Here is a 60948-nt window from a genome sequence, read left to right on the forward strand (position 1 = left end):
GATCGTTTGTTTCATCAGATTTTGACTTTAAAACACTGATAACAGTTTTTCAGTTTTTCTATGTTAAAAAAATGAAATAAACTGAGAAAATGCTCCTTTTTAGAGGTTCAAATCTTCAAATTCAACAGTTTAAATTAGTTTAAAAATTAGTGTCAGTTTTTAGAATCTACACGTTGGATTTTTAAACCAAGAAAGTGTTAAAAAATCCCAACGAAACCGCGACGAGACAAACCATTGTCCGTATTTTCCTAAATATTTTCCGAGGTTTTCAAAAAGCACGTCCTCTCGGTCAAAAACGCAGGAAAAGGGCGCGTTCTGGTTTGTACATTTCACAATAAAAGCTCGTCCGTGGGTTTGTGGTCAGGGAGCTCCGCCCGTTTGACCAGCGTCTGTTTGACTTTCACTGGATCCAAAACAAACACAAAGCTAACCCTACACGGAGGAGACACTGGGTTTTATTTGTTTTATTAGGTTTTTAGTGTGTGAAAATCTCCCTCACAAACTGTAACTACACTTTCAATAATAACTTTATGAAAACATCACCTAAAAACATCTCGTGACTTTATCTCTGGACAAGATGTAGAAAAACTGGCACGAGCTTTTGTTTTTCACCTCAAAACTGGACAAAAATGACCAGTTCAAAGTCTCACAACCAAAAAAGTCACAAAAGCAAATAAACTGCACATTTAGCCCAGTTCTGCCCACGTCACACCCGACGCTACACCCGACGCTACACCCGGCGATATACACCCGGCGATATACACCCGGCGATATACACCCGGCGATATACACCCGACGCTACACCCGACGCTACACCCGGCGATACACCCGGCGATACACCCGGCGATACACCCGGCGATACACCCGACGATACACCCGACGCTACACCCGACGCTACACCCGACGATACTCCCGACGATACACCCGACGATACACCCGACGATACACCCGACGATACACCCGGCGATACACCCGACGCTACACCCGACGATACGTCACGTTACACTCACATTACACCCGCGTTACACCCGGCGATACACCCGCGTTACACCCGGCAAAATTACACCCGACAAAGCGCTGACTCGTTTTGGGCCCGTCGTGTTAATTAAAGGTCTTTTTAACATGGCTTGTGACTTTGACCTTTGTAACTGTATTTTATTGTTTTTTACCGTATTTTCTGGACTATAAGTCGCACTTTTTTCATAGTTTTGGTCGGAGTGCGACTTATACTTATATTTATACTTACATACTTACACTTATACTCCGGAACGACTTGTGTTTTTTTCTTCTCTATAATGCATTTTTTGGCTGGTGCGACTTTAATTAAATGTTTAAACGTCTAAAATGTTTTTGTTGCTTCCGTGTAAAACACTTTGAGTGAAAAGTGACGTAAACTAATCTATAAAAACACATACAATGAATATGAACTATTGGCCTTCTTTCCATGGATTATTTAGTTTTCAAATGAAACACAAAACAGCATCAGAAGGAAATAAACTCTTGACACATGATTTTTTTTCCCGCTCTTTGTGAAAAACGTGAGATAAAAACACGACAAACTAAACTACAAACACGTGCAGTATCTTGAAGTGTCACGTTTTCCAGCTCTTTCTGAAGTAAAACTACGACACGACTTAAAACGCAGAGAAATGTGATGAATCTGAGCTGTTTTTGGTCCGATTCTGCAGCTCGAGAGTAAAAACGCCCAACGTCAAACTCAACGAGAAAGAGACACGAGAGCACACAGGAAACACAGGCAGGGAACTTCAAAATAAGATACAGTCACGTACTAATACTAATAACTCTAACAGATGGAACACTTATAAACTGCAGTGAATGAAAAAAAGATGCAATATTCAATTGTTTTCTATTGCAATAACTATATTTCTATTTTTCAAATTGAATTATTATTGTGGAAGTTGTTTGTTTTACGCTGTAATTGTTCAATAACTGCGAGATTATGATAAAACGATTACGGTGGCCCAGAGAGTACAAACTATTAAACTAATTCAGCAGAAGTCTGTAGCACGTCTGTAGCACGTCTGTAGCACGACTGTAGCACGTCTGTAGCACGTCTGTAGCACGTCTGTAGCAAGACAGTAGCACGTCTGTAGCACGACAGTAGCACGACTGTAGCACGAATGTAGTACGTCTGTAGCACGTCTGTAGCACGTCTGTAGCACGACAGTAGCACGACTGTAGCACGACTGTAGCACGTCTGTAGCACGACTGTAGCACGACTGTAGCACGTCTGTAGCACGACAGTAGCACGACTGTAGCACGTCTGTAGCACGTCTGTAGCACGACAGTAGCAGGACAGTAGCACGTCTGTAGCACGTCTGTAGCACGAATGTAGCACGAATGTAGCACGTCTGTAGCACGACTGTAGCACGTCTGTAGCACGTCTGTAGCACGACTGTAGCACGACTGTAGCACGTCTGTAGCACGACTGTAGCACGTCTGTAGCACGTCTGTAGCACGACAGTAGCACGTCTGTAGCACGTCTGTAGCACGTCTGTAGAACGACTGTAGCACGTCTGTAGCACGTCTGTAGCACGACAGTAGCACGTCTGTAGCACGTCTGTAGCACGTCTGTAGCACGACTGTAGCACGTCTGTAGCACGTCTGTAGCACGACAGTAGCACGACTGTAGCACGTCTGTAGCACGTCTGTAGCACGACTGTAGCACGTCTGTAGCACGTCTGTAGCACGTGTCTGTAGCACGACAGTAGCACGTCTGTCGCACATGTCTGTCGCACGACTGTAGCACGACTGTAGCACGTCTGTAGCATGACAGTAGCACGTCTGTCGCACGTGTCTGTAGCACGACTGTAGCACGACTGTAGCACGTCTGTAGCACGACAGTAGCACGTCTGTAGCACGACTGTAGCACGACTGTAGCACGTCTGTAGCACGTCTGTAGCACGTCTGTGGCACGATTGTAGCACGTCTTTAGCACGTCTATAGCACGTCTGTAGCACGAATGTAGCACGTCTGTAGCACGTCTGTAGCACATCTGTAGCACGACAATAGCACGTCTGTCGCACGTGTCTGTAGCACGACTGTAGCACGTCTGTTGCACGTCTGTCGCACGTGTCTGTAGCACGACTGTAGTACGTCTGTCGCACGACTGTAGCACGTCTGTCGCACGTGTCTGTAGCACGACTGTAGCACGTCTGTCGCACGACTGTAGCACGTCTGTCGCACGACAGTAGCACGTCTATAGCACGACTGTAGCACGACTGTAGCACGTCTGTCGCACGTGTCTGTAGCACGACTGTAGCACGTCTGTCGCACGACTGTAGCACGTCTGTCGCACGACAGTAGCACGTCTATAGCACGACTGTAGCACGTCTGTAGCACGACTGTAGCACGACTGTAGCACGTCTGTCGCACGACTGTAGCACGTCTGTAGCACGACTGTAGCACGTCTGTCGCACGACTGTAGCACGTCTGTAGCACGACTGTAGCACGTCTGTAGCACGACTGTATAATAATGTATTAGTTAAATATAACACAAATAATTGCCAAAATAATTAAATATTCATTAAATATACGAATAATTGTAACTAATCAAAAGGAACTTTATTCTGAAAGCGGAAATGTGTGGTCTCACGCGCTCCGCCGCTTGACTGCACACGGCTCTCATCATGGCCTCTGTCACACACTCAGACCTGAACCCGCTTCCACCCGCTTCCACCCGCTTCCACCCGCGCCGCGGCCGCACCTCTTTGTCCAGGACCCAGCACGGCTCTTCCAGGCTGAACGGGCTGTGGAAGGCGCCGTGCTCCGGGACCATGCGCAGGCCGCTCGGGCTCCGGACCAGCTTCTTCCCGTCCGGGACCGACGACGACGAGGACATGTCTGCGGGAGCTGCGGCGGCCGCGAAGCTCCGACAAGCTAATGTGGCTAATGCTAACGGCTAGGCCCGGCCCCCGGAGCGGTGACGGGCGGCGGCGTGAGCCAATCGGAAGCGCGGGGGGAGGCGGGCCGGGCCAATGAAGGGCTCCGCGGGGCGGAGTCACGTGCGGCGGAGTGGAATGTTTTGGTTTGTTTTTTTACAGAAGCCCCGCCCCCAGAAAGACACGCCAACTGTCAGAGCTCACGCACATGCCACGCCCCTGTCACGCACATGCCACGCCCCTGTCACGCACATGCCACGCACATTAACACAGTTTTAACTTTGTTTTAACTTACAGTGGCAATGATTAATGGACCAATCGTGACAATTATTCGTGAAAGTACTGCAGTTCATTACACGAGTAAAAGTACTGCAGTTCATCACACGAGTCAAAGTACTGCAGTTCATCACACGAGTCAAAGTACTGCAGTTCATCACACGAGTCAAAGTACTGCAGTTCATTACACGAGTAAAAGTACTGCAGTTCATCACACGAGTCAAAGTACTGCAGTTCATCACACGAGTCAAAGTACTGCAGTTCATCACACGAGTCAAAGTACTGCAGTTCATCACACGAGTCAAAGTACTGCAGTTCATCACACGAGTCAAAGTACTGCAGTTCATCACACGAGTCAAAGTACTGCAGGTCATCACACGAGTAAAAGTACTGCAGTTCATTACACGAGTCAAAGTACTGCAGTTCATCACACGAGTCAAAGTACTGCAGTTCATCACACGAGTCAAAGTACTGCAGTTCATCACACGAGTCAAAGTACTGCAGTTCATCACACGAGTCAAAGTACTGCAGTTCATCACACGAGTCAAAGTACTGCAGTTCATCACACGAGTCAAAGTACTGCAGTTCATTACACGAGTAAAAGTACTGCAGTTCATCACACGAGTCAAAGTACTGCAGTTCATCACACGAGTCAAAGTACTGCAGTTCATCACACGAGTCAAAGTACTGCAGTTCATCACACGAGTCAAAGTACTGCAGTTCATCACACGAGTCAAAGTACTGCAGTTCATCACACGAGTCAAAGTACTGCAGGTCATCACACGAGTCAAAGTACTGCAGTTCATTACACGAGTCAAAGTACTGCAGTTCATCACACGAGTCAAAGTACTGCAGTTCATTACACGAGTAAAAGTACTGCAGTTCATCACACGAGTCAAAGTACTGCAGTTCATCACACGAGTCAAAGTACTGCAGTTCATCACACGAGTCAAAGTACTGCAGTTCATCACACGAGTCAAAGTACTGCAGTTCATCACACGAGTCAAAGTACTGCAGGTCATCACACGAGTAAAAGTACTGCAGTTCATTACACGAGTCAAAGTACTGCAGTTCATCACACGAGTCAAAGTACTGCAGTTCATCACACGAGTCAAAGTACTGCAGTTCATCACACGAGTCAAAGTACTGCAGTTCATCACACGAGTCAAAGTACTGCAGTTCATCACACGAGTCAAAGTACTGCAGTTCATCACACGAGTCAAAGTACTGCAGTTCATCACACGAGTCAAAGTACTGCAGGTCATCACACGAGTAAAAGTACTGCAGTTCATTACACGAGTCAAAGTACTGCAGTTCATTACACGAGTCAAAGTACTGCAGTTCATCACACGAGTCAAAGTACTGCAGTTCATCACACGAGTCAAAGTACTGCAGTTCATCACACGAGTCAAAGTACTGCAGTTCATCACACGAGTCAAAGTACTGCAGTTCATCACACGAGTCAAAGTACTGCAGTTCATCACACGAGTCAAAGTACTGCAGTTCATCACACGAGTCAAAGTACTGCAGTTCATCACACGAGTCAAAGTACTGCAGTTCATCACACGAGTCAAAGTACTGCAGTTCATCACACGAGTCAAAGTACTGCAGTTCATTACACGAATAAAAGTACTGCAGTTCATCACACGAGTCAAAGTACTGCAGTTCATTACACGAGTCAAAGTACTGCAGTTCATCACACGAGTCAAAGTACTGCAGTTCATCACACGAGTCAAAGTACTGCAGTTCATTACACGAGTCAAAGTACTGCAGTTCATCACACGAGTCAAAGTACTGCAGTTCATCACACGAGTAAAAGTACTGCAGTTCATCACACGAGTCAAAGTACTGCAGTTCATCACACGAGTCAAAGTACTGCAGTTCATCACACGAGTAAAAGTACTGCAGTTCATCACACGAGTCAAAGTACTGCAGTTCATCACACGAGTCAAAGTACTGCAGTTCATTACACGAATAAAAGTACTGCAGTTCATCACACGAGTCAAAGTACTGCAGTTCATCACACGAGTCAAAGTACTGCAGTTCATTACACAAATAAAAGTACTGCAGTTCATCACACGAGTCAAAGTACTGCAGTTCATCACACGAGTCAAAGTACTGCAGTTCATCACACGAGTCAAAGTACTGCAGTTCATCACACGAGTCAAAGTACTGCAGTTCATCACACGAGTCAAAGTACTGCAGTTCATTACACGAATAAAAGTACTGCAGTTCATCACACGAGTCAAAGTACTGCAGTTCATCACACGAGTCAAAGTACTGCAGTTCATCACACGAGTCAAAGTACTGCAGTTCATCACACGAGTCAAAGTACTGCAGTTCATCACACGAGTCAAAGTACTGCAGGTCATCACACGAGTAAAAGTACTGCAGTTCATTACACGAGTCAAAGTACTGCAGTTCATTACACGAGTCAAAGTACTGCAGTTCATCACACGAGTCAAAGTACTGCAGTTCATCACACGAGTCAAAGTACTGCAGTTCATCACACGAGTCAAAGTACTGCAGTTCATCACACGAGTCAAAGTACTGCAGTTCATCACACGAGTCAAAGTACTGCAGTTCATCACACGAGTCAAAGTACTGCAGTTCATCACACGAGTCAAAGTACTGCAGTTCATCACACGAGTCAAAGTACTGCAGTTCATCACACGAGTCAAAGTACTGCAGTTCATCACACGAGTCAAAGTACTGCAGTTCATTACACGAATAAAAGTACTGCAGTTCATCACACGAGTCAAAGTACTGCAGTTCATTACACGAGTCAAAGTACTGCAGTTCATCACACGAGTCAAAGTACTGCAGTTCATCACACGAGTCAAAGTACTGCAGTTCATTACACGAGTCAAAGTACTGCAGTTCATCACACGAGTCAAAGTACTGCAGTTCATCACACGAGTAAAAGTACTGCAGTTCATCACACGAGTCAAAGTACTGCAGTTCATCACACGAGTCAAAGTACTGCAGTTCATCACACGAGTAAAAGTACTGCAGTTCATCACACGAGTCAAAGTACTGCAGTTCATCACACGAGTCAAAGTACTGCAGTTCATTACACGAATAAAAGTACTGCAGTTCATCACACGAGTCAAAGTACTGCAGTTCATCACACGAGTCAAAGTACTGCAGTTCATTACACAAATAAAAGTACTGCAGTTCATCACACGAGTCAAAGTACTGCAGTTCATCACACGAGTCAAAGTACTGCAGTTCATCACACGAGTCAAAGTACTGCAGTTCATCACACGAGTCAAAGTACTGCAGTTCATCACACGAGTCAAAGTACTGCAGTTCATTACACGAATAAAAGTACTGCAGTTCATCACACGAGTCAAAGTACTGCAGTTCATTACACGAGTCAAAGTACTGCAGTTCATCACACGAGTCAAAGTACTGCAGTTCATCACACGAGTCAAAGTACTGCAGTTCATTACACGAGTCAAAGTACTGCAGTTCATCACACGAGTAAAAGTACTGCAGTTCATCACACGAGTCAAAGTACTGCAGTTCATTACACGAGTAAAAGTACTGCAGTTCATCACACGAGTAAAAGTACTGCAGTTCATTACACGAGTAAAAGTACTGCAGTTCATCACACGAGTCAAAGTACTGCAGTTCATCACACGAGTCAAAGTACTGCAGTTCATTACACGAATAAAAGTACTGCAGTTCATCACACGAGTCAAAGTACTGCAGTTCATCACACGAGTCAAAGTACTGCAGTTCATTACACGAATAAAAGTACTGCAGTTCATCACACGAGTCAAAGTACTGCAGTTCATCACACGAGTCAAAGTACTGCAGTTCATTACACGAATAAAAGTACTGCAGTTCATCACACGAGTCAAAGTACTGCAGTTCATTACACGAATAAAAGTACTGCAGTTCATTACACGAATAAAAGTACTGCAGTTCATCACACGAGTCAAAGTACTGCAGTTCATTACACGAGTCAAAGTACTGCAGTTCATCACACGAGTCAAAGTACTGCAGTTCATTACACGAAAAAAAGTACTGCAGTTCATCACACGAGTCAAAGTACTGCAGTTCATCACACGAGTCAAAGTACTGCAGTTCATCACACGAGTCAAAGTACTGCAGTTCATCACACGAGTCAAAGTACTGCAGTTCATCACACGAGTCAAAGTACTGCAGGTCATCACACGAGTAAAAGTACTGCAGTTCATTACACGAGTCAAAGTACTGCAGTTCATTACACGAGTCAAAGTACTGCAGTTCATCACACGAGTCAAAGTACTGCAGTTCATCACACGAGTCAAAGTACTGCAGTTCATCACACGAGTCAAAGTACTGCAGTTCATCACACGAGTCAAAGTACTGCAGTTCATCACACGAGTCAAAGTACTGCAGTTCATCACACGAGTCAAAGTACTGCAGTTCATCACACGAGTCAAAGTACTGCAGTTCATCACACGAGTCAAAGTACTGCAGTTCATCACACGAGTCAAAGTACTGCAGTTCATTACACGAATAAAAGTACTGCAGTTCATCACACGAGTCAAAGTACTGCAGTTCATTACACGAGTCAAAGTACTGCAGTTCATCACACGAGTCAAAGTACTGCAGTTCATCACACGAGTCAAAGTACTGCAGTTCATTACACGAGTCAAAGTACTGCAGTTCATCACACGAGTCAAAGTACTGCAGTTCATCACACGAGTAAAAGTACTGCAGTTCATCACACGAGTCAAAGTACTGCAGTTCATCACACGAGTCAAAGTACTGCAGTTCATCACACGAGTAAAAGTACTGCAGTTCATCACACGAGTCAAAGTACTGCAGTTCATCACACGAGTCAAAGTACTGCAGTTCATTACACGAATAAAAGTACTGCAGTTCATCACACGAGTCAAAGTACTGCAGTTCATCACACGAGTCAAAGTACTGCAGTTCATTACACAAATAAAAGTACTGCAGTTCATCACACGAGTCAAAGTACTGCAGTTCATCACACGAGTCAAAGTACTGCAGTTCATCACACGAGTCAAAGTACTGCAGTTCATCACACGAGTCAAAGTACTGCAGTTCATCACACGAGTCAAAGTACTGCAGTTCATTACACGAATAAAAGTACTGCAGTTCATCACACGAGTCAAAGTACTGCAGTTCATTACACGAGTCAAAGTACTGCAGTTCATCACACGAGTCAAAGTACTGCAGTTCATCACACGAGTCAAAGTACTGCAGTTCATTACACGAGTCAAAGTACTGCAGTTCATCACACGAGTAAAAGTACTGCAGTTCATCACACGAGTCAAAGTACTGCAGTTCATTACACGAGTAAAAGTACTGCAGTTCATCACACGAGTAAAAGTACTGCAGTTCATTACACGAGTAAAAGTACTGCAGTTCATCACACGAGTCAAAGTACTGCAGTTCATCACACGAGTCAAAGTACTGCAGTTCATTACACGAATAAAAGTACTGCAGTTCATCACACGAGTCAAAGTACTGCAGTTCATCACACGAGTCAAAGTACTGCAGTTCATTACACGAATAAAAGTACTGCAGTTCATCACACGAGTCAAAGTACTGCAGTTCATCACACGAGTCAAAGTACTGCAGTTCATTACACGAATAAAAGTACTGCAGTTCATCACACGAGTCAAAGTACTGCAGTTCATTACACGAATAAAAGTACTGCAGTTCATTACACGAATAAAAGTACTGCAGTTCATCACACGAATAAAAGTACTGCAGTTCATCACACGAGTCAAAGTACTGCAGTTCATTACACGAGTCAAAGTACTGCAGTTCATCACACGAGTCAAAGTACTGCAGTTCATTACACGAATAAAAGTACTGCAGTTCATCACACGAGTCAAAGTACTGCAGTTCATCACACGAGTCAAAGTACTGCAGTTCATTACACGAATAAAAGTACTGCAGTTCATCACACGAGTCAAAGTACTGCAGTTCATCACACGAGTCAAAGTACTGCAGTTCATTACACGAGTCAAAGTACTGCAGTTCATCACACGAGTCAAAGTACTGCAGTTCATCACACGAGTCAAAGTACTGCAGTTCATTACACGAATAAAAGTACTGCAGTTCATCACACGAGTCAAAGTACTGCAGTTCATTACACGAGTCAAAGTACTGCAGTTCATCACACGAGTCAAAGTACTGCAGTTCATTACACGAATAAAAGTACTGCAGTTCATCACACGAGTCAAAGTACTGCAGTTCATCACACGAGTCAAAGTACTGCAGTTCATCACACGAGTCAAAGTACTGCAGTTCATTACACGAATAAAAGTACTGCAGTTCATCACACGAGTCAAAGTACTGCAGTTCATTACACGAGTCAAAGTACTGCAGTTCATCACACGAGTCAAAGTACTGCAGTTCATCACACGAGTCAAAGTACTGCAGTTCATCACACAAGTCAAAGTACTGCAGTTCATCACACGAGTCAAAGTACTGCAGTTCATTACACGAATAAAAGTACTGCAGTTCATCACACGAGTCAAAGTACTGCAGTTCATTACACGAGTCAAAGTACTGCAGTTCATAACACGAGTCAAAGTACTGCAGTTCATCACACGAGTCAAAGTACTGCAGTTCATCACACGAGTCAAAGTACTGCAGTTCATTACACGAGTAAAAGTACTGCAGTTCATCACACGAGTAAAAGTACTGCAGTTCATCACACGAGTCAAAGTACTGCAGTTCATTACACGAGTAAAAGTACTGCAGTTCATTACACGAGTCAAAGTACTGCAGTTCATCACACGAGTCAAAGTACTGCAGTTCATCACACGAGTAAAAGTACTGCAGTTCATTACACGAGTCAAAGTACTGCAGTTCATCACACGAGTAAAAGTACTGCAGTTCATCACACGAGTCAAAGTACTGCAGTTCATTACACGAGTCAAAGTACTGCAGTTCATCACACGAGTAAAAGTACTGCAGTTCATCACACGAGTCAAAGTACTGCAGTTCATCACACGAGTCAAAGTACTGCAGTTCATTACACAAATAAAAGTACTGCAGTTCATCACACGAGTCAAAGTACTGCAGTTCATCACACGAGTCAATGTACTGCAGTTCATTACACGAATAAAAGTACTGCAGTTCATCACACGAGTCAAAGTACTGCAGTTCATCACACGAGTCAAAGTACTGCAGTTCATCACACGAGTCAAAGTACTGCAGTTCATTACACGAGTCAAAGTACTGCAGTTCATCACACGAGTAAAAGTACTGCAGTTCATTACACGAGTAAAAGTACTGCAGTTCATCACACGAGTCAAAGTACTGCAGTTCATTACACGAGTCAAAGTACTGCAGTTCATTACACGAGTCAAAGTACTGCAGTTCATTACACGGGTCAAAGTACTGCAGTTCATTACACGAGTCAAAGTACTGCAGTTCATTATACGGGTCAAAGTACTGCAGTTCATTACACGGGTCAAAGTACTGCAGTTCATTACACAAATAAAAGTACTGCAGTTCATTACACGAGTCAAAGTACTGCAGTTCATTACACGGGTCAAAGTACTGCAGTTCATTACACGAGTCAAAGTACTGCAGTTCATCACACGAGTCAAAGTACTGCAGTTCATCACACGAGTCAAAGTACTGCAGTTCATTACACGAGTCAAAGTACTGCAGTTCATTACACGAGTAAAAGTACTGCAGTTCATTACACAAGTAAAAGTACTGCAGTTCATCACACGAGTCAAAGTACTGCAGTTCATTACACGAGTAAAAGTACTGCAGTTCATTACACGAGTCAAAGTACTGCAGTTCATCACACGAGTCAAAGTACTGCAGTTCATCACACGAGTCAAAGTACTGCAGTTCATTACCATTACACGAGTCAAAGTACTGCAGTTCATTACACGAGTCAAAGTACTGCAGTTCATCACACGAATAAAAGTACTGCAGTTCATCACACGAGTCAAAGTACTGCAGTTCATCACACGAGTCAAAGTACTGCAGTTCATCACACGAGTCAAAGTACTGCAGTTCATCACACGAGTCAAAGTACTGCAGTTCATCACACGAGTCAAAGTACTGCAGTTCATTACACGAGTCAAAGTACTGCAGTTCATTACACGAGTAAAAGTACTGCAGTTCATCACACGAGTCAAAGTACTGCAGTTCATTACACGAGTCAAAGTACTGCAGTTCATCAAACGAGTCAAAGTACTGCAGTTCATTACACGAATAAAAGTACTGCAGTTCATCACACGAGTCAAAGTACTGCAGTTCATCACACGAGTCAAAGTACTGCAGTTCATTACACGAATAAAAGTACTGCAGTTCATCACACGAGTCAAAGTACTGCAGTTCATCACACAAGTCAAAGTACTGCAGTTCATCACACGAGTCAAAGTACTGCAGTTCATTACACGAATAAAAGTACTGCAGTTCATCACACGAGTCAAAGTACTGCAGTTCATTACACGAATAAAAGTACTGCAGTTCATTACACGAATAAAAGTACTGCAGTTCATCACACGAGTCAAAGTACTGCAGTTCATTACACGAGTCAAAGTACTGCAGTTCATCACACGAGTCAAAGTACTGCAGTTCATTACACGAATAAAAGTACTGCAGTTCATCACACGAGTCAATGTACTGCAGTTCTTTACACGAATAAAAGTACTGCAGTTCATCACACGAGTCAAAGTACTGCAGTTCATCACACGAGTCAAAGTACTGCAGTTCATCACACGAGTCAAAGTACTGCAGTTCATCACACGAGTCAAAGTACTGCAGTTCATTACACGAGTCAAAGTACTGCAGTTCATCACACGAGTAAAAGTACTGCAGTTCATTACACGAGTAAAAGTACTGCAGTTCATCACACGAGTCAAAGTACTGCAGTTCATTACACGAGTCAAAGTACTGCAGTTCATTACACGAGTCAAAGTACTGCAGTTCATTACACGGGTCAAAGTACTGCAGTTCATTACACGAGTCAAAGTACTGCAGTTCATCACACGAGTCAAAGTACTGCAGTTCATCACACGAGTCAAAGTACTGCAGTTCATCACACGAGTCAAAGTACTGCAGTTCATTACACAAATAAAAGTACTGCAGTTCATCACACGAGTCAAAGTACTGCAGTTCATCACACGAGTCAATGTACTGCAGTTCATTACACGAATAAAAGTACTGCAGTTCATCACACGAATAAAAGTACTGCAGTTCATCACACGAGTCAAATTACTGCAGTTCATTACACGAGTCAAAGTACTGCAGTTCATCACACGAGTCAAAGTACTGCAGTTCATTACACGAATAAAAGTACTGCAGTTCATCACACGAGTCAAAGTACTGCAGTTCATCACACGAGTCAAAGTACTGCAGTTCATTACACGAATAAAAGTACTGCAGTTCATCACACGAGTCAAAGTAATGCAGTTCATCACACGAGTCAAAGTACTGCAGTTCATCACACGAGTCAAAGTACTGCAGTTCATTACACGAGTCAAAGTACTGCAGTTCATCACACGAGTAAAAGTACTGCAGTTCATCACACGAGTCAAAGTACTGCAGTTCATCACACGAGTCAAAGTACTGCAGTTCATTACACGAATAAAAGTACTGCAGTTCATCACACGAGTCAACGTACTGCAGTTCATCACACGAGTCAAAGTACTGCAGTTCATTACACGAATAAAAGTACTGCAGTTCATCACACGAGTCAAAGTACTGCAGTTCATCACACGAGTCAAAGTACTGCAGTTCATCACACGAGTCAAAGTACTGCAATTCATTACACGAATAAAAGTACTGCAGTTCATCACACGAGTCAAAGTACTGCAGTTCATTACACGAGTCAAAGTACTGCAGTTCATCACACGAGTCAAAGTACTGCAGTTCATCACACGAGTCAAAGTACTGCAGTTCATCACACAAGTCAAAGTACTGCAGTTCATCACACGAGTCAAAGTACTGCAGTTCATTACATGAATAAAAGTACTGCAGTTCATCACACGAGTCAAAGTACTGCAGTTCATTACACGAGTCAAAGTACTGCAGTTCATCACACGAGTCAAAGTACTGCAGTTCATCACACGAGTCAAAGTACTGCAGTTCATCACACGAGTCAAAGTACTGCAGTTCATTACACGAGTAAAAGTACTGCAGTTCATCACACGAGTAAAAGTACTGCAGTTAATCACACGAGTCAAAGTACTGCAGTTCATTACACGAGTAAAAGTACTGCAGTTCATTACACGAGTCAAAGTACTGCAGTTCATCACACGAGTCAAAGTACTGCAGTTCATCACACGAGTAAAAGTACTGCAGTTCATCACACGAGTCAAAGTACTGCAGTTCATCACACGAGTAAAAGTACTGCAGTTCATCACACGAGTCAAAGTACTGCAGTTCATTACACGAGTCAAAGTACTGCAGTTCATCACACGAGTAAAAGTACTGCAGTTCATCACACGAGTCAAAGTACTGCAGTTCATCACACGAGTCAAAGTACTGCAGTTCATTACACAAATAAAAGTACTGCAGTTCATCACACGAGTCAAAGTACTGCAGTTCATCACACGAGTCAATGTACTGCAGTTCATTACACGAATAAAAGTACTGCAGTTCATCACACGAGTCAAAGTACTGCAGTTCATCACACGAGTCAAAGTACTGCAGTTCATCACACGAGTCAAAGTACTGCAGTTCATCACACGAGTCAAAGTACTGCAGTTCATTACACGAGTCAAAGTACTGCAGTTCATCACACGAGTAAAAGTACTGCAGTTCATTACACGAGTAAAAGTACTGCAGTTCATCACACGAGTCAAATTACTGCAGTTCATTACACGAGTCAAAGTACTGCAGTTCATTACACGAGTCAAAGTACTGCAGTTCATTACACGGGTCAAAGTACTGCAGTTCATTACACGAGTCAAAGTACTGCAGTTCATTACACGGGTCAAAGTACTGCAGTTCATTACACGGGTCAAAGTACTGCAGTTCATTACACAAATAAAAGTACTGCAGTTCATTACACGAGTCAAAGTACTGCAGTTCATTACACGGGTCAAAGTACTGCAGTTCATTACACGAGTCAAAGTACTGCAGTTCATCACACGAGTCAAAGTACTGCAGTTCATCACACGAGTCAAAGTACTGCAGTTCATTACACGAGTCAAAGTACTGCAGTTCATTACACGAGTAAAAGTACTGCAGTTCATCACACAAGTCAAAGTACTGCAGTTCATTACACAAGTAAAAGTACTGCAGTTCATCACACGAGTCAAAGTACTGCAGTTCATTACACGAGTAAAAGTACTGCAGTTCATTACACGAGTCAAAGTACTGCAGTTCATCACACGAGTCAAAGTACTGCAGTTCATCACACGAGTCAAAGTACTGCAGTTCATTACACGAGTCAAAGTACTGCAGTTCATTACACGAGTCAAAGTACTGCAGTTCATCACACGAATAAAAGTACTGCAGTTCATCACACAAGTCAAAGTACTGCAGTTCATCACACGAGTCAAAGTACTGCAGTTCATCACACGAGTCAAAGTACTGCAGTTCATCACACGAGTCAAAGTACTGCAGTTCATCACACGAGTCAAAGTACTGCAGTTCATTACACGAGTCAAAGTACTGCAGTTCATTACACGAGTAAAAGTACTGCAGTTCATCACACGAGTCAAAGTACTGCAGTTCATCACACGAGTCAAAGTACTGCAGTTCATTACACGAATAAAAGTACTGCAGTTCATCACACGAGTCAAAGTACTGCAGTTCATCACACGAGTCAAAGTACTGCAGTTCATTACACGAATAAAAGTACTGCAGTTCATCACACGAGTCAAAGTACTGCAGTTCATTACACGAATAAAAGTACTGCAGTTCATTACACGAATAAAAGTACTGCAGTTCATCACACGAGTCAAAGTACTGCAGTTCATTACACGAGTCAAAGTACTGCAGTTCATCACACAAGTCAAAGTACTGCAGTTCATTACACGAATAAAAGTACTGCAGTTCATCACACGAGTCAAAGTACTGCAGTTCATCACACGAGTCAAAGTACTGCAGTTCATCACACGAGTCAAAGTACTGCAGTTCATTACACGAGTCAAAGTACTGCAGTTCATCACACGAGTAAAAGTACTGCAGTTCATTACACGAGTAAAAGTACTGCAGTTCATCACACGAGTCAAAGTACTGCAGTTCATTACACGAGTCAAAGTACTGCAGTTCATTACACGAGTCAAAGTACTGCAGTTCATTACACGGGTCAAAGTACTGCAGTTCATTACACGAGTCAAAGTACTGCAGTTCATCACACGAGTCAAAGTACTGCAGTTCATCACACGAGTCAAAGTACTGCAGTTCATCACACGAGTCAAAGTACTGCAGTTCATTACACGAATAAAAGTACTGCAGTTCATAACACGAGTCAATGTACTGCAGTTCATTACACGAATAAAAGTACTGCAGTTCATCACACGAGTCAAAGTACTGCAGTTCATCACACGAGTCAAAGTACTGCAGTTCATCACACGAGTCAAAGTACTGCAGTTCATCACACGAGTCAAAGTACTGCAGTTCATCACACGAGTCAAAGTACTGCAGTTCATCACACGAGTCAAAGTACTGCAGTTCATCACACGAGTCAAAGTACTGCAGTTCATCACACGAGTCAAAGTACTGCAGTTCATTACACGAGTCAAAGTACTGCAGTTCATTACACGAGTAAAAGTACTGCAGTTCATCACACGAGTCAAAGTACTGCAGTTCATTACACGAGTCAAAGTACTGCAGTTCATCAAACGAGTCAAAGTACTGCAGTTCATTACACGAATAAAAGTACTGCAGTTCATCACACGAGTCAAAGTACTGCAGTTCATCACACGAGTCAAAGTACTGCAGTTCATTACACGAATAAAAGTACTGCAGTTCATCACACGAGTCAAAGTACTGCAGTTCATCACACAAGTCAAAGTACTGCAGTTCATCACACGAGTCAAAGTACTGCAGTTCATTACACGAATAAAAGTACTGCAGTTCATCACACGAGTCAAAGTACTGCAGTTCATTACACGAATAAAAGTACTGCAGTTCATTACACGAATAAAAGTACTGCAGTTCATCACACGAGTCAAAGTACTGCAGTTCATTACACGAGTCAAAGTACTGCAGTTCATCACACGAGTCAAAGTACTGCAGTTCATTACACGAATAAAAGTACTGCAGTTCATCACACGAGTCAATGTACTGCAGTTCTTTACACGAATAAAAGTACTGCAGTTCATCACACGAGTCAAAGTACTGCAGTTCATCACACGAGTCAAAGTACTGCAGTTCATCACACGAGTCAAAGTACTGCAGTTCATCACACGAGTCAAAGTACTGCAGTTCATTACACGAGTCAAAGTACTGCAGTTCATCACACGAGTAAAAGTACTGCAGTTCATTACACGAGTAAAAGTACTGCAGTTCATCACACGAGTCAAAGTACTGCAGTTCATTACACGAGTCAAAGTACTGCAGTTCATTACACGAGTCAAAGTACTGCAGTTCATTACACGGGTCAAAGTACTGCAGTTCATTACACGAGTCAAAGTACTGCAGTTCATCACACGAGTCAAAGTACTGCAGTTCATCACACGAGTCAAAGTACTGCAGTTCATCACACGAGTCAAAGTACTGCAGTTCATTACACAAATAAAAGTACTGCAGTTCATCACACGAGTCAAAGTACTGCAGTTCATCACACGAGTCAATGTACTGCAGTTCATTACACGAATAAAAGTACTGCAGTTCATCACACGAATAAAAGTACTGCAGTTCATCACACGAGTCAAATTACTGCAGTTCATTACACGAGTCAAAGTACTGCAGTTCATCACACGAGTCAAAGTACTGCAGTTCATTACACGAATAAAAGTACTGCAGTTCATCACACGAGTCAAAGTACTGCAGTTCATCACACGAGTCAAAGTACTGCAGTTCATTACACGAATAAAAGTACTGCAGTTCATCACACGAGTCAAAGTAATGCAGTTCATCACACGAGTCAAAGTACTGCAGTTCATCACACGAGTCAAAGTACTGCAGTTCATTACACGAGTCAAAGTACTGCAGTTCATCACACGAGTAAAAGTACTGCAGTTCATCACACGAGTCAAAGTACTGCAGTTCATCACACGAGTCAAAGTACTGCAGTTCATTACACGAATAAAAGTACTGCAGTTCATCACACGAGTCAACGTACTGCAGTTCATCACACGAGTCAAAGTACTGCAGTTCATTACACGAATAAAAGTACTGCAGTTCATCACACGAGTCAAAGTACTGCAGTTCATCACACGAGTCAAAGTACTGCAGTTCATCACACGAGTCAAAGTACTGCAATTCATTACACGAATAAAAGTACTGCAGTTCATCACACGAGTCAAAGTACTGCAGTTCATTACACGAGTCAAAGTACTGCAGTTCATCACACGAGTCAAAGTACTGCAGTTCATCACACGAGTCAAAGTACTGCAGTTCATCACACAAGTCAAAGTACTGCAGTTCATCACACGAGTCAAAGTACTGCAGTTCATTACACGAATAAAAGTACTGCAGTTCATCACACGAGTCAAAGTACTGCAGTTCATTACACGAGTCAAAGTACTGCAGTTCATCACACGAGTCAAAGTACTGCAGTTCATCACACGAGTCAAAGTACTGCAGTTCATCACACGAGTCAAAGTACTGCAGTTCATTACACGAGTAAAAGTACTGCAGTTCATCACACGAGTAAAAGTACTGCAGTTAATCACACGAGTCAAAGTACTGCAGTTCATTACACGAGTAAAAGTACTGCAGTTCATTACACGAGTCAAAGTACTGCAGTTCATCACACGAGTCAAAGTACTGCAGTTCATCACACGAGTAAAAGTACTGCAGTTCATCACACGAGTCAAAGTACTGCAGTTCATCACACGAGTAAAAGTACTGCAGTTCATCACACGAGTCAAAGTACTGCAGTTCATTACACGAGTCAAAGTACTGCAGTTCATCACACGAGTAAAAGTACTGCAGTTCATCACACGAGTCAAAGTACTGCAGTTCATCACACGAGTCAAAGTACTGCAGTTCATTACACAAATAAAAGTACTGCAGTTCATCACACGAGTCAAAGTACTGCAGTTCATCACACGAGTCAATGTACTGCAGTTCATTACACGAATAAAAGTACTGCAGTTCATCACACGAGTCAAAGTACTGCAGTTCATCACACGAGTCAAAGTACTGCAGTTCATCACACGAGTCAAAGTACTGCAGTTCATCACACGAGTCAAAGTACTGCAGTTCATTACACGAGTCAAAGTACTGCAGTTCATCACACGAGTAAAAGTACTGCAGTTCATTACACGAGTAAAAGTACTGCAGTTCATCACACGAGTCAAATTACTGCAGTTCATTACACGAGTCAAAGTACTGCAGTTCATTACACGAGTCAAAGTACTGCAGTTCATTACACGGGTCAAAGTACTGCAGTTCATTACACGAGTCAAAGTACTGCAGTTCATTACACGGGTCAAAGTACTGCAGTTCATTACACGGGTCAAAGTACTGCAGTTCATTACACAAATAAAAGTACTGCAGTTCATTACACGAGTCAAAGTACTGCAGTTCATTACACGGGTCAAAGTACTGCAGTTCATTACACGAGTCAAAGTACTGCAGTTCATCACACGAGTCAAAGTACTGCAGTTCATCACACGAGTCAAAGTACTGCAGTTCATTACACGAGTCAAAGTACTGCAGTTCATTACACGAGTAAAAGTACTGCAGTTCATCACACAAGTCAAAGTACTGCAGTTCATTACACAAGTAAAAGTACTGCAGTTCATCACACGAGTCAAAGTACTGCAGTTCATTACACGAGTAAAAGTACTGCAGTTCATTACACGAGTCAAAGTACTGCAGTTCATCACACGAGTCAAAGTACTGCAGTTCATCACACGAGTCAAAGTACTGCAGTTCATTACACGAGTCAAAGTACTGCAGTTCATTACACGAGTCAAAGTACTGCAGTTCATCACACGAATAAAAGTACTGCAGTTCATCACACAAGTCAAAGTACTGCAGTTCATCACACGAGTCAAAGTACTGCAGTTCATCACACGAGTCAAAGTACTGCAGTTCATCACACGAGTCAAAGTACTGCAGTTCATCACACGAGTCAAAGTACTGCAGTTCATTACACGAGTCAAAGTACTGCAGTTCATTACACGAGTAAAAGTACTGCAGTTCATCACACGAGTCAAAGTACTGCAGTTCATCACACGAGTCAAAGTACTGCAGTTCATTACACGAATAAAAGTACTGCAGTTCATCACACGAGTCAAAGTACTGCAGTTCATCACACGAGTCAAAGTACTGCAGTTCATTACACGAATAAAAGTACTGCAGTTCATCACACGAGTCAAAGTACTGCAGTTCATTACACGAATAAAAGTACTGCAGTTCATTACACGAATAAAAGTACTGCAGTTCATCACACGAGTCAAAGTACTGCAGTTCATTACACGAGTCAAAGTACTGCAGTTCATCACACAAGTCAAAGTACTGCAGTTCATTACACGAATAAAAGTACTGCAGTTCATCACACGAGTCAAAGTACTGCAGTTCATCACACGAGTCAAAGTACTGCAGTTCATCACACGAGTCAAAGTACTGCAGTTCATTACACGAGTCAAAGTACTGCAGTTCATCACACGAGTAAAAGTACTGCAGTTCATTACACGAGTAAAAGTACTGCAGTTCATCACACGAGTCAAAGTACTGCAGTTCATTACACGAGTCAAAGTACTGCAGTTCATTACACGAGTCAAAGTACTGCAGTTCATTACACGGGTCAAAGTACTGCAGTTCATTACACGAGTCAAAGTACTGCAGTTCATCACACGAGTCAAAGTACTGCAGTTCATCACACGAGTCAAAGTACTGCAGTTCATCACACGAGTCAAAGTACTGCAGTTCATTACACGAATAAAAGTACTGCAGTTCATAACACGAGTCAATGTACTGCAGTTCATTACACGAATAAAAGTACTGCAGTTCATCACACGAGTCAAAGTACTGCAGTTCATCACACGAGTCAAAGTACTGCAGTTCATCACACGAGTCAAAGTACTGCAGTTCATCACACGAGTCAAAGTACTGCAGTTCATTACACGAGTCAAAGTACTGCAGTTCATCACACGAGTAAAAGTACTGCAGTTCATTACACGAGTAAAAGTACTGCAGTTCATCACACGAGTCAAAGTACTGCAGTTCATTACACGAGTCAAAGTACTGCAGTTCATTACACGGGTCAAAGTACTGCAGTTCATTACACGAGTCAAAGTACTGCAGTTCATTACACGGGTCAAAGTACTGCAGTTCATTACACGGGTCAAAGTACTGCAGTTCATTACACAAATAAAAGTACTGCAGTTCATTACACGAGTCAAAGTACTGCAGTTCATTACACGGGTCAAAGTACTGCAGTTCATTACACGAGTCAAAGTACTGCAGTTCATCACACGAGTCAAAGTACTGCAGTTCATCACACGAGTCAAAGTACTGCAGTTCATTACACGAGTCAAAGTACTGCAGTTCATTACACGAGTAAAAGTACTGCAGTTCATCACACGAGTCAAAGTACTGCAGTTCATTACACAAGTAAAAGTACTGCAGTTCATCACACGAGTCAAAGTACTGCAGTTCATTACACGAGTAAAAGTACTGCAGTTCATTACACGAGTCAAAGTACTGCAGTTCATCACACGAGTCAAAGTACTGCAGTTCATCACACGAGTCAAAGTACTGCAGTTCATTACACGAGTCAAAGTACTGCAGTTCATTACACGAGTCAAAGTACTGCAGTTCATCACACGAATAAAAGTACTGCAGTTCATCACACGAGTCAAAGTACTGCAGTTCATCACACAAGTCAAAGTACTGCAGTTCATCACACGAGTCAAAGTACTGCAGTTCATCACACGAGTCAAAGTACTGCAGTTCATCACACGAGTCAAAGTACTGCAGTTCATTACACGAGTCAAAGTACTGCAGTTCATTACACGAGTAAAAGTACTGCAGTTCATCACACGAGTCAAAGTACTGCAGTTCATTACACGAGTCAAAGTACTGCAGTTCATCACACGAGTCAAAGTACTGCAGTTCATTACACGAATAAAAGTACTGCAGTTCATCACACGAGTCAAAGTACTGCAGTTCATCACACGAGTCAAAGTACTGCAGTTCATTACACGAATAAAAGTACTGCAGTTCATCACACGAGTCAAAGTACTGCAGTTCATCACACGAGTCAAAGTACTGCAGTTCATCACACGAGTCAAAGTACTGCAGTTCATTACACGAATAAAAGTACTGCAGTTCATCACACGAGTCAAAGTACTGCAGTTCATTACACGAATAAAAGTACTGCAGTTCATTACACGAATAAAAGTACTGCAGTTCATCACACGAGTCAAAGTACTGCAGTTCATTACACGAGTCAAAGTACTGCAGTTCATCACACGAGTCAAAGTACTGCAGTTCATTACACGAATAAAAGTACTGCAGTTCATCACACGAGTCAAAGTACTGCAGTTCATCACACGAGTCAAAGTACTGCAGTTCATTACACGAATAAAAGTACTGCAGTTCATCACACGAGTCAAAGTACTGCAGTTCATCACACGAGTCAAAGTACTGCAGTTCATCACACGAGTCAAAGTACTGCAGTTCATTACACGAGTCAAAGTACTGCAGTTCATCACACGAGTAAAAGTACTGCAGTTCATCACACGAGTCAAAGTACTGCAGTTCATCACACGAGTCAAAGTACTGCAGTTCATTACACAAATAAAAGTACTGCAGTTCATCACACGAGTCAAAGTACTGCAGTTCATCACACGAGTCAAAGTACTGCAGTTCATTACACGAATGTACTGCAGTTCATCACACGAGTCAAAGTACTGCAGTTCATCACACGAGTCAAAGTACTGCAGTTCATCACACGAGTCAAAGTACTGCAGTTCATTACACGAATAAAAGTACTGCAGTTCATCACACGAGTCAAAGTACTGCAGTTCATTACACGAGTCAAAGTACTGCAGTTCATCACACGAGTCAAAGTACTGCAGTTCATCACACGGGTCAAAGTACTGCAGTTCATCACACAAGTCAAAGTACTGCAGTTCATCACACGAGTCAAAGTACTGCAGTTCATTACACGAATAAAAGTACTGCAGTTCATCACACGAGTCAAAGTACTGCAGTTCATTACACGAGTCAAAGTACTGCAGTTCATCACACGAGTCAAAGTACTGCAGTTCATCACACGAGTCAAAGTACTGCAGTTCATCACACGAGTCAAAGTACTGCAGTTCATCACACGAGTCAAAGTACTGCAGTTCATTACACGAGTCAAAGTACTGCAGTTCATCACACGAGTAAAAGTACTGCAGTTCATTACACGAGTAAAAGTACTGCAGTTCATCACACGAGTCAAAGTACTGCAGTTCATTACACGAGTCAAAGTACTGCAGTTCATTACACGAGTCAAAGTACTGCAGTTCATTACACGGGTCAAAGTACTGCAGTTCATTACACGAGTCAAAGTACTGCAGTTCATTACACGGGTCAAAGTACTGCAGTTCATTACACGGGTCAAAGTACTGCAGTTCATTACACAAATAAAAGTACTGCAGTTCATTACACGAGTCAAAGTACTGCAGTTCATTACACGGGTCAAAGTACTGCAGTTCATTACACGAGTCAAAGTACTGCAGTTCATCACACGAGTCAAAGTACTGCAGTTCATCACACGAGTCAAAGTACTGCAGTTCATTACACGAGTCAAAGTACTGCAGTTCATTACACGAGTAAAAGTACTGCAGTTCATCACACGAGTCAAAGTACTGCAGTTCATCACACGAGTCAAAGTACTGCAGGTCATCACACGAGTAAAAGTACTGCAGTTCATTACACGAGTCAAAGTACTGCAGTTCATCACACGAGTCAAAGTACTGCAGTTCATTACACGAGTCAAAGTACTGCAGTTCATTACACGAGTAAAAGTACTGCAGTTCATCACACGAGTCAAAGTACTGCAGTTCATTACACAAGTAAAAGTACTGCAGTTCATTACACGAGTCAAAGTACTGCAGTTCATCACACGAGTCAAAGTACTGCAGTTCATCACACGAGTCAAAGTACTGCAGTTCATTACACGAGTCAAAGTACTGCAGTTCATTACACGAGTCAAAGTACTGCAGTTCATCACACGAATAAAAGTACTGCAGTTCATCACACGAGTCAAAGTACTGCAGTTCATCACACGAGTCAAAGTACTGCAGTTCATCACACGAGTCAAAGTACTGCAGTTCATCACACGAGTCAAAGTACTGCAGTTCATCACACGAGTCAAAGTACTGCAGTTCATTACACGAGTAAAAGTACTGCAGTTCATTACACGAGTAAAAGTACTGCAGTTCATCACACGAGTCAAAGTACTGCAGTTCATCACACGAGTAAAAGTACTGCAGTTCATCACACGAGTCAAAGTACTGCAGTTCATTACACGAGTCAAAGTACTGCAGTTCATCACACGAGTCAAAGTACTGCAGTTCATTACACGAGTCAAAGTACTGCAGTTCATTACACGAGTCAAAGTACTGCAGTTCATCACACGAGTCAAAGTACTGCAGTTCATCACACGAGTCAAAGTACTGCAGTTCATCACACGAGTCAAAGTACTGCAGTTCATCACACGAGTCAAAGTACTGCAGTTCATCACACGAGTCAAAGTACTGCAGTTCATCACACGAGTCAAAGTACTGCAGTTCATCACACGAGTCAAAGTACTGCAGTTCATCACACGAGTCAAAGTACTGCAGTTCATTACACGGGTCAAAGTACTGCAGTTCATCACACGAGTCAAAGTACTGCAGTTCATCACACGGGTCAAAGTACTGCAGTTCATTACACGAGTCAAAGTACTGCAGTTCATTACACGAGTCAAAGTACTGCAGTTCATTACACGAGTCAAAGTACTGCAGTTCATTACAAGAGTCAAAGTACTGCAGTTCATTACACGAGTCAAAGTACTGCAGTTCATTACACGAGTCAAAGTACTGCAGTTCATTACACGAGTAAAAGTACTGCAGTTCATTACACGAGTCAAAGTACTGCAGTTCATTACACGAGTCAAAGTACTGCTGTTCATCACACGAGTCAAAGTACTGCAGTTCATTACACGAGTAAAAGTACTGCAGTTCATTACACGAGTCAAAGTACTGCAGTTCATTACACGAGTCAAAGTACTGATATTACACCAAGACAAATAAAAGTAGCTCCGTCAAATGAAGTCACTTTGATGGTGTAGAACCTGCGGTGAATGTTTATCACAGTTTAACTTCTCTCCAGGAAGTGGAGCTGAATCCCTCTGTGATGTCATCAGTGTGATGTCATCAGTGTGCAACGTGATATTGGTGTTTAAAGTCCATATGTTTGTATAATTCTGACTCAGTTTGGTGGTGTAGAACCTGTGATAAATGTTTATCATAGTTTTATGTCTGTGAAGTCCCAGTTTGTGAAGACATTTTGAAAATCTGAGTTTAAAATGACAGGAAGTGGAGATGAATCCCTCTGTGATGTCATCAGTGTGCGACACAGAGACAGTTTAAACCATGGTTGGACTAAATAAAGGTGTTTTATGGTCTTATTGTGTGTCAGATCAGAACTGTTGTGTTGTTTATGTGGAATGTGGCTCTTGTTTACAGTCTGGTTGCTATGGTAACAGCTGTGGAACCACCTCTGACCTCTGCCCGTGCCATATCTGTGCTCACGTCCAACCAGGAAGTACAACTATACATTTTACACTCAAACGCACTGAACACATTTATATTCCACATTTGACTCAACATTTTGCTCGTTTGTGTGAAGTGTGTTTAAAGTGTCACATGGACTTTAAAGTAGAAAAACAGGCTAATTATATTTGGTTGTTAAAGTGTAAACACAGGACTGTCGCTTTAGGCTGATTCTGTTTACTTTTCACTCGCCTCGTCCTGAAGAAAGAGACTTTTTGGACTGTTTTAACCCACGTAACGCGCTAAAAAGAGAATAAAAAATATCCTTCATTAATTAACTGTATTTGTTTTTATTCAGATTTGAAAATGTTCATAAAAACTCACCACTTTTATAGATATTTTGTTCCATGTCGCATGTGAAACCACATTGAAAAACAGGAAATAAAGTGGATTTGATTGATAAAAAAAATGTCGCTTTTTTGCTTCTTTTAAACTGACTCAGCAGTTTCTGAATTTCCTGTTTGTGAATTTAACAGTTAAAGAGAAAAAACGATAAAACAAACAAAACAAAAACGTCCTGAGGCGTTTTATTTCCCCTCAAATATTTATTTAACAGTTTGTAACAGAAAAGCAGGAGCGAGAGAAGGCATTTTCTTCTTCTTCTTCTCACGACTCGACACGTTTACGAAAAACAAGAGAATCTCAAACTTTTCAAACGATATTTACATTCGACTTCACAAACTCTTCTTTCTGGAGAGAAACCGACAGCGTTTTGAGCGACAAAGACAGTTTTTCTGTCATAAATGTTTGTTCTGATCCTCAAATGAAATCCACAAATATTAAACCAGATTAAAGCTGAAATATTGAGTTTGATGTGAACTGTTGTTTTTCGATGTCAGTTTCTCTCCGATCGTTTGTTCAAATATAATGAATATATAATATGTGCCTCTTCACTCTTCAACACGTAATAACCACATCGTAGATTTATTTGAAGGCATTGATCACTTCAGGAAACGACCGATCAACAGTCGACATAAAACCTCTAACGCAATATTCATCTGTCAACAACAGCAACAACAACAACAATTACATTAAACTCATGGGATTTTCAGTTTGATCCAGTGCAAAAGCCAAAACTTCACCTACGCAGCCTGAAACTTCACCTACGCAGCCTGAAACTTCACCTACGCAGCGTGAAACTTCACCTACGCAGCCTGAAACTTCACCTACGCAGCGTGAAACTTCACCTACGCAGCCTGAAACTTCACCTACGCAGCCTGAAACTTCACCTACGCAGCCTGAAACTTCACCTACGCAGCCTGAAACTTCACCTACGCAGCCTGAAACTTCACCTACGCAGCGTGAAACTTCACCTACGCAGCCTGAAACTTCACCTACGCAGCGTGAAACTTCACCTGCGCAGCGTAAACTTCCATCTGCGCAGCGTAAACTTCACCTACGCAGCGTGAATTTCATCTGCAGCGTGAAACTTCACCTGCGCAGCGTAAACTTCCATCTGCGCAACGTAAACTTCACCTGCGCAGCCTGAAATTTCATCTGCGCAGCGTAAACGTGACCTGCGCAGCGTAAACGTGACCTGCGCAGCCTGAAACTTCATCTGCGCAGCGTAAACGTGACCTGCGCAGCCTGAAACTTCATCTGCGCAGCTTGAAACTTCACCTCAAAACGACGGGCCTCGTTCAGCGAAACGATCTTAACCTCATTTTGTATCATCATCGTGTCGTAAGAAGATTTCATGAAACAAATGAACGCTAAAACTGCACGTGTTTGTGACATGAAACACATTGTAAAATAATCCAAATAGATCAAATGAAATCCACAAATATTGTTTGAAAACATATTACACTATTTTTATTTGTACATTTTAAATAGAAATATTGATCTAAAAAGAGACAAATCTACTGAAAAATGTGCAAAAAAAATCCTCTTATTTCAATACTTTTTTTTCCCATTTTATTATTTAATCATTATTTTACTGCAAATGCTATAATCAATATTCAAATTTAGCTTAATTTCAATCAACATTCGCTAAATTTCAAAATATTTTGCCCAATTTTCATCCCTCTGAACGCGACTTCGAGAGGTCAAAAATGAGAAGATGATTTAACACAATATGTCTCCTTTAAAATAGAAATATGTCTCCTTTAAAGTAGAAATATGTCTCCTTTAAAATAGAAATATGTCTCCTTTAAAGTAGAAATATGTCTCCTTTAAAGTAGAAATATGTCTCCTTTAAAATAGAAATATGTCTCCTTTAAAGTAGAAATATGTCTCCTTTAAAGTAGAAATATGTCTCCTTTAAAGTAGAAATATGTCTCCTTTAAAGTAGAAATATGTCTCCTTTAAAGTAGAAATATGTCTCCTTTAAAATAGAAATATGTCTCCTTTAAAGTAGAATAAGTCTCCTTTAAAGTAGAAATATGTCTCCTTTAAAATAGAAATATGTCTCCTTTAAAGTAGAATAAGTCTCCTTTAAAGTAGAATAAGTCTCCTTTAAAGTAGAAATATGTCTCCTTTAAAATAGAAATATGTCTCCTTTAAAGTAGAATAAGTCTCCTTTAAAGTAGAAATATGTCTCCTTTAAAATAGAAATATGTCTCCTTTAAAGTAGAATAAGTCTCCTTTAAAGTAGAATATGTCTCCTTTAAAGTAGAAATACGTCTCCTTTAAAGTAGAAATACGTCTCCTTTAAAGTAGAATATGTCTCCTTTAAAGTAGAATATGTCTCCTTTAAAATAGAAATATGTCTCCTTTAAAGTAGAATATGTCTCCTTTAAAGTAGAATATGTCTCCTTTAAAGTAGAATATGTCTCCTTTAAAATAGAAATATGTCTCCTTTAAAGTAGAATATGTCTCCTTTAAAGTAGAAATATGTCTCCTTTAAAGTAGAATATGTCTCCTTTAAAGTAGAAATATGTCTCCTTTAAAATAGAATATGTCTCCTTTAAAGTAGAAATATGTCTCCTTTAAAATAGAATATGTCTCCTTTAAAGTAGAATATGTCTCCTTTAAAATAGAATATGTCTCCTTTAAAGTAGAATATGTCTCCTTTAAAGTAGAATATGTCTCCTTTAAAGTAGAAATATGTCTCCTTTAAAATAGAATATGTCTCCTTTAAAGTAGAATATGTCTCCTTTAAAGTAGAATATGTCTCCTTTAAAGTAGAATATGTCTCCTTTAAAGTAGAAATATGTCTCCTTTAAAATAGAAATATGTCTCCTTTAAAGTAGAATATGTCTCCTTTAAAGTAGAAATATGTCTCCTTTAAAGTAGAAATATGTCTCCTTTAAAGTAGAATATGTCTCCTTTAAAGTAGAATATGTCTCCTTTAAAGTAGAAATATGTCTCCTTTAAAGTAGGATAAGTCTCCTTTAAAGTAGAATAAGTCTCCTTTAAAGTAGAATAAGTCTCCTTTAAAGTAGAATATGTCTCCTTTAAAGTAGAAATATGTCTCCTTTAAAGTAGAATAAGTCTCCTTTAAAGTCAGTTTTTGAGCGTTTTACTGAGCGAGGCGGTGGAAACACGATCTGCAGCGACAGAACTTCTGTCGAACCGTTTGTAGTTTTGGTCGACAAATTGCATAAAATATCATCTGCATAAAAGTATCTAAAAAGGGTCAAAATAAATAGTTTCCAGTTGAAAACACGAGCAACATTAGCTTCATCCTCACACTTAAACCACTGCAATATGGTTTTGAATTTCTTTTCAAAATAAAATCTAAAAATGTCCCAAATAATAAATACGTCGACTTTAAACAGTTGCTATTATTTTTCACCCAATTTCAAGCTTTTCCCAGATAAACGAGACTAAAACTTTATTAAAATGACTTAAAATATAGAGTTCAGTTTTATAAATGACTTTATTTTGATCTAGTTGTTGGGCCTGGGTCATTTTGACTGTTTCATGGTATTTTACAAGTTTGAGCAAAGTAATATTTGTATTTTATTAAGAGCAAAACAGACGCTGAGTTTAATGACCCAAGCAAAAGAAACGTAAATGATCTGGATTATTTGTCTGAATTCAAGTCTTAAAGTTAATATATATACGTTTATTATATATATATATTTCATTGCAGTGAGTTGACCAAAATCCATCGTCTTAAGCGCAAAACAAACCCAGCTTCACCCGTTTAGTGAACGTAAACTCAGTTATAGTTTTTTGGACGTATTTCAGTTTTTTGACCTAAACCAGGCAGTAAAAAGCAGCGTTAAACTCACAAACAAACATGTTTACAGTGATAAAAGTCCTTCTTCTCCACATGTTCAGGTCCAAAGTGCAGTAAAAACCCTATTTGTCGTTTTATTTACAGCGAGAAACCGTCAAAGTGCCAGGTTTGTGGAGCTGGCGCTCAGGTCGCTTCTCCTCAGACGATGATTTCGCTGCTGACAGACAAAAGGACAATATTAGGTTTAAAACACATAATTAAGCTTCTTTTTAAAGTCAATATATAGTTATAGTACTTAAATACATAAGAACAAAAAGTCAACATCCATTCATCAGACGTTAAAAGTAACAAATGTGGAATGAAAATGAGGATTCTGACAAAGAAAATGCAGTTTTCTACTTTAAAAATGATAAAACTTTCATCCACAACACAGAGCGATTACTGAACAAGTTAATGTGTTAAAGTTGTGATGTTAGGGTGGACAGGAAGTCTAAAAGTGTCTGCAACAATTCTAATCCTAATGTTTCCTCCTCAAAACCTTCCCCGGTACCTAACCCTCCTCTTATATATACCAAATACAAGGCCGTGGCTACAGAGCCGCGGCACGGTCAAATAGCCTCATGGCTAACCCTAACCCTAACCTTACCCTTACCCTTAACCCTAATCTTAACCCTAACCCTAATCTTAACCCTAACCCTAATCTTAACCTTAACCTTAACCCTAACCCTAACCTTAACCCTAACTCTAAACTTAACCCTAACCTTACCCATAACCCTAACCTTAACCTTAAACCTAACCCTAACTCTAACCTTAACCCTAACCTTAACCCTAACCTTAACCCTAACCCCTAGCCCTAACTTTAACCCTAACCTTAACCCTAACCTTAACCCTAACTCTAAACTTAACCCTAACCTTACCCATAACCCTAACCTTAACCTTAAACCTAACCCTAACTCTAACCTTAACCCTAACCTTAACCCTAACCTTAACCCTAACCCCTAGCCCTAACTTTAACCCTAACCTTAACCCTAACCTTAACCCTAACCTTAACCCTAACTCTAACCTTAACCCTAACCTTAACCCTAACCTTAACCCTAACCCCTAGTCCTAACTTTAACCCTAACCTTAACCCTAACCTTAACCCTAACCTTAACCTTAACCTTAACCTTAACCTTAACCTTAACCCTAACCCTAACCCTAACCCTAACCCTAACCCTAACCCTAGCCTTAACCTAAACCCAATACAAAGTGAACAGAAGGGGGGACCAAGCGCACCCCTGAATACCACTTTAATTCATGACTCCGGACGTTTGTGACTGTTTATGGAGGCTCCGCCCGCTCTCTGTCTGGACGGAAAGGTCAGGAACATTCCGCAGGGAAGCATTAAAGGTTTACATCTCCCTGTAGACGAGCTTAGGCCATGTTACACGTCAGATCTGTGGAAGTTCTTACTTGGAGAGGGAGTTCTGGAGCGGCTCGGTCCAACAGATTGAGAAAACCCATGGAGCTGGCTCGCTTCATGCTGCACCCGGTGAGGGGGGGGGGAGGGGGAGGAGGTGAGGGAGGGGGTGAGGGGTGAGGGAGGAGGTGAGGGAGGAGGTGAGGTGAGGGAGGGGGTGAGGTGAGGGAGGGGGTGAGGGAGGAGGTGAGGGGTGAGGTGAGGGAGGGGGTGAGGTGAGGAGGGGGTGAGGTGAGGGAGGGGGTGAGGTGAGGAGGGGGTGAGGTGAGGGAGGGGGTGAGGGAGGGGGTGAGGGAGGAGGTTAGGGGAGGATGAGGGGAGGGGTGAGGGAGGAGGTGAGGGAGGAGGTGAGGGAGGGGTGAGGGGTGAGGGAGGGGTGAGGGAGGAGGTGAGGGGTGAGGTGAGGGAGGAGGTGAGGGGTGAGGTGAGGGAGGAGGTGAGGTGAGGGAGGGGGTGAGGTGAGGGAGGGGGTGAGGGAGGGGGTGAGGTGAGGAGGGGGTGAGGTGAGGGAGGGGGTGAGGTGAGGAGGGGGTGAGGTGAGGGAGGGGGTGAGGGAGGGGGTGAGGGAGGAGGTTAGGGGAGGATGAGGGGAGGGGTGAGGGAGGAGGTGAGGGAGGAGGTGAGGGAGGGGTGAGGGGTGAGGGAGGGGTGAGGGAGGAGGTGAGGGGTGAGGTGAGGGAGGAGGTGAGGGAGGGGTGAGGGAGGAGGTGAGGGGTGAGGTGAGGGGAGAATGAGGGGAGGGGTGAGGGAGGAGGTGAGGGAGGAGGTGAGGGGCGGATGAGGGGTGAGGGAGGAGGTGAGGGGTGAGGGAGGAGGTGAGGGAGGAGGTAAGGTGAGGGAGGGGGTGAGGGAGGAGGTGAGGGAGGAGGTGAGGTGAGGGAGGGGGTGAGGGAGGAGGTGAGGGGAGGATGAGGGGAGGGGTAAGGGAGGAGGTGAGGGGTGAGGGAGGAGGTGAGGGGAGGATGAGGGGAGGGGTGAGGTGAGGGGTGAGGGAGGGATGAGGGAGGGGGTGAGGGAGGAGGTGAGGGAGGGGTGAGGGGAGGAGGTGAGGGGAGGGGTGAGGAGGGGGTGAGGGGTGAGGTGAGGGAGGAGGTGAGGGGTGAGGTGAGGGAGGGGGTGAGGGGTGAGGTGAGGGAGGGGTGAGGGAGGAGGTGAGGGAGGGGTGAGGGGAGGAGGTGAGGGAGGAGGTGAGGGAGGAGGTGAGGGAGGGGTGAGGGGTGAGGGAGGGGTGAGGGAGGAGGTGAGGGGTGAGGTGAGGGAGGAGGTGAGGGAGGAGGTGAGGGAGGGGTGAGGGAGGAGGTGAGGGGTGAGGTGAGGGAGGAGGTGAGGGAGGGGTGAGGGAGGTGGTGAGGGGTGAGGTGAGGGGAGAATGAGGGGAGGGGTGAGGGAGGAGGTGAGGGAGGAGGTGAGGGGCGGATGAGGGGTGAGGGAGGAGGTGAGGGGTGAGGGAGGAGGTGAGGGAGGAGGTGAGGTGAGGGAGGGGGTGAGGGAGGAGGTGAGGGAGGAGGTGAGGTGAGGGAGGGGGTGAGGGAGGAGGTGAGGGAGGAGGTGAGGTGAGGGAGGGGGTGAGGGAGGAGGTGAGGGAGGAGGTGAGGTGAGGGAGGGGGTGAGGGAGGAGGTGAGGGAGGAGGTGAGGGAGGGGTGAGGGGAGGAGGTGAGGGAGGAGGTGAGGGGTGAGGTGAGGGAGGGGTGAGGAGGGGGTGAGGGGTGAGGTGAGGGAGGGGTGAGGAGGGGGTGAGGGAGGAGGTGAGGGGTGAGGTGAGGGAGGAGGTGAGGGGTGAGGTGAGGGAGGAGGTGAGGGAGGAGGTGAGGGAGGAGGTGAGGAGGGGGTGAGGGGTGAGGTGAGGGAGGAGGTGAGGGAGGAGGTGAGGAGGAGGTGAGGGAGGAGGTGAGGAGGAGGTGAGGGAGGAGGTGAGGGAGGAGGTGAGGGAGAATGAGGTGTTTAATGGAGTGTTATTCGTGACATTGAAGTTAGTAAAAACACATTAAAGCTGCAACTGACAAACGATCACTTCTGTTGAATTGTTTTAAATTTGTTTAGAATCAGATTAAGATCAAAACATGTGTCGTAATAAAACATGATGTTTATTCGTTTTATGACATTTTGAGTGAATTTGAGTGGATTCTTTTGGATGCGTAAAGTTGAAAAAAGTCAATTTGTTGAATGTTTTGCACTACATTTGTGACGGTGTGATGAAGCACACGCTAAGCACACGCTAAGCACACGTTTGGTTGTAGCAGAATTCATGAGAAAGTGACATCTGATTGGACGGTATAAAATGTGTTAAACGTGTATCAGCCCGAGATAAGTGATAAAAACAGGTGTGATTTTAGATGAGGCTCAGTTAAGGCTAAGCTAATGCTAAGCTAATGCTAACGTGTGTTACTGCAGTTTAAAGTCGAGATAATCACTTTGAACTTGACAAACTGACCAGACTAAACGTGAACCACATGGAGAAGCCCGTTCAGGCAACGATAACGCCAGGACCGTATCGCCTTTGTTACCTCGTGTTTTTAGGTCCCTGCACAATCTAGCACCTTCTACCGTTCAGAAATGCTCCTTTTGTGTCACATCTTTGTCAAATCAAATCATTGTGAAAACTCATAGTTGAAGCTGAGTTAAGACATTTTTATGACATTTCTAAACAATTTTTAAGTCACTTTCATGTCTTGTGTTGTAAACTGAACTCTTAACTCGATTATTGAACTGGATATTTGCCCTTTTTTTCCTTTTCCACGTGTTTTTCACGATAACTCGACTCGTCAGGATCGTTCTTACTCGTTGCAGCTCTAAAGTTCATTCATGAGAACATTAGTGACAACATGAGACAAATATAAGTACAATAACAATCAAATATTACAATAAAAACAATAAAAGCTCTGGGCAGTTTCACACCCGACTCTATAAACCTGTAGTTTAGTTTACCCTATTTTCTGGACTATAAGTCGCACCTTTTTTCACAGTTTTGTCCGGGGTGCGACTTATACTCCAAAGCAACTTATATGTGATGTTATTCTTTATTTTCACACTGACGACCACAAGAGGGCGCTCTGGGCTCTAAGCGACGCAGAAGAAGAATCTGCACTTCCTCTTCCTCTGGAGTTTGTGGAGTTGTTTAGAAGTGACACAGAGGAAGAAGAATTCAGTGGATTTAGTGATTTGGGGTAAAACTGATGCTTTGCTAAACTTGTTAGCATGTTCTTTATGCTATAGTTATCTGAATAACTGTTCATATGTTACGTTAACATACCAGACACTTACCACAGTTCTGTCTGTGCCTCATGTAGCTGAAGGTGTTAGCGTTAGCATACGTCATGTAGCTGAAGGTGTTAGCGTTAGCATACGTCATGTAGCTGAAGGTGTTAGCGTTAGCATACGTCATGTAGCTGAAGGTGTTAGCGTTAGCATACGTCATGTAGCTGAAGGTGTTAGCGTTAGCATACGTCATGTAGCTGAAGGTGTTAGCGTTAGCATACGTCATGTAGCTGAAGGTGTTAGCGTTAGCATACGTTATGTAGCTGAAGGTGTTAGCGTTAGTATACGTCATGTAGCTGAAGGTGTTAGCGCCAGCATACGTCATGTAGCTGAAGGTGTTAGCATTAGCATACGTCATGTAGCTGAAGGTGTTAGCATTAGCATATGTCATGTAGCTGAAGGTGTTAGCATTAGCATACTTCATGTAGCTGAAAGTGTTAGCGTTAGCATACGTCATGTAGCTGAAAGTGTTAGCGTTAGCATACGTCATGTAGCTGAAGGTGTTAGCGTTAGCATAGGTCATGTAGCTGAAAGTGTTAGCGTTAGCATACGTCATGTAGCTGAAAGTGTTAGCGTTAGCATATGTCATGAAGCTGAAAGTGTTAGCGTTAGCATACGTCATGTAGCTGAAGGTGTTAGCGTTAGCATGTTAGCATACGTACACCAATTCACCTTGTTCTCTCTTCTGTTATTATTTTAAACTGCATTTACAGATCAAATGTCTGTTCTTGGTCCTGGATTTTATCAAATACATTTCCCCCCAAAAAACACACTTTACAGAGTTCAGGGGTAAATGCTCACACACGTTCACACTTTACACATATTTACCCCGGGTTCTTAGGCTCCGCCTCCCTGGACGATCCTCCGGTCAGTTTTCGCACCAGTTTCTCGCTGCTGCGGCGCAAAGAGGCGCGAAGTTTACTGAAAGAGCCGCTCCTCTTCAGAGATCCAGAGCCGTCCTGGAGCAGAGGAAGACCGGGTTCAGACCGGGTTTAGACCGGGTTTAGACTTGGTTTAGACCGGGTTCAGACCGGGTTTAGACCGGGTTTAGACCAGGGTTTAGACCAGGGTTTAGACCGGGTTTAGACTTGGTTTACACTTGGTTTAGACTTAGTTTAGACCGGGTTTAGACCGGGTTTAGACTTGGTTTAGACTTGGTTTAGACCGGGTTCAGACCGGGTTCAGACCGGGTTTAGACCAGGGTTTAGACCAGGGTTCAGACCGGGTTTAGACCAGAGTGGGGAAAGAGCGTGCACCAGGGTTTGACCACCACAGTGCAATGAAAACACATCTGATGAAGTTGGACTGAATCTGGTCAGAATTCTGTGGTTTTTTAAAGATAATTTTAAAGATTATTGTAAAGATTATTTTAAAGATACACTGTGTAACTTTAAGGAAACCTGAGCTCAAAAAGATTTTCACACATTCTCAAGTGCGAGTTTGAGGTTTGTGTTTTATTCGTACAACACAATTTTAGTCAAAGTTCCGGAGCTAATGTCGCTAATGTCTACACGGAGCTAATGTCACTAACGTCTACACAGAGCTAATGTCGCTAATGTCTACACGGAGCTAATGTCGCTAATGTCGCTAATGTCTACACGGAGCTAATGTCGCTAATGTCTACACGGAGCTAATGTCGCTAATGTCGCTAATGTCTACACGGAGCTAATGTCGCTAATGTCGCTAATGTCTACACGGAGCTAATGTCGCTAATGTCTACCGATTTGAGCTCTGTTTGTGTTTCATCGTCTGATTTAAGTCGTTACCGTCGCACACGCTCATGTATCGCTCATAGTTTTTCTGACTTGACGCTGGAACAAATAAACTCTGAGAAAACATCTCTCTGAGGTGTGAAACGCAGCGTCAGTTACTCTGGCCGGTCTTCATGAGAATCACTTAAATGCCACACTGTGGAACATTACAGGCAAAAACATCTCTAAGTTGCACAGTGCACCTTTAGGATCAGCTGCTTCTGGTCACCGTTAAAACCACAGGATCTGGACAAATCAGTCATCAAAAAGTCCTCCGCCCTTAAGGTGGAGTGACACGTTTAGGGGGCGTCGACTAATGTTTGTATGAGGAATTAACGTATAAAAAGACATATAACACATATTTCTTCTACAACTTCTGTCCAGCTCCTTAGTTTAAAGTCTATATTTCACTTAAACTTAATAAACACAATTATATTTCAGATTTGACTCAACATTTTGCCCGTTTGTGTAAAGTTTATAGTATATAGTATAGAGCACAGATATGACACAGGTAGAGGTGGTTCCACAGCTGTTTCCATAGCAACCAGACTGTAAACAAGAGCCAAACGCCACATCAATGACACAATAGTTCTGATCTGACACAATAAGACCATAAAACACCTTTATTTAGTCCAACCATGGTTTAAACTGTCTCTGTGTCGCACACTGATGACATCACAGAGGGATTCAGCTCATTTTAAACTCGGATTTTCCTTCACAAACTGCAACTTAACGGAAGTAAAATGATGATAAAAAGGTTCTACACCACCAAAGTGATCCAGAATTAGAAGAACAGGATAAACTTCACGTGGACTTTAAACTTTGACCAGAAGCAGCTGATTCTGTTCAAGCCGCCATCTTGTTTTCTGTCGGTTTGAGACGTTTGCAGAGTTCTGTGATGGTCAAACGCTGCGGGTCAAATGCGTTCAATGCGACACGCCGTTTCCAAACACTTCATGCACGTTCTCCACTTCTGAATGTCATTTTAACCTTAACTCTGACTCTCTCTCTCTCTCTCATGACTCTATTATCGTGCGAATTGGACCGAACTTGAGAGCATTTAGTGGGAAACTCGTGACTTTTCATTGCGTAGAATGAACAGAACGTCATTTTCAACACTAAATAATAACACTTTCTTTATGTTGCCGTGACAAAAACTCGAGATTGTTCTAAAACCGTACCGAAAAGCTCTAATTTTGCAACTTTTTATGCGATTTCTTCAGTTTTGATCGGTTTGGAACTGGTCTTAGCCTCGATTAACGTCTGATTTTTGACACTTTTGACACATAAAAGGCCTTATTCGTATATGAAAACTGTACACAATGAAAAACTTGCAATTCATTATTTTCTTACATTTGTGTGAGCGAATTACAAAACAAGTTTAAAAGTGATATGTCTAAGTTTCACATTTTTCCCAATTCAGCTGATCTAGAAATGCTGTATTTAAGAGCTGCGTTTGAGGAAAAGACACACGAAAGAGACAGTTTTTCAGTTTGAAAATCGAGCAAAGATCAGAGTTTTATTAGAGAAACTTAGAGCACAGACTCGGGTTAGACACAGAGCGGGTTCAGGCGTGCAAACTTTAACATTTAGACATTTACAGCCAGTGCAGTTACAAAAAGTTTAGAGTTAAAGTGCATATGACAGGTTAGAAACACCGTTATATCTAAGATTCTACCACTGAAGCTTCTAAGTTTTTAACTTTGACGTTTTCATACGATAATGCCACTTTCTTTGTCTTTTTCGTTATAAACCGCCGCTGGAAACCATGGAAACGTGTCATATGCAGTTTAAGAAAAGCAAACGACAGAAAGAAATCAAAGAGAGACAAGTGGAAGACGTAATAATAAAGAGTTAAAAAAGCTCTGATGTTCTGCAAAGTGGACTTCACTACGGAGCAGCTAACGGCGTTTAACCTTATTTACACTGACTCGCTGCAGTCCGGGTGAGAAAAGGAGCTTGGCAGAGATAGAAACGACACGTGATGCAGTCATAATGAGACTTCTGTCCTTTGTAAAAGACAGAAATCCTGAAAAAGTCTTTTGGTTTGGAAAGTGTTAAAGTGCATTTGACTCCGTGTGAACGACATGCTTTTATTTTGTTAAACCAGAACTCGGATTCTCTTCCTTTAACTTTCACATTTTCAAAAACAGAGGGATTTGAAAGAGAGAGAGAGGGAGAGAGAGAGAGAATATTCCAGTTACACAGTTCATTGTTAAAAGTGTTAAAAAGTGTTGAAATGGCAGAAGTGAAGATGCAGTCGGGCATCGCCGTGCGGAAGAACGAGACGTCTGCAGCTAAGGCTTTAGAGAGAGAGAGAGAGAGAGAGGGAGAGAGGAGAGGGGGGGAAGAGGAGAGGGGAGGGTGAGGGTGAGGAGGGGGTAAGGGAGGGCAAAAGAGGAGGAAGTGAGAGACAGGAAGAGAGAGGAAAAGGAGGGAAAATGGAAGAGGGTGACAAGGAGAAGGAAGCGAAAGGAAGGAAGGGAAAAAGCAAAGGGAGATGAGAGAGAGCGAGAGAGGAGAGACAAATGGAGAGGGAGGGAAGAGGAGAGACAAATAGAGAGGGAGGGAAGAGGAGAGACAAATGGAGAGGGAGGGAAGAGGAGAGACAAATGGAGAGGGAGGGAAGAGGAGAGACAAATGGAGAGGGAGGGAAGAGGAGAGACAAATAGAGAGGGAGGGAAGAGGAGAGACAAATGGAGAGGGAGGGAAGAGGAGAGACAAATAGAGAAGGAGGGAAGAGGAGAGACAGATGGAGAGGGAGGAAAGAGGAGAGACAAATAGAGAGGGAGGGAAGAGGAGAGACAAAGGGAAGAAAAGAGAAAAGGAAGCAGAGTTAGAACATGTTAGAAGACGTCCGTGGCTGCATTTCTCCATCAGAAACACGCTTGTCTTTCACCAGCAGGTGGCGCTTCGGTGCTGATGGAGAATTACAGCGCTGCCATGTCAACAGCAGGTTAAACTACAACTAAAGTTCCATCAAAAAGAGGATAGAAGGAAACAAGACACGTCTATAACTGACATGCTGACGGTTAAACGACAAGAAGAAGAGAAGAGGAAGAGAAGAGGAAGAGAAGAGAAAGAAAAGAGAAAGAAAAGAGGAAGAGAAGAGGAAGAGAAGAGGAAGAGAAGAGGAAGAGAAAAGAAAGAAAAGAGAAAGAAAAGAGGAAGAGAAGAGGAAGAGAAGAGGAAGAGAAGAGGAAGAGAAGAGGAAGAGAAGAGGAAGAGAAGAGGAAGAGAAGAGAAAGAAAAGAGGAAGACAAGAAAAAGAAAAGAGGAAGAAAAGAGGAAGAGAAGAGGAAGAAAAGAGGAAGAGAAGAAAAAGAAAAGAGGAAGAGGAAGAGAAGCACGTGCAGCAGTTTGAAGAGTGGACGGTGCAGTACCGAGCCCAAACACTGAACGTCATGAACACAGTGGGTCAAGCGCTTGTGGGTCCAAGAGTGACGCTGTTCCCTTGGCAACGCACATTTTCACCTCAGCGTTTTCACTTCTAAAACCACTTTAGGTACTTGGACTTAACATTTGTAAAACAAAGTGTGTGAGTGACCCTTGACCCCTGTGTGTGACCCCTGTGTGTGTGACCCCTGTGTGTGACCCCTGTGTGTGTGACCCCTGTGTGTGACCCCTGTGTGTGTGACCCCTGTGTGTGTGACCCCTGTGTGTGTGACGCCTGTGTGTGACCCCTGTGTGTGTGACCCCTGTGTGTGTGACCCCTGTGTGTGACCCCTGTGTGTGTGACCCCTGTGTGTGACCCCTGTGTGTGTGACGCCTGTGTGACTGATCCCTGTGTGTGTGACGCCTGTGTGTGACCCCTGTGTGTGTGACCCCTGTGTGTGTGACCCCTGTGTGTGACCCCTGTGTGTGTGACCCCTGTGTGTGACCCCTGTGTGTGTGACCCCTGTGTGTGTGACCCCTGTGTGTGTGACGCCTGTGTGTGACCCCTGTGTGTGTGACCCCTGTGTGTGTGACCCCTGTGTGTGACCCCTGTGTGTGTGACCCCTGTGTGTGACCCCTGTGTGTGTGACGCCTGTGTGACTGATCCCTGACCTCTGAGAGTGTGATCACTATGAGTGTGACCCCTGTGAGTGACCCCTGACCCCTGTGTGTGACATCTGACCCCTGTGTGAGAACCCTGAGAGTGTGACCCCTAGGAATGTGTGACCCCTGACCCCTGTGTGTGCGGTTCAGTTCTGGGCCGTGTACCGCACTTACCCCGTTCCACTCCACGCTCATACTCACTCCCTCTCCTCCGTTCTGACCGCTCTCGTACTTGACCGTGTCAGAGGTCAAGCTCTCGCGGCTGCGCTGCTTCTCCCTCTGCTCCGGGTCACTCAGGACCTCTGCCACGCGCTGCTTATGGACCGTGTCCAGGCCCTGAGGGGACACAAGAGAGTCAGGTGCCCTCCCGGGTAAAATGTAACCGAAGTGCAACGGGTCAAATGTGACTGGAGTGCAGCGGGTCAAATGCGCTGGAGTGGAGTTTGGACTCTGTACAGGTGAATACTTCTTCTTCACCTGTTTCCTGGACCTCATGGCCGCCTCCTCCAGAGTGTCGGCTGCTTCAAACTTGCCCTGTCGCCTGTAGAGGGCGCCCAGGTTCTTCAGGGTGGTGGTGACTGTGGGACTGGAAGAGGAAAGAGACCAGTTAGAAGTGAAAAAGATTAGATTCATCAATTAGCAAAATATTTGTTCGTTGTAGCTTTAAATAAATCCCACTTCACATTTTGGAAACTGTTCCAAACTCTTTGAAATTGTGTTCAAACTGGATTAAAGTCCATGTGACGGGTTCATTTTCTAATTATGACGTCGTTTGGCGAGTTTGTTCCTGTGGTAAATATTGATCATAGTTTTACTTCAGTCGAGTTTCAGTTTGTGGAGAAACATTTACAAATGAAAGCTGAAAATAACAGGAAGTAGAGCAGAATCCCTCTGTGATGTCATCAAAAAGCGACGTTCCACCAAAAGTGCAGAGAAACTTTGCGACTTACACCATAACATTCATTTAACAAAATAAAGGAGTCGTTATTTGTCAAATCATAAATATTGTACGATTTAAATGCTCTTGTTTACAGTCTGGTTGCTAAGTAACAGTTGTGTCTTTGCTTATGTCATATTTACTGGACGCGTCAAACCAGGAAGTGACATAATAAACATCAGCAAAACGGCCAAAATGGAGAAAAACTGGCAAAATGTTTGGTCAAATCTCAAATATAGTTATATTCTCTTAATTTTACTGAAGTGATGGCTAATGTGTCACGAGGACTTTAAGTCACTGAAGTGCAGCGGGTCAAATGTAACTGAAGTGCAGCGGGTCGAATCTAACCGAAGTGCAGCGGGTCGAATCTAACCGAAGTGCAGCGGGTCAAATGTGACTGAAGTGCAGCGGGTCAAATGTGACTGAAGTGCAGCGGGTCAAATATGACTGAAGTGCAGCGGGTCAAATGTGACTGAAGTGCAGCGGGTCAAAAGTAACTGAAGTGCAGCGGATCAAATGTGACTGAAGTGCAGCGGGTCAAAAGTAACTGAAGTGCAGCGGGTCAAATGTAACTGAAGTGCAGCGGGTCAAATGTAACTGAAGTGCAGCAGGTCCAAAGTAACTGAGGTCCAGCGGATCAAATATGACTGAAGTGCAGCGGGTCAAATGTAACTGAAGTGCAGCGGGTCAAATGTAACTGAAGTGCAGCGGGTCAAATATGACTGAAGTGCAGCGGGTTGAATGAAACTGAAGTGCAGTGGGTCAAATGTAACTGAAATGCAGCGGGTCAAATGTAACTGAAGTGCAGCGGGTCAAATGTAACTGAAGTGCAGCGGGTCAAATATGACTGAAGTGCAGCGGGTCAAATGTAACTGAAGTGCAGCGGGTCAAAAGTAACTGAAGTGCAGCGGGTCAAATATGACTGAAGTGCAGCGGGTTGAATGAAACTGAAGTGCAGAGGGTCAAATGTAACTGAAGTGCAGCGGGTCAAATGTAACTGCACGTTGCTGCATTTGACCCGTCCCAGTTTAACGTGGACGACATGGCGAGGAGAGTGTGTAAACGCCGCTGACCTGTCGACTTTACAGGCTTTGTACCACCCGCCGTACTCTCCGAAGGGCAACCCGTCCTTCTGCTTCCCCTGAGGACACCACAAGGACACCAAACGCAGCCTTAAACAGAGTCAATCACGCAGAGGTGGTTTAAAAGCCTCTCCTGACCTTGCTCTGCTCCTCGCGCTCCTCGGCGTGCATCCAGATCGGCTTGTTCTCGTCTGAGGACAAACACAGAATCAACACGTTCGTCCAGTTTTACGGTGGGAAAGTCTTTAGAGACGTTTGAAAAGCCTGGTACCGTCCACGGAGCCGAACTCTCGCTCGTGCGCCCGGGTCAGGATCTCTTTGTACAGTGTTTCGGCCTGTTTGAATTTGCCCTGCTTCAGATAACAGGAAGCCTTCAAAAGAAAACAGGAAACAGCCAATGTCAGAACTGAAAACAATCAAATAAAAGAAACTTTCAATTCAAACTGAGAATGGTTTGTTTTTACCTTTTAAGACAATTTGTCCTCAGTCTTTACGTACCAGTTGGACCTCAGTCTTTACGTACCAGGTGGTCCTCAGTCTTTACGTACCAGGTGGTCCTCAGTCTTTACGTACCAGGTGGTCCTCAGTCTTTACGTACCAGGTGGTCCTCTGTCTTTACGTACCAGGTGGTCCTCAGTCTTTACGTACCAGGTGGTCCTCAGTCTTTACGTACCAGGTGGTCTTCTGTCTTTACGTACCAGGTGGTCCTCTGTCTTTACGTACCTGGTGGACCTCTGTCTTTACGTACCAGGTGGACCTCTGTCTTTACGTACCAGGTGGTCCTCTGTCTTTACGTACCAGGTGGTCCTCTGTCTTTACGTACCAGGTGGTCCTCTGTCTTTACGTACCTGGTGGACCTCGGTCTTTACGTACCAGGTGGTCCTCTGTCTTTACGTACCAGGTGGACCTCTGTCTTTACGTACCAGGTGGACCTCTGTCTTTATGTACCAGGTGGTCCTCTGTCTTTACGTACCAGGTGGACCTCGGTCTTTACGTACCAGGTGGTCCTCTGTCTTTACGTACCAGGTGGACCTCTGTCTTTACGTACCAGGTGGACCTCGGTCTTTACGTACCAGGTGGTCCTCTGTCTTTACGTACCAGGTGGACCTCTGTCTTTACGTACCAGGTGGTCCTCTGTCTTTATGTACCAGGTGGTCCTCTGTCTTTACGTACCAGGTGGACCTGTGTCTTTATGTACCAGGTGGTCCTCTGTCTTTACGTACCAGGTGGACCTCGGTCTTTACGTACCAGGTGGTCCTCTGTCTTTACGTACCAGGTGGACCTCTGTCTTTATGTACCAGGTGGACCTCTGTCTTTACGTACCAGGTGGTCCTCTGTCTTTATGTACCAGGTGGTCCTCTGTCTTTACGTACCAGGTGGACCTGTGTCTTTATGTACCAGGTGGTCCTCTGTCTTTACGTACCAGGTGGTCCTCTGTCTTTATGTACCAGGTGGACCTCTGTCTTTACGTACCAGGTGGTCCTGTCTTTATGTACCAGGTGGACCTCTGTCTTTACGTACCAGGTGGTCCTGTCTTTACGTACCAGGTGGACCTCGGTCTTTACGTACCAGGTTGTTCTTGGTCTTGGCCACGTTGGGGTCGTCCGGGCCCAGCTTGCTCTGGTAGATGTCGAGCGCTCTCATGTAGTACAGCTCCACCTCGTCGTATTTGGCCTGGTTCTGGCACAGCAGAGCCAGGTTGTTCAGCTGCTTAGCCACGTCCGGGTGGTCTTTACCCAGAACCTGAGGAGCACCACACCACGGGAAACGAGGGGTTAAACACGGCAAGGGGGCGGGTCAAACACGGGGTGAAAACAACACGCGTGACAAGTTAGAGGCGGAAGAGCTCCACTGCACATTTCGACGACACTAGAGGATTTTTAATTGATTTTAATCCTAATTTTGCTCTTCGGAGTTCAGGAGGCGTGGCCCAAGCAGCTTTACAAACAGCCAATCAGAGCTGCTGTAGAACATACCGGACCAAGTGCGGTCCGGTATGTTCGGACGGTGCGACTTATACTCCAGTGCGACTTATACTACGGTGTGACTCATACTCCGGGGCGACTTAAACTCCAGTGCGACTTATACTCCAGTGCGACTTATACTCCAGTGCGACTTATACTCCAGTGCGACTTATACTCCAGTGCGACTTATACTCCAGTGCGACTTATACTACGGTGTGACTCATACTCCAGGGCGACTTAAACTCCAGTGCGACTTATACTCCAGTGCGACTTATACTCCAGTGCGACTTATACTCCAGTGCGACTTATACTCCGGTGTGACTTATACTCCAGTGCGACTTATACTCCAGTGCGACTTATACTCCAGTGCGACTTATACTTTGGTGCGACCTGCGACTTATACTCCGGTGCGACTTATACTCAGGCGTGACTTATACTCCAGTGCTACTTATACTCAGGTGCGACTTATACTCAGGTGCGACTTATACTCAGGCACGACTTATTCTCAGGTGCGACTTATACTCAGGCGCGACTTATACTCAGGCACGACTTATACTCAGGCGCGACTTATACTCAGGCGCGACTTATACTCAGACTAGGCAAAATAATATGTCTGTTTGCCGTAACCCGACCGACCCGCTATGAAACTAGCCGACTGAAAAAAATATATCAGCATTCTGTTGAAAAAGCGTCAAAATCTTTTATTTTTCAATTATTTCACCGACTCACCGACCAGACTTTCCTAAACCGCCATGTCAAATATTTTTATCACGCTGCTAAACCTATCTTACATCCCAAAGGACTGAGAACGCACCGCGCAACACATGCGCGTCATCATTTTCAGTCCTCCACATGCATCTGTAACAAAACAGAGCGCACATGGGAGTTGTCACATTGCTTTTGATAAGTTGATTTGCTTCCGTCGGCGCCACTGAAGTCTCCATAGGACATGTATTTCTCTGTCAGGGTGTGAAATTTGACTCACGCAAATGCATTCTGGGATTGAAACACGCCCAGTAGCATCATCACAACAAACATGGCGGCGCCCACAACCCCCGCATGTTCCCCCGATCAGGTTTATAGGGACGTTTTCCGTCATTGACTGTTGAAGCCTGACCCCTGGTGGTCACTCCGAGTCAAAAAATGGCAAAATTTGGATCTTTTTTTTTTTGCCTTCAAAGTAAAAAAAATATCAATTTGCCTACCGTCCGAGCCACTTAAAAAATGTTGACTCGGGTTACAGCAAACAAACAATTTATTTGGGGTAGCCTCAGGTGCGACTCATAGTCCGTAAAATACTTCACACGGACTGAAACGATACGACTCTTTTAATCAGGACTGTCGATTAACCGGACGTCCCCTCATGACATCACGAGGTGGAACGGCATGTTCAGAGGCTCTCGAGAAGGAGAGAGACGCAGCGTTGCATTGACACGTTACACAGCGCAGCTTTAAGGGTGTAAGAGCGCTCAGAGACTGGAGAAAGTCGAAAAGGAGGAAGTGAGGAAGTGCGTGCGGTCAGCAGGTTTTCACGGGTCATGAAAGAGGAAGGAAGGAGCAGAGAGAAACTGTGAGTGCAGAAAAGAGAAGTGGAAGAACTAATCCAAGTTTGTCGAGATTTAGACAGAAAATAAACCAGCTCAAACACTGAGGACGTGATATTTACATGAAATATTCTGCTAAATCCACTTTTACCCTGCGGTCATTTTCTTAGTGTCCAGAAAAGTCTGTTGTTTTACTTGGGATTAGTCCGAACATGTCCTCTCAGGGTCATGACACTTCCCCTCACTGTTGAAATGATGTCAAATCCTCCAGTGAAGGTCCTGACCACGCCTAGTTCAAACACCTGCAGCTGGTCGTCGAGTGACCGCTGCTCCTGAGGCTGAAGGACGGGTCAGGAAAGGCTCATCTGATAAACCGTAATCTAATAAACAACGGTTTAAAAATGTCTTGTGGCCTTTCGTCAACAATAAAATCATGATGTAAATGACCGTCTGCCGCTCGTTATGGGGAAATGTCATGTCAAGAGGCGGGGCTTGTCGCTATGAGGAGGCGGGGCTTGTCAGTTTTGAAAAGGAAGTCACGGACCGGTTTAAATTTTTAAGCCTTTTTTAGATCAAAATTGAGATTTACAATGAGAATAATATAAAATAATGATCTATGCATCTTATAATAGTGTTAAATACCACAAAAGCATGAGGTGTTGTGTGTTTGGACATAAGCCAGGTCCAGTTTCACCCTTGAACAACTGATTTCGTCCTGATGTTTTTACCTGAACCAATGAAATGTCTGTTCTTGGTTTTGGATTTTATCAAATATATTTCCCCCAAAAATGCGACTTATATATGTTTTTATCTTCTCTATTATGCATTTTTGGGCTGGTGCGAGAATACGGCGCTGACCATTGTCCAGAGTTGTTGTAGAGCGTTCACTGACCTTCTCCCTGATCTCCAGCGCCCTCTTGCACAGCGGCTCCGCCTCTTTGTATTTGCCCCGTTTCCCGTAGAGAACGGCCAGATTGTTGAGCGTCGCAGCCACCTGAAAAACACAAAACGGGTTCAAACGTTCAGCTTCTGTCAAACACTGAGCATCGAGCGCGATTGAGACGATTGAGACAATTGAGACACGCAATCTGGAAATATTAAGAGTGGAAAGACATTTAAAACGAATCAGAACAAGAAATCACGGCCATCGGAACTGAAAAGCTCGACACTTTTTAGATTTGCCGTTAAATGTCTCTGATTGAGGTTCAAGTGTCTCTAAAACACGTAACAATGACCTTTTAGAACAAGGACAGTGGCATTATTGATCAGAATGTCAAAAAAAGAACAAACTGTTCATTGTTTTATTCAATAAATCACTTTAATTTATAGGAGATCTTCTACTGAGAGTGTTTTTCAAACTTCCTATAGACCTCGTGCAGTCACGTGACATTTGTCACGTGACTTGTTTGGCCGGACGGCCAAACAAGCGCATGCTTACACCTGAACACTACAGCGAGAGCCCAATTACACAGATTGTATCCAAAATGAGCGTCATTCGTCCAACCCGACATCATCAAAATATGTCGGGCATTTACATGGTGACTTAAAGAAACGATATGTGGCCAAAAGTTCACTTGTCGGGGTGCAGGACCCTTATAATTTGCCTGCAAGTTTATTCACGTTAATTCAAGACTGCCATCCATCCGACATCCCGGACTTCGCGTACCACGACCTGTACAATTACTTAGTTAATCGTCATTCCCACTTCACAGGAAAAGCAATGAAAGCTTACAAAAGTTTAGATGCGTACAATTATTTGGTGTCAGGATGGGTTAGTGGAGTCTAGCTGTGGAAAGTGCTGAATAAGCCATTGTTTTTAATCATGTCGAAGGTGAGTGCAATTTCAATTCATTTTTTTTCATTTATTCAGGAAGTGGCACTGACGCACCATTTTTATATTTATACATTTTTGTTAATTGATCAACAGCAGCTCTGTCAGTCTCTTTTCTCCTCTGTTTACACTGCTGCCTTCTCTCAAATGTCTCGTGTGCGTTTCCTCTTTTCCGGTGAGGACGCAAAAGAGATCATTGATGGCACATAGGCCGGTGACAGGGGGTCATCACTTTAACTGAAAGATACAGATGTGGAGACGGTCATCTGTCACTTTCTGATATAAAAAACGGAAAATGCTAAGCATGGAAAGATTTAGCATTATGCTAAATCTTTCCATGCTTAGCACAATCTATCTTTAATTTCAGGCCTGTTACAGTTCAATACAAAAGCTTTTGCCTCAAAATACTAATCGTTCGGGAAGTGATCGCTGCAAATTCTGCTGGTGGCACTCAGTTTCCAGACTTTTCTCTTCACTGCAGTCACCCATCTCGCTCGCCTTTCTGGGTCTTTCTTCCCCTGTCGATTGTTACATCCATACACTGAGCACGAGATTACCATGTTTTCGTGGTTGTGTTTGAGGTGAATAGATGTGAATAGAGACGCAAAAGTTCAGTGTCGGCAGTGTTGTCGCAATGCTTGCTGGGTTGTTTTGCCGTCCGGACACATGTGTGACGTCACCCTCTGACGTCAGCTGCACGAGGTCTACAAGTGATCTGTTCTGTTCTCCTGTATCTACCTCTGGATCTACCTGCGTTGCATCAATGAAATTTCCCCAAGTGGGACAATAAAGGAATATCTTATCTTAATTGTAGTTATTTGCCATTTTAACACCTTCATTTGTCATATTTACACCTTTATTTGGGTAAAAATGTGTTCAAAATGTCTAAATGTTCAATAGAAATAATCATTTGACTGTCGAACACTGAAACAATTGTTAGTTTCAGCTCGAGTCAATGGATTGTGAATATAACACACATAACACATTCTTTTCACGTGTTCTCTCTGCTCGTGGTATTTGCATTGTACATTTATACATACAGATTATATGACATATTTGATCTATTCTCAAGGTAAAACTTAAATATTTATAATAATTATCTCATTTGAACGTTACTGTGGGTCAAAGGTTTCACTTAAACCAAAGTCATGTCCAGCAGGTGAGATTAAAGGGGGTCTGGGGGTCTTCTCCCAGGAAATCCTGCACAAAATGGGGGAAACGTCCTGCATTTTGGTGGATTTTGGACAAATGTCAGTCTCTATTAATGTAATATAGAGTAATCCAGCAAAGAGTGGAGTCATTTTCAAGGAGAACATTTATTATTTCCAGAACATTCAGACTTTGAGACTCATTCCAGGCGTTTTCAATGTGGGAAGACTTATTTTCCAGGTTTTCCGTGATGTGGGGCCGTGTTTAAGCAGAAACATAACGCTTTAGTCTTCTTTATAGACGTAACCTGGGTGCTATGACGCTGTGGACCATTATTATATTATTTTACATTTTGCACATTTGAAACCGCACGTTTCTAAAACAGACACGGTTCACGTCGCTCTGAGCTGAGAGTGAGTGACGCACGATTCCTCTCAAACCAGTGCAGCCGCATTCTGAGTCTGAGGACGAGCCACGGCACAAACTGCATTCATCACACGGCTCCAAGTACGGCTCCAAACACGGCTCCAAACACCAAACACGGCTCCAAGTACGGCTCCAACACGGCTCCAAACACCAAACACGGCTCCAACACGGCTCCAAACATGGCTCCAACACTGCTCCAAACACGGCTCCAAACACCAAACACGGCTCCAAGTACGGCTCCAACACGGCTCCAAACACCAAACACGGCTCCAACACGGCTCCAAACATGGCTCCAACACTGCTCCAAACACGGCTCCAACACGGCTCCAAGTACAGCTCCAAACACGGCTCCAACACAAAACACGGCTCCAAGTACGGCTCCAAACACGGCTCCAAACACCAAACACGGCTCCAAGTACGGCTCCAAACACAGCTCCAACACGGCTCCGAACACGGCTCCAACACGGCTCCAAACACCAAACACGGCTCCAAACACGGCTCCAACACAAAACACGGCTCCAAGTACGGCTCCAAACACGGCTCCAACACAAAACACGGCTCCAAGTACAGCTCCAAACACGGCTCCAACACAAAACACGGCTCCAAGTACGGCTCCAAACACGGCTCCAACACAAAACACGCCTCCAAACACGGCTCAAACACGGCTCCACTGATTGAAAATCAGGTTTAAGGTTTAAATATGATTGATCAGATTATACAGCACAGTTAAAGTCGGATTCAATATTTAAAAGTGCATTTGTGACACATCTGTGTGATTGATTGATTGATTGATGAACAGATTTGCTATGATTTTTCAGATTTCTTTGTGGTTTAATCAGCTCTGAATCATTAGTTTTATCTGACCGGTGGATCTGACCTTCACTCAGAGCAGACGATGGTCCAAACATCAGAAACCTGTGAGAAGCAGAGGACACGAAGATCTGACCGCTCTGTGTTAGTTTGTGTCGTTCTGACCATCCCTGGTGTTAGTTTGTGTCGTTCTGACCATCCCTGGTGTTAGTTTGTGTCGTTCTGACCATCCCTGGTGTTAGTTTGTGTCGTTCTGACCATCCCTGGTGTTAGTTTGTGTCGTTCTGACCATCCCTGGTGTTAGTTTGTGTCGTTCTGACCATCCCTGGTGTTAGTTTGTGTCGTTCTGACCATCCCTGGTGTTAGTTTGTGTCGTTCTGACCATCCCTGGTGTTAGTTTGTGTCGTTCTGACCATCCCTGGTGTTAGTTTGTGTCGTTCTGACCATCCCTGGTGTTAGTTTGTGTCGTTCTGACCATCCCTGGTGTTAGTTTGTGTCGTTCTGACCATCCCTGGTGTTAGTTTGTGTCGTTCTGACCATCCCTGGTGTTAGTTTAAACACTCACAGCAGGATGGTCCCGGCCCAGGGTCTTCTCTCGAATGGCCAGAGCGTCGTTCAGGAGGCTCGCCGCGTCCTTGTATTTGTTCTGATCTCTAAAAACATGGAAACAGATTTAAAACCACACTCCAGAACCGTCTCCATGGAGATGCAGCAGATAAACTTCACCCCAAACTGTGGCACTTTATACCTGAAGTAACAACGTCAGGTATAACGAGTCAGGTTTGTGGAGAGGCAAGCCCATCTCTCCCTCCTCTCTCACCTGTAGACCAGAGCCAGCCCCTCCCCCTCTCTCACCTGTAGACCAGAGCCAGCCCCTCCCCCTCTCTCACCTGTAGACCAGAGCCAGCCCCTCCCCCTCTCTCACCTGTAGACCAGAGCCAGCCCCTCCCCCTCTCTCACCTGTAGACCAGAGCCAGCCCCTCCCCCTCTCTCACCTGTAGACCAGAGCCAGCCCCTCCCCCTCTCTCACCTGTAGACCAGAGCCAGCCCCTCCCCCTCTCTCACCTGTAGACCAGAGCCAGCCCCTCCCCCTCTCTCACCTGTAGACCAGAGCCAGCCCCTCCCCCTCTCTCACCTGTAGACCAGAGCCAGCCCCTCCCCCTCTCTCACCTGTAGACCAGAGCCAGCCCCTCCCCCTCTCTCACCTGTAGACCAGGGCCAGGATGTTCAGCATGGTGGCCACGTCAGGATGGTCGTGGCCTGAGGTCTTCTCCAGGTCCTCCAGAGCCTGTTTGCAGAGTGGCACTGCCACCTCGTAGCGGCCCTGAGACGCGTACTGGATCACCAGGTTGTGAAGCGTCCTAAGCCGGGCCGGGATCTCGTAACCGCCCTGCTGGGCCGCTGCCGCCGCCGCACTGCCATGAGCTGTGGGGACTGGAGGAGGAGAGGAAGAGGAAAAGAAGGAAAGAGGAAGAGGAGAGGAAGAGGGGAGGAAGAGGAGGGAAGAGGAGAGGAAGAGGAGAGGAAGGGGAGAAGAAGAGAAGAGGAAGAAGAGAGGAAGAGGATAGAAAGAGATGGGGAAGAGGAGAGGAAGAGGAGAGGAAGAGAAGGGAAGAGGAGAAGAAGAGGAAGAGAAGGGAAGAGGAGGAGAGGAAGAGAAGGGAAGAGGAGATGAAGGGAAGAGGAGAGGAAGAGGAGAGGAAGAGGAGAGGAAGAGAAGAGGAAGAGGAGGGGAGAGGAAGAGGAGGGAAGAGGAAGAGGAGAGGAAGAGGAGGGAAGAGGAGAGGAAGGGAAGAGGAGAGGAAGAGGAGAAGAAGAGAAGAGGAAGAGGAGAGGAAGAGAAGGGGAAGAGGAGAGGAAGAGGAGGGAAGAGGAGCGGAAGAGAAGGGAAGAGGAGAACAAGAGAAGGGGAAGAGGAGAGGAAGAGGAGGGAAGAGGAGCGGAAGAGAAGGGAAGAGGAGAACAAGAGGAGGGAAGAGGAGAGGAAGAGGAGGGAAGAGGAGCGGAAGAGAAGGGAAGAGGAGAACAAGAGGAGGGAAGAGGAGGAGGAGAGGAAGAGAAGGGAAGAGAAGGGAAAAGGAGAGGAAGGGAAGAGGAGAGGAAGAGGAGAAGAGGAAGAGGAGAGGAAGAGAAGGGGAAGAGGAGAGGAAGAGGAAGAGAAGGGGAAGAGGAGAGGTAGAGGAAATAAGAAGTTAACACACACTCTCCGGTTTCTGATTGACCAACTTTAAAGGACAAACATTGCATCTTTTGTTTTGTTTATTGACTTTTACGACTCGTGTTTTAGAATTTAAACTAATGTTTGTCCTGAAAACCACACGACTGTCTCTCAGTCAGGCGTTCCCTCATCGGGATTTGTGCTAGCGCTCCATCTACTGGCATCAGAGGGAATTACCATGGGGAAATACACAAAGGCTAGCTTGCCGCGACATGCCAACGGAAGCATTATACAAAAAAAGGCTTTGAGTGGTAAATAATGTCCGCAAAATAGTGGTTTTCAGTCCAAACATGGCAGATTAGCCCCCGGACAATAAACTCAGAGGTTTATAAAGTTTAGGGGAAACATAGTAATACCATAATAATAATAATAATAATACATTTTATCTGTTAGCGTCCAAGGACACTGAACAGGACAAGTTAAAGACATTAAAAACACCAGATAAAACAGGATGATGGCGTGAGATGTCAGAATCCACATTTATCTAAAGTCGCGTTCAAACAGGAAGTGGTGTGGGACTTACTTCCTGGGGCGGGCTCGTCCTGGTCGTCGGGAAAGAGGTCGTCCAGAGTCTCTTTACTCGACGTGGAGTCTTTGTCCTCCTGAGACACAGACAGAGTTCAGGCCAAATGCTCTGACCGGACGCAAACACGACCCCGCCCCGTGACCCCGCCCCGTGACCCCGCCCCCCCTTCACTCACGCTCGGCGAGAGGTCTTCGTCGTACTTCTTGAGCTGGTTCATGAACTCCAGGTGCTTCTTCTCCTCCTCCAGCTGCGCCACGCTCTGCTCGCTCTTCTGCAGCTTCTGTTGCGTGCCCGCCAGCTCGTCCCGGAGCCACTGGTTCTCCTGGCACAGCCGCCGCACCTGAGCGCGCAGCTTCTGCTTCTCCGACTCCACCGCGCTCAGGTGACTCGACAGCGCCATCATCACCTGCGGAGGGGGAACGCACAGGGGTCCATGAAACAACTGTCACGCGACTTAGAAACACAAGATAAAACACACATGAATAGGAATAGCGTATTTTCCGGACTGTAAATCACACCCTTTTATAGTTTTGGCCGGAGTGACTTATATGTGATATTATTCATTATTTTCACACTGACGACCACAAGAGGGCGCTCTGGGCTCTAAGCGATGCAGAAGAAGAATCTGCACTTCCTCTTCCTTCTAGAGTTTGTGGAGTTGTTTAGAAGTGACACAGAGGAAGAAGAATTCAGTGGATTTAGTGATTTGGGGTAAAACTGATGCTTTGCTAAACTTGTTAGCATGTTCTTTATGCTATAGTTCTCTGAATAACTGTTCATATGTTACGTTAACATACCAGACACTTACCACAGTTCTGTCTGTGCCTCATGTAGCTGAAGGTGCTAGCGTTAGCATACGTCATGTAGCTGAAGGTGTTAGCGTTAGCATACGTCATGTAGCTGAAGGTATTAGCGTTAGCATACGTCATGTAGCTGAAGGTGTTAGCGTTAGCATACGTCATGTAGCTGAAGGTGTTAGCGTTAGCATACGTCATGTAGCTGAAGGTATTAGCGTTAGCATACGTCATGTAGCTGAAGGTGTTAGCGTTAGCATACGTCATGTAGCTGAAGGTGTTAGCGTTAGCATACATCATGTAGCTGAAGGTGTTAGCGTTAGCATACGTCATGTAGCTGAAGGTGTTAGCATACGTCATGTAGCTGAAGGTGTTAGCGTTAGCATACGTCATGTAGCTGAAGGTGTTAGCGTTAGCATACGTCATGTAGCTGAAGGTGTTAGCGTTAGCATACGTCATGTAGCTGAAGGTGTTAGCGTTAGCATACGTCATGTAGCTGAAGGTGTTAGCGTTAGCATACGTACACCTGTTCACCATGTTCTCTCATCTAATAAGATAACATATTCCTTTATTGTCCACACAAGGGGAAATGTCGGTGTTACAACGCAGTAGATACTGAGGAAAAGGACAGATAACTTATCTGTTATTATTTTAAACTGCATCTGTTCTTGGTCCTGGATTTGATCACATAAGACTTATACTCCAGTGCCCCTCGCTACCGCCCCTCGCTACCGCCCCTCGCTAACGCCCCTCGCTACCGCCCCTCGCTCCCGCCCCTCGCTACCGCCCCTCGCTACCGCCCCTCGCTACCTCCCCTCGCTACCTCCCCTCGCTACCGCCCCTCGCTAACGCCCCTCGCTAACGCCCCTCGCTACCTCCCCTCGCTACCTCCCCTCGCTCCCGCCCCTCGCTACCGCCCCTCGCTACCTCCCCTCGCTACCTCCCCTCGCTACCGCCCCTCGCTAACGCCCCTCGCTAACGCCCCTCGCTACCTCCCCTCGCTACCTCCCCTCGCTCCCGCCCCTCGCTAACGCCCCTCGCTAACGCCTCGGCATGCTCGCTTCTGTTTCTCTTTAATGACGCGACGTGTTCAGGTGCGTCGGGACATCACGGTGTTTCTATTTATGCCGTTTGTCCCCGGAGTGTTTAAGTGAAGTCAACAAACACGTGTGCAGATGGGACACGGACCCCGGGGGGAGTCGGAGGCTAACGCTGAAGCTAATGCTGACGCTAAAGCCAATGCTAAAGCTAAAGCGACTAGATTAGGGACGACCGGACGTCCCTATTCACCCGGGACAGTCCCGGTTTGGAGCCCTGTGTCCCATGTCTCGGCAGATGTGTCCAAAACCACAGATTTGTCCCAGTTTTATACACGACGTGTCTCAGTCCCAGTTTTGGACCACTTTAAGACCTGCCAACAGTAAAGAAAACTATACTATTACTTCCCATTCCAACCCGGGTGTGTCCCAGTTTTCAAATGTGAAAATCTGGTCAGTCTAGACTAGATAAGAGAATATTTATGAGTCATTCATTTGTTTCTGACACTTAGATTTAATGCGTTTTAGAGTCTGTTTAGTCCAAATCATTTTACTTTTAGTCACAACTACTCAATTGTTGCCCTAATGTTAGCGTAGGAGTGTACAAACTGTATTTTCCGGAGTATAAGTCGCACCGGAGTATAAGTCGCACCGGAGTATAAGTAGCATTGGAGTATAAGTCGCACCGGAGTATAAGTCGCACCGGAGTATAAGTCGCACCGGAGTATAAGTCGCACTGGAGTATAAGTAGCATTGGAGTATAAGTCGCACCGGAGTATAAGTCGCACCGGAGTATAAGTCGCATTGGAGTATAAGTCGCACCGGAGTATAAGTCGCACCGGAGCATAAGTCGCATTGGAGTATAAGTCGCACCGGAGTATAAGTCGCACCAGAGTATAAGACGCAGCGGCGTATAAGTCGCACTGGAGTATTATTCGCACTGGAGTATAAGTCGCACCGGAGTATAAGTCGCACCTGAGTATAAGTCGCACCGGAGTATAAGTCGCACCGGAGTATTAGTCACATTGGAGTATAAGTCGCACCGGAGAATAAGTCGCACCGGAGAATAAGTCGCATTGGAGTATAAGTCGCACCGGAGTATAAGTCGCACCGGAGAATAAGTCGCACCGGAGAATAAGTCGCATTGGAGTATTATTCGCACTGGAGTATAAGTCGCACCGGAGTATAAGTCGCACCTGAGTATAAGTCGCACCGGAGTATAAGTCGCACCGGAGTATTAGTCACATTGGAGTATAAGTCGCACCGGAGAATAAGTCGCACCGGAGAATAAGTCGCATTGGAGTATAAGTCGCACCGGAGTATTAGTCGCACCGGAGTATAAGTCGCACCGGAGTATAAGTCGCACTGGAGTATAAGTCGCATTGGAGTATAAGTCGCACCGGAGTATAAGTCGCACCGGAGTATAAGTCGCACCGGAGTATAAGTCGCACCGGAGAATAAGTCGCATTGGAGTATAAGACGCATTGGAGTATAAGTCGCATTGGAGTATAAGTCGCACTGGAGTATAAGTCGCACCAGGTAAAAAATGCATAATAGAGAAGACAAAAACATATATAAGTCGCACTGGAGAATGAAATGCAGTTGCAAGTGTGAAAATAATAAATAATATCACATATAAGTCGCACCCCGGCCAAAACTATGAAAAAAGGTGCATCTTATAGTCTGGAATATACGGTATATTTTGTTGACAATGGTTGGACTGTCCCTCACACACCTGAGCCTCTCCGAGCCCCAGCTCCAGCATGTCCAGACTCTTCCTGATCAAGAGGCTCTTCTCCTCCACAGCCTCGCCCAATGGCTCGCCCTGTGGCTCGCCCCGTGGCTCGCCCCGTGGCTCCTCCCGTGGCTCCCCCTGTGGGCGGGCCTCGGCCTCGCGCTCGCTCCGTTTGCAGCGCTGCAGAGAGTCCAGCAGCCCGTCCAGGATGGTGGTGTGCTCCTGCTTCAGCGCCTCCAGCCCGGCCACCACCTGCCGCGTCCGGGACACGATCTCGTCCTGGGACATGCGCTCGCCGGGGTCGCCCTCCTCCGGCTTCACGCACAGCACCGCCGACATGTCCTCACGCATCCTGCAGGGGGCGACAGCTTTAGAGGGAACTATCATCATTATTCTATGTTTTCTACATTTTGACATCTCAATATCGATCTAAAACCACTTGACGATGGTTTAAACTGTCAGAAAAGTGTGTCTCTGTGTCGCACACTGATGACATCACAGAGGGACTCAGCTCCACTGACTGAACTTCTGCATTAAAGACACAAACTGATCACTGACCATTCCAAACGACTGAATACTGACCTAGATTACACTGCACTGCACTCTACTCTTCATCCATCTTTCCTCGTCTTCTATCTCTGCCTTCTCCTCCCTCCTTCTCTCGCTTCTCCTCCCTCTCTCTGCCTTCTCCTCCCTCCTTCTCTCGCTTCTCCTCCCTCTCTCTCCCTTCTCCTCCCTCTCTCTCTCCCTTCTCCTCCCTCTCTCTTCCTTCTCCTCCCTCTCTCTTCTCATCCCTCCCTCTCTCCCTTCTCCTTCCTTCTCCTCCTTCTCTCTTCTCATCCCTCCCTCTCTCTTCCTTCTCCTCCCTTCCTTCTCCTCCTTCTCTCTTCTCCTCTATCTTCCTTCTCCTCCCTCCCTTCTCCTCCCTCTCTCTCCCTTCTCCTCCCTCCTTCTCTCGCTTCTCCTCCCTCTCTCTCCCTTCTCCTCCCTCTCTCTCTCCCTTCTCCTCCCTCTCTCTTCCTTCTCCTCCCTCTCTCTTCTCATCCCTCCCTCTCTCCCTTCTCCTTCCTTCTCCTCCTTCTCTCTTCTCATCCCTCCCTCTCTCTTCCTTCTCCTCCCTCCCTTCTCCTCCTTCTCTCTTCTCCTCTCTCTTCCTTCTCCTCCCTCCCTTCTCCTCCTTCTCTCTTCTCCTCTCTCTCCCTTCTCCTCCCTCTCTCTTCCTTCTCCTCCCTCCCTTCTCTTCCTTCTCTCTTCTCATCTCTCCCTCTCTCCCTTCTCCTTCCTTCTCCTCCCTCCATTATCTCCCTCCTTTCTCCATAAAAACAAAGCTAAACAAATCTTTCTCTTTCAGTGACAGTTTGTGCCGTCGCCCTTCTCTCTCTGAGCCTTTGTCGTGGATTAACCTGAAGAACCAGTCGCGCTGTAGAAGACCTACACCCGAACTACACCTGAACTACACCCGGACTACACCTGAACTACACCCGGACTACACCTGAACTACACCCGGACTACACCTGAACTATACCCGAACTATACCCGAACTACACTCGAACTATACCCGAACTACACTCGAACTATACCCGAACTACACTCGAACTATACCCGAACTACACCCAAACTATACCCGAACTATACCCAAACTACACCCGAACTACACCTGAACTATACCCGAACTATACCCGAATTACACTCGAACTATACCCGAACTACAACCGAACTATACCCGAACATACCTGGAACTACACCTGAACTACACCCAAACTACACCTAAAGTACAGGGTCATCCAATATTTTGGATGATATCCATGTGTCTGACAACAAACACAAAGAATGACACAGAATAAACTATTTCAGATTTTCATAATACACTTCAGTGTTCTCGCTGAGGGGTTTGGAACATGGTGGGGGCCCGCCGGAGCACGGTGGGGGCCCGCTCCATGCCCAAAAGATACCGGCAGGTATTAAGATAACCGCGGGCGGCGCGAGCGAAAGGCACCGTAGCGCTCGCACAGGGATCTTAGGGTCCACGCCGCAGGCGAGGGGCCCCGCTCTGCGGATGATGTGGTGCTTTTCTCTCGCGCCGCCTGCGGCACGGTTTGTCCCACCGCCGTCCTTCAACCTCAGCCCAGCGAGAACACTGCAGAAGTCTTCAGTCGCCACATTTAAACCTTTGGTAAAACACATCAAATTAAACAGAAATAATCGCTTGACGAGTCGACTACAACAATAATCGTCGGTTGCAGCAAAATTATGGAAGTTTCTGTTCAAGACCAGGACGTGGAAAAGACTCAGAATCAGAACTAAAGCAGACAAGAACCTGAACTAAAGCGGGACAAACGGGGTCTAAAGCAGGACAAACGGGGACTAAAGCAGGACTAAAGCAGGACAAACGGGGACTAAAGCAGCACTGGAACCATTGTTAGCGCACACGTCACATGACAAAGTGCCTATAGGGAAATACCAGTGTGTACAATGTGCTTATGTCTGAGAACGGCCTCAATACGCTCGACTTACTCAAAATAAACTAACCCACAAACTGTATCAAATCAGGACAAGAAGAGGCCAAAAGTACAAAGAAATACAAGAAATACACCTTAACAAAGCATGAGCAAGGACTAAATCATCATGAACATATAGTTTATTAAGCATTATTCAAGTATAATAACTGCTTAATTAAGGTTTGAGTTAGGAAGTACAGTTAGTGTATTAGTGAAGTAATTATTAAGCCTGAATTATGCTTAATAAACTGTTTGTTTACTATGAATTAAGTCTTTGCTCATGCTTTGTGAATAGAAGTGTAGTTATTATAAGTTTTAGACAAATATATTAACTAGAACTGATATTTTATATACATTGTTGACATTTTAATATCAATAATCTCAGATATAATATTATTACACACAACAACACGTCATGTGGAGACTAAATCAGATTAAACTATTATTATTCAAGAGTAGATACAGGTTTAAACTCACAATAAAACAAATTAAATTAAGAAATAAATCTGTTGTTACACTATTAACCCGTATAAAACACAAAAGTGAGAACATTATGAGAGATAATACACTTTAAAATTTAACAAAAGTTGTATAATAATAACTACTTTCATTGGTGTTAATAAAGCATGAACAAAGACGTAATACATAGTTTATTACGACTTAATTACTACATTGACACCTTAATTACGTGTTTATTAAGCCTGAATCACTCTTAATAAACCAGCTGTTCATATTGAATAAGGTTTAATTATTATAACGTGTTTCCCAAATGTTTTAAACTGGATTTAACACTAAATTAGAGTTAAATGTGAAGAGTTAGCTCTGAAGATAATGTGCTTAAACATCTAATTCCTTCTGCTAACGTAAACACGACTCACCTCACCGGCAACCGTCACGTTCAAACCGACTTTACCGACGAAAACGCGCAAATAAATGCTCTTTTTCGTGTCCGTGCGGCGCAAAAACTCGAGAAAATCGCCGTAATTACGCGTAATTAGCTCGCGGTTAGCGTTAATGACACGGAGCTAACGTCAGGAGTTACTCACCGTCTTCCCGTGTCACATCCGCCGCGCTTCCCGACACTTTAAACACGTTTCCCGTGAATAAACGCGGTATAATCCCACGCGGGGACAAAGTGGCTTCAAACCGTGAAATAAATCCTCCGTCGTCCCGTTGTTGACCGGGATTTCCTGCGGCAAAAAAGCACGTCGTTCTGCGGCGGGTTTCAGCGCATCCGCGGCGGAGCTAACGCCATAGCAACACCAGCTTTACCGGGGAACCAATGAGGGGCAAGCCGCTCTCCGCGCGCTCCATGTCGGCCTCGGACCGCCCGGGAAAGTGGGTCAGACGCGTGTGGCGCGGAGCTCTGGGAGGGGCCCGTGGTCGTCAGCTCTTCCCCCCGGGCCTCGGTGTGTTCTCTCCCCGGGCCGCGGGACGTGTTTCACGGGGAGCTTGTGTCGGACAGAGCGCGGAGCCGCCAGGGGGGGATGGCACTACAGCCGGGCGCCCTCACTCGCTCCGGCGGCGGCGGCGGCGCGACCTGACGACGGCCCTGGAGCGCCGGAAATACTCAGTCAGGGGGTCCCCAAGATACTCAGGGGGTCCCCTCAGAAATATTCAGGAGGTCCCCATAGATACTCAGGGGGTCCCCAAGACACTCAGGGGGTCCCCTCAGAAATATTCAGGAGGTCCCCATAGA

At 44.6% G+C, this 60948-nt stretch overlaps 2 protein-coding genes across 7 annotated transcripts in view; both read right to left on the reverse strand.

Annotated features, from left to right (window-relative positions):
- The window catches only part of LOC140370116 (zinc finger FYVE domain-containing protein 21-like), an 11706-nt gene extending 7803 nt beyond the window's left edge, over positions 1-3903 (reverse strand). The window contains exon 1 of one of the 2 annotated variants that reach the window (XM_072457094.1): positions 3728-3903. In XM_072457094.1, coding sequence (XP_072313195.1) covers positions 3728-3862 — 135 coding nt within the window. In that variant the 5' untranslated portion in view covers positions 3863-3903. The remainder of the gene's footprint in view (positions 1-3727) is intronic. The other variant, XM_072457095.1, reaches the window with a different exon arrangement.
- Positions 3904-30144: 26241 nt separating this feature from the next.
- On the reverse strand, positions 30145-60396 carry klc1a (kinesin light chain 1a). 5 transcript variants are annotated; one of them, XM_072457072.1, is made up of 16 exons: positions 60296-60396; positions 56752-57103; positions 53361-53591; positions 53183-53261; positions 51647-51875; positions 51007-51094; positions 47118-47219; positions 44287-44460; positions 42989-43088; positions 42856-42908; positions 42709-42776; positions 41176-41284; positions 40873-41034; positions 35738-35868; positions 31647-31716; positions 30145-30408 (listed from the first exon to the last, which is right to left on the reverse strand). In XM_072457072.1, the coding sequence occupies exons 2-16, from the start codon at positions 57100-57102 to the stop codon at positions 30349-30351; spliced, it is 2007 nt and encodes a 668-aa protein (XP_072313173.1). In that variant the 5' UTR covers position 57103; positions 60296-60396; the 3' UTR covers positions 30145-30348. The 5 variants fall into 5 exon arrangements, with proteins under 5 accessions (XP_072313173.1, XP_072313174.1, XP_072313172.1 ...); XM_072457073.1 differs by having other exon boundaries at positions 30256-30411; positions 40900-41034; XM_072457071.1 differs by having other exon boundaries at positions 30257-30411.
- Between the last annotated feature and the right edge of the window lie 552 nt (positions 60397-60948).

The sequence above is a fragment of the Eucyclogobius newberryi genome, unplaced genomic scaffold (assembly GCF_026437365.1).
Source record: "Eucyclogobius newberryi isolate DKJ021-1_F unplaced genomic scaffold, fEucNew1.0.hap1 SCAF_21, whole genome shotgun sequence".
NCBI classification, from domain to species: Eukaryota; Metazoa; Chordata; class Actinopteri; order Gobiiformes; family Gobiidae; genus Eucyclogobius; species Eucyclogobius newberryi.

Bases quoted from the DNA above. Each gene is read 5' to 3' on its own strand.
- klc1a (XM_072457071.1), bottom strand. From the start codon at position 57,102: ATGCGTGAGGACATGTCGGCGGTGCTGTGCGTGAAGCCGGAGGAGGGC. The intron at 51,876-53,182 runs GTAAGTCCCACA...CTCCTCCTCCAG, and splicing joins GGACGAGCCCGCCCCAGGAA to TCCCCACAGCTCATGGCAGT. The intron at 35,869-40,872 runs GTAAGTGCGGTA...CCTCTGCTCCAG, and splicing joins TGAGCGTGGAGTGGAACGGG to GACGGCTCTGGATCTCTGAA.